At 42.3% G+C, this 72,089-nt stretch overlaps 1 non-coding gene across 1 annotated transcript; it reads right to left on the bottom strand.

The window, feature by feature from the left end:
* On the bottom strand, positions 49,545–49,616 carry TRNAS-GGA. The gene has a single exon. It is a non-coding gene; the product is annotated as a tRNA-Ser (tRNA).

Genomic DNA, 72,089 nt, shown 5'->3' with positions numbered 1-72,089 from the left:
GTCCAACTCTCACATCCATACATGACCACTGGAAAAACTATAGCCTTGACTAGATGGACCTTTGTTGACAAAGTAATGTCTCTGCTTTTGAATTTACTATCTAGGTTGGTCATAACTTTTCTTCCAAGGAGTAAGCGTCTTTTAATTTCATGGCTGCAGTCACCTACATACACATGTATACATAATCTCTATAAACATACACACACAGAAGGATGAAAATAGATAGATGCATATATATATGTATATGTGTGTATATTAACACTCTTTGGTAGCCATTCAGGGACTTCCCTGATAGCTCAGCTGATAAAGAATCTGCCTGCAAGGCAGAAGACCCTGGTTTGATTCCTGGGTTAGGAAGATCCCCTGGAGAAGTGATAGGCTACCTACTCCAGTATTCTCAGGCTTCCCTGGTGGCTCAGATGATAAGGAATCTGCCTGCAATGTGGGAGACCTGGGTTTAATCTCTGAATTGGGAAAATACCCTAGAGAAGGAAATAACTACCCACACCAGTAGCCATTTCTACATGATAAACTGAGATGACTCATGCTAACAAATGAACATTACCCAAGGTAACCTGAGAAGTAAGATGAATTTCTTAATTTTCATCTAATCTGGTTATTAAGTTAAGTGTCAAGAAAAGAGGACCTTTGAACTTTATCAGCACTCACTGGTCACATTTCTAAAACATCTTGAAAACCAATGGTTTAGTCATGAAATGAGTTAGCACACCAAAGGTGGAAATTTAGATCTTAGCTGAATCATTTCTGTTGTCATACATCTGCCTTCTTAGGACTGAGTTCAGGGAAGCAGAGTATAAGGGCGGATTTCATAAAATCATCTGTTCTTGGTATTTGCTTTCCATGGAAGAAGCAGAAAACATATAAATATAAATATACACTTATTTGTATTGTTGTGTTCAGTTACCAAGTCATGTTCAACTCTTTGCGACCACACGGACTGCAGCATCCCAGGCTTCCCTGTCTTTAACTATTCCCTGGAGTTTGCTGAAACTCATGTCCATTGAGTCAATGATGCCATCCAACCACCTCATCCTCTGTTGCCCCCTTTTCCTCCTGCCTATAATCTTTCCCAGCATCAGGGTCTTTTCCAGTGAGTTGGCTCTTCCCATCAGGTGGCCAAAAATGAGCTTCAGCTTCAGCATCTCTCCTTCCAGTGAATATTCAGGGATGATTTCTTCTAGGATTGACTGGTTTGATCTCCTTGTTGTCCAAGGGACTCTCAAGAGTCTTCAGCAGCACCATATTCAAAAGTGTCATTTCTTTGTCACTCAGCCTCCTTTATGGTCCAACTCTCATGTCCATCCATGACAGTTGGAAAAACCACAGCTTTGACTATATATAATATACATATATATGATATACAAATACATACACCCATAAATATCATATATATATATATATATACACACACACATACCTACATAAAGATGTGCACACAAATGGATGAAGATAGATAGACAAATATATTTACCAGTCTTTGGTAGCCATTTCTACATGGTAAACTGAGATGACTCATGCTAACAATTGAACATTATTCAAGGTAACCTAAGATATAGTTTTCATTTAATAACACGGAACATCTCTTCTTGTTTTTAGCCACTTCATTAAAGTATTCCTTGTATTCAAAAGGCTGTACATATTCAGTGTATACAGCTTGACCAGTTTGGAGATAAGTATAGAACCATGAGTCATCACCAAAATCAAGTTGCCCGCCACTTCCAAAAGCTTCCTACCACCCTCTTATTTTAAAAAATTAGTTAAAATATTTTTAAATATAAAAATAAATAAATAAAACAGTGACAGACTTGATTTTCTTGGGCTCGAAAATCACTACAGGTGGTGACTGCAGCCATGAAATTAAAAGATGCTTGCTCCTTGGGAGAAAGCTATGACCAACCTAGACAGTGTGCTAAAAAAAGTAGAGACATTATGTTGCTGACAAAGGTCTGTCTAGTCAAGGCTATGATTTTTCCAGTAGTCATGAATGGATGTGAGAGTTGGACTATGAAGAAATCTGGGCACCAAAGAATTAATGCTTTTGAACTGTGGTGTTGAAGAAGACTCTTGAGAGTCCATGGGTTGCAAAGAGTCAGACACAACTGAGCAACTGAATTTGAACTAATTTTGAAATATTATTGTTTTTCTTTTCGGTTAACTTAAGATTTACGCTCATAGAAAAACATTTACGTATCCAATACAGCATTAATATAGACCGTATGCTATTCCCCGGGACATACCCATCTTGCATGACTGAAACTTTGACCTTTTAGGCACTTCTCCATTTCTTTCACTTCACAGATCCTGGTAAAAATACCCACCCACGCTCCTGTCCTATTAGTTTAATATTTTATCATATAGAATTTGATCATATAGAATTTGTCCTTTCTCTGGTTTATTTCACTTAGCATAACATCATCTAGGTCCATGCAAAGTATTGCAAATGGAAGAATTTTCTTCTTTTATAAGACAGAGTAGTATTCCATTATATGCATCGATCATATTTTTTATGCATAATCTATCAGTGGACGTTTAGGTTTTTTGTATATCTTGGAGAATGTGAATAAAGAAGATTTATTCTTTAAAATGCTTTGTTAACAAGTAAATGCCCTTGCTTTTTGTGTAGTACAAAATATTTCATAATCACTGTTTTTAAAATTATAAAGCTCTTTGTGATCAACTGTGTGGTTGGTTTGCTGTTTGGAATTCTTATTGCAATAATTCTGCTTCTTCATTCTTTCCATGATCAAAAGAATGAAGTTGATGAGTATAGAGATTTTGTTACTGAATTATGTTTAAACATGATGGGTTGTAAACATACATTTCTTTTCTGCTTCTTGACTGAAAACCAATAAAGTGAGAGAGAAAGCAGCATTAAAAGCATCAATATAAAGTCAAAGTATAAACAGAATTAGAAGTCATTCACAGCAAATCAGATGTGTTAAAACACGGAACATGGTAGACCACTGTTAAAGCACAGTGAGGTAGAACCTTACTTTCTGCAGGGAAGTGATAATGAAAAACAAGCACGTTGTTGCTGCAAGAAGGATGAAATGAAAGATATGTGCGGGACTATTTTTCTCTGAATGTCAGAGTGCAGAGTGGTCTGAAATTTGGATTCGCACCATAGCTGAGTAAATAGTAGTAATGTGTTTAGATCTTTTTTCCAGTCTATGTAGCCAGATTTTTCTCTCCCACTCACCTTCAAAGAAGACATGTTTATCCTTTAGAAAGGTGGAATCAGGGGAGCCCAGGATTTTGAAATTCCAGACACAGGGGTCAGGTACCATGTTGAAGAGAAGGGAAGAAGGTAAGTAAGTGAAAGATTACTCACAGAGTTATAACCTGGGCAATATTTTCCCTCTAATCCCACTGAAACCCCAATTCCTCTGCACTAGGTAGGACATTTGAGGACTGATCTTTGCAAAACTGTTCATGACATCTGAGGACTGCCACACAGTGAAGGCCCAGAGATGATAAGCCCTGTTTGTGCACATCCAGTGACTCAATCAACTTTTCAGAGCACCATTGTTAAATATGTGGGCTTCCCTGGTGGCTCAGACAGCAAAGAATCTCCCTGCAATGCAGGAGATCTGGGTTCAATCCCCTGGTTGGGAAGATCCCCTCAATAAGGGAATGACAACTCATTTCAATATTCTTGTTTGGAGAATCCCATGGACAGAGGAATTTGGAGAGCTACAGTCCATGGGGTTGCAAAGAGTTGAACATATTGAGCAATACCACACACACACACACACACACACACACACACACACTTAAATATAAATGGAGCAACAAAGGTCTCCAAATCTCCTAAGAAATTCTCTAATGTCAAAGACAGAAACAAACAAACAAGAAAATCTTGAGGGAAAGGGGATATAAGAGAGACATAAAAAATGGAGTGAGCCAAAGAAAATCAAAATAAAATTAGAAATAAAGTTTTAATGTATTACTCAAGAGAAACTATGGCTTTCTTGAAAAAAAAAATGTGCTGAGCATGGGGCTAACTGCTGCTGATGCAGTGTTGTGTAAAGCAGATGCTCTCTATTTCTCTGTCCTCATGGAGCTTTATCTAACTGTAACCCTCCACCTCTCTGTCCTCATGGAGCTTTATCTAACTATAACCCTTCTTTGGAAGAAATGATGCTAAAGCTGAAACTCCAGTACTTTGGCCAGCTCATGCAAAGATTGACTCATTGGAAAAGACTCTGATGCTGGGAGGGATTGGGGGCAGGAGGAGAAGGGGACGACCAAGGATGAGATGGCTGGATGGCATCACTGACTCGATGGACGTGAGTCTGAGTGAACTCCGGGAGTTGGTGATGGACAGGGAGGCCTGGCGTGCTGCAATTCATGGGGTCGCAAAGAGTCGATCGTGACTGAGCAACTGAACTGAACTGAACCCTTCTTTGGCCACCTGATGTGAATAGCTGACTCATTGGAAAAGACCCTGTTGCTGGAAAAGATTGAGGGTAAGAGGAAAAGAAGGCGATGGAGCATGGGATGGCTAGATGGCAACACTGACTCAATGGACATGAGTTTGAGAAAACTCAGGGAGATAGTGATGGACAGAGAAGTTTGTGGTTCATAGGGTCACAAAGAGCTGAACATGACTTAGCGACTGAACAATGATCCTAATCCAGTATTCTTGCTTGGGAAATCCCATGGACAGAGGAGCCTGACTGTCTACAAGTCCATAGAGTTTCAAAGAGTCAGACATGACTGAAGTGAAGCAAGCAAGCAAAGCGATGTTGACCTTAATGATGATAATAACATATACATATATATTTGGAACAGGATTAAGAACTGTGAAGGGACTTGCAAGGAGCTGGGAAGGGGAACAGTGGAGGGCGGACAGAAGGCAAGCATCAGGTGAGGTTGTGTTGGGGGCAGCAGGTTGTCTTCAGAACTTCTTAGGTCATCGGATGTTGGAGGTGACAGCCAGCACTGTGGCCATCACTGGAGCTGTCATGAATCTTGGAGGGCCTAGATTTCCTTGCGGCACAGTCTTGTGGGCACGCCAGCGTATACAAGGGGCAGCCAGGAATTCCTGGACTGTCTGTCTTCAGGAGCCTGGGGAGAGGAACCTGGTTTGTTCTTAGTGGCACACAGCATCTCTGGGGGTTTCCTGAGAATTCCATAGATGATGGACTCAAATGGGAGGGAGAGATCAAATCTCCTTTTCTTGTAGGCAGTGGGGGCTCAACTTGCTACCATTTGAGACCCTGTTAGGGAGTGTGGAAGGCTGAATGATGTCCTCTGACCCACCAAAAATATGCCCTGGTCCTAATTCCCAGAACTTGTGAATGTAACCCTACTTGAAAAAAAAAAAAAAAAGAGGATCTTTGTAGGTGTAATAGATGTAGTTAATTTAAGGATTTTAAAATGAGGTTATCCTGGATTATAGTATGTTTAGTCACTAAATTGTATCTGACTCTTTTGTGAACCCATGGACTGTAGCCTGCCAGGCTCCTCTGTCCATGGGATTTTCCAGGTAAGAATACTGGAGTAGGTTGCCATTTCCTTCTCCAGGGGATCTTCCCAACCCAGGGATCAAACCTGGGTATCCTGCATTGCAGGCGGATTCTTTACCTCTGAGGCACTGGGGAAGCCTGTGGATTATCTAGATGGCCCCTAAATAATGTGTGCTTATAATCCAGAGTCAGAAGGAGATTTGAGACAGAGGGGAAGAAGGCAACAATAAATGGCCAAGTGGATAGCAAGTAGTGGAGTGATGTGGCCACATGTCAAGGGAGGCCCAGAGACAGCAGAAATTGGCGGGATCAAAGGACTGAGACTCTCTAAAGCCTGTAGAAGGAACACCGTCTGGCCAACATCTGATTTCTGGCCTTCACAACTGTGAGAGCGTCCATTTCTGTTGTCTTAAGCAACCCATTTGTGGAAATTTGTTACAGCAGCCTTAGGAAATTAATATAAGGAGTGTCTTTCTTTCTTTTTTTTTTTTTTTTTTCCTATTCCCAGGGAACTGGAGTCTCCAGGTATTAAAAGAATTAGAGTAATTAGTAAGTCTAATGTATTGTATTTTATTTTTCGATCGTGCTTCGAGAGTGGAAAGCCGAGTTGATCTTTCCCTGCAATGTGCGTACGGCGCGTCACTTCCCCCTTGTCATCCAACCACTCATTTATTCTTTCCCGTTCATTCTCCTTTCTCTTCATCCGTGATCACTGTGAATCCAGTGAATTATTGTAACATGGATATTGTTCCCTATGCATGTATTCTTATCTACATAAATGCATTTTAAACTATACTCTATTTTTCTCTCTTTTTACAAGTGTTTCAGGATGGACGTTCAGGTGTGCATTGGCCTGTTGGTTTCAAAACTGCTCCTTGGTGTCTCCTGTCTTATTCCTCTTGCCACCCTTCGTCGATTTTAGCAGGGACCGCCAGCCAGATCGCCTATGACATTTCGCCACTGCAAACAATGCAACAGTGAGCATCCTTATGCCTGTCTCCTTAAGGGCTTCAAGAATTTATTAGGGCTATAATATGTTGACTAGTATTTATTAAGCACTTATGTGGTAGTCACTGTGTGAAGCACTGTACGGCTTTGTTAAGCACTTATTTCCCATCTCCACTTGACATATACATAATTAAGGGCTCAACATCATAGCAAAAACACATTATTGGGAAATAAAACTGGGACTCAAACTAGGTCTGCCTGGCCCATAAAGCAAACACTTCTCTTTGAATTCCAGAACTTTAAACACAATCCTTAGACTTTGAATCACTGAAACATTGTATCTGTTGGGTCTGCTTGTTAATGATGGGATAATCATGGTTTCTTAAATCCGGACATGATTTATGGTTTACCGAGAGCATACATGTTATCTCATTAAACATTCCCCATCTAGCTGAAGAGAACAAAGAGGGACTACCTAGTATATACACCAAGAGACATACAGCCGGTAATAGAATTAAAACTCAAGATCAAATCTTCTGACCCTAAATTAAGCATTCATTTTTCACAAGATTAAGGCAGAAGGTACATTCACCCTTGGAGAGGATGTTGACTCAGTATCGTGAAGACTAAATAGGTGTTGTCTGTGATCGACGCCAGCCAACAGGACATTTGATGGTCAGTTCACGGAGGGGCACTGTATCCATAGCAAGCCAATGTGCCGTGTCTCAGCCTCCTCCCTGGAAAGCGCCCTCCCTCTGTCTTCTCATGCTGATTTATTAACCAAGTGAGACCTCATTACCACGCCCATCTCTCATGTGAAAATTGGGATAAGCAGACAGGAGGCTGAGGCAATAGCTGTACCAAACAAATTAGTTGTCTAAACACATTTCTGGGTGAAATATTCCAACTACTTAAGAGCACACACTCTTTTCAAGCATCCTCAAGCCCTTCACAAGCACCCTTTGCAATACAAACAAATGATGGACTAATTACAAACCATTCTTATCTATTCATTAAACCTCATCCTCCGAGGGCCACTCCTTAACTGAATGCCAGTCTCCTTCTGGTTAATACCCATCCTTATAGGAAGTATCCATAAAGTGGGATGGCTTTAAAACTATTTTCTAGATCCAATCTCTCACCATTCAGTCAGAAGTTCCTTCAGACAATTCCTCTGAATTAGTGAGGTTTTTGTGGTCACTGTCCTTTAATGTCTTATTCACATTGCCCAGAACATACAAATCGAAGAAATGTGAGTCTCATGATGGTACTTTCCCAAACTGTACATCACTTAAGGATTATTTGGAAGGACTTAAATTGTAGCCTTGTTTGAGGTTTGGTTTGAAAGTAAGTTTACAGGGAGAAAACAAGAGGTGGCCAAATACTTAGAAAAGAGACTTGCTGGGGTGGAATTTGGCGTTTAGGCAATTTTAGAATTCTCTCTGCTTCATTTTTGGTCCATTAACCAAGGCTTCTCCACCCATGTCTTATGTCCAGCCAATAACTACAGCAAGAGTCAGAAGCTGCTGCTGTCCCAGGCCCGCCTGGCCCTCCTCTGCTCTATCCCCCGCCCCTGGCCAGCGTGACCTCAGCTTCTTGCTCTGGTCCTCATCAGGTGACTTTAAACCTGAACCTGGGCCCCTAGCCAGTCTCCTGGAAAAGGCAATGGCACCCCACTCCAGTATTCTTGCCTGGAAAATCCCATGGGCAGAGGAGCCTGGTGGGCTGCAGTCCACGTGGTCGCTAAGAGTCAGACACGACTGAGCGACTTCACTTTCACTTTTCACTTTCATTCATTGGAGAAAGAAATGGCAACCCACTCCAGTGCTCTTGCCTGGAGAATCCCAGGGATGGGGAGCCTGGTGGGTTGCTGTCTGTGGGGTCGCACAGAGTCGGACACGACTGAAGCGACGCAGCAGCAGCAGCAGCAACAGCCAGTCTCCTGCACATCTTTATTATTATTTAGTGCTGTCCCCTCACCTTCCCTTCCTACTCGGTGTCAGCTGTTCAAGGTCACCACAAGGTTCCACGACGCAGACTTCACAACAATAACAAGCTCTCCTGCCAAGGCAAAGCCACTCCAGTTTGGGGTCCTCGGTTAAAGCCCTGCTGGATATAGTTGGTTCCTTCCCTGCGACATAGATTCTTGGAGAGTGCATTCATTTCCTAGGACTATTGTAGGAAAGTATCACAAACTTGCAGGCCTCATGCACTGGAAATGTGTTCTCTTTCAATTCTGGGGGTCAGAAGTCCAAGGTCAAGGTGTTTCCAGGGCCACATTTCCTCTGAAGGCTCCAAGGAAAGATTTTTCCCTACCTCTTCCTTGTTTCTGCTGGTCCTGCCAAATCTTGGTGTTCCTTGATTCTCATCTCTCTCTGTATCTTCACAGAGCAATCTTCTGTGTGTTTAGTCTCTTTTTATAAACACATGAGTGGTATTGAATTTAGGGCCCATTCTAATTCAGTATGACCTCGTCTTAACTAATTGCATCTACAAAGACTCTATTTCCAAACAAGGCCACATTGTGAGATCCCAGATGTATATGAATTTTAAGGAGCACTATTCAACCCACAAAAGTCAGATACAAAAATCTATATCACATCAGGTTATTATTTGGGTATAATCTAGGCTAGCAAAAGGAAAAGTGTTTATCCACTTATCCATCCATCCATTCACTCAACAAATACATACTAAGCAATAATTATGGACTAAGTAGCAATAAAATGAGCAAAACCTGGACCTTTTCCCCAGTGTTTACAGTTCAGAACAAGTGTTGAAAGGCAAAAACAAGAAAAATTATTTCAAGAGAAGATGACCACAAGTCAGGTGTGGTGGGAACTCTAGGATGAAAAAGACTACATCCAGGAAAATAAACTACGTAAGACTCCATGGAAGAGACAATTTTTGAATAGAATCTTGAGATATAAAAGCATATGAAAATGAGCTCATGGAAAAAGAAGAGTTAAGAGATCTATTCAAACTTGGGGCAAAAATATCCCACCGTTTTATTTGAATAAAATGTATCTGTTAAGGAAATGCTACGTGAGTTGGACATTTGGATTTCTCTTTGTTGTTCTTATTCAGTCACTCAGTTGTGTCCGACTTTTTTGCAACCCCATGGACTGTAGCCTGCCAGGCTTCTCTGTCTATGGGATTTTGCAGGCAAGAATATTGGAATGGGTTGCCATTTTCTTCTTCAAAAGATCTTCCTGAGCCAGGGATCAAACCTGTGTCTCCTACATTAGCAGGTGCATCCTCTACCACTGAGCTGTCAGGGAAGCTCAGATTTCTCTTTACTCATCAGTATTTTCAGGAGACCAACTGGGCCTCACCAGCGCTTTAATCATCAGTTGTAGATTATAAGAGCAGAGTGTCTGCTGTTGTAAATTTCCTGGGATGATGGCTCCATCAAGATATTTCCACATGTATAATAAGCTGCTGAGGACAAAGTTCAAAGCTGAGAATAACTTAGGCTACAAGCGACTTCTTTCCCTATTATTAATTATTAAGATGATTATGCCATGTCTTGAGAATACACTGCTAAATGACAGACTCTCTCAGAGAACATACAATTTTGATTTTCTATAAAATGACATGAAAATCCAGCACTAAGAAATCCCATCCATTAGAGACTAGCGGGACAACCTAGATATCACATAATTAGAAACAGCAGTCTTTGTACAAGGTTCAAAAATATGCTGATGTCTTGAATATAGCCTGTTTAAATATGCACACTCACACGCACACACATACACAGGAAACCTCTGGATCCATGCCAGACCTGGTGAGGCTACCCTTCCCTTTCCAAAGAGAACGCTCAGGCAGGGAGTAAAAGACCTCACTGCTGGGAGGACTTGAGATGGATCGTCTATGTGCTTACAGCTCAAGCTCTGCTCCCCAGTCTTCTAAACAAATGAATAATTGAAGGCCATTACCACTTTTGGGGCTCTCTCGCAGGCTTCTTAGGCTCCCATCAAAGCCAAGCTCTGTGTCAAAAGCAGCAGCCACAGTGAGCGGAGTCTCAGGGAGACCACTGATTAATTGCTTTTGCATTTTGGAAGTGCATCCAAAGACACTGTAAGATCGTGTTTGTTTTTGCTGTTGCCAAGCCTTGTTTAGGAGGGCTCTGGAGGATGACGATGATGTAGTCAAGATGGTGAGAGAGGCGCTCGCGGTCCACCCAGGTGTGCTTGCCAACTCAGCTCCCAGGGAGATGCTGAGGGCAGGTACAGGGAGGGGCTCAGGCAAGGCATGACGTTCACAACGCTGGACAGAGCCTCAGCCGCTCCGCGCCTGCTTCCGGGGCATCCCTGGAGACTCAGCCTAAAGAAGGACCACCAATTAGAGTTCTGAGAAATCCCCGATTTTCCGGCAATCGGGAGACAGAAATCGGAAACCCGGGAGAGGCTTGCCCTCTGAAGCCTTGTGGGTGCCAAAGACCTTACTGAAATTCAGTAATAGAAGATGGGGAGCGTGCACTCATTTTGTTCCGGCAAATTCTGTCAGCATCAGCAGGGCTCACACTGTGATCTGCCTTTCTGCCTCTTGCTCTATCAACTCCACATGTTGCCCCGGTGGCCGTCTTTGTACTTAATAGAACTTGTCAAAACATATCTATCAGTTACATGGGTAGCAGACTTGGGTGGTCAGGCGAGGGCTGGCTGGGTGAGGGCTGCCAGTCCTGGTGGCCACAGACATCCCCCTGCTCAGTGCTTCTCTAAATGAAGGGGACATACTGTTGAGTCACTGGGTTTTTGAATAATTCTCACACCAGCCACTGCCATTAATAGCACGTTTGTGTTTATTTGGAATCTCAATCTTTAGTTTCATGTGGATTTTTCATGGTTCTCAAAACTGTAAGAGAAATAAAACATGTTTCTATTTGGAGGAACTTTTAATGCTTTGGATGAATATGTTTAGGGATGTACATACACACCTATATGTAAAGATACGTGGATGTACATTATTTTGCATATTTGCATATGTGTACATTTAGGCGCATGGCCACATTATTTGAGTGTGTACAGACACATGCATAGCAATGCTTATGTACAAACTCTCGCGGGCATAATTATGCATACACATTCATATATATTATATATATACCTATATATATTATGTATGTAAACATTATATATACATATCATATGTGGTATGATGATATTATGGCCAGTCTGATTGTCTTGCATTCATATATGTATATATATACATATGTGTACACATAATACATATATATATATATAAAGGGCTTCCCTGGTGGCTCAGATGGTAAAGAATCTTCCTGCAATGAAGGAGACCCAGGTTTGATCCCTGGGTAGGAAAGATCCCCTGGAGAAAGGAATGGCTACACTCTCCAGTATTCTTGCCTGGAGAATTCCATGGACAAAGAAGCTTGGTGGGTTACAGTTCATGGAGTCACAAAGAGTCAGTTATATATATACATATACACAGAATGCCTACACACACACACATAGTCACATATATACACACACATACAGACATGCTGATATTTGCATATATATACATACAAATATATACATGCACGTGTGTGTACACATACACACACACACTCCAGTGTTGCATCCATGAATGATCTTTTCTGTCCCTGAAATAACAACACATCATGTCCTTCCAAGAAATCTGTTTATGTGGCTCCCAGTGACGTGCCATCTCCCTGCTAGGCATCCAGCATTCCCTGAGCCACGTCCAATGCCACTGGAATGCTGTGTGGCTGGCCTCTGGCTGGGACTTACTCACCCACTACCTGGCCTGGGAACCAGGGAAGGGAGATTCTGGTAATGGATTGGCTCAAAATAATCATTGGTCAAATAGGAATCCAACCACCTGACCTCAAGCCCTTCCCTGTGTGCCACTGAGAATTCTAGGAGGAGCCCCGATGGGATGAGAAGTTGGCTTTCATGATGTGACTCAGGCATTTTATGTGAACCGTGAAGACAGCACACATGTACAGCTCGAGGTGCTGGGAAAGCACAGAGGTGGAACCTATCCAGCCAAGCTCTGCAGTTACCAATTGCAAGACCTTGAACAAACTAGCTTTCTTACTGGAAACATGAAGTTATTAATACGATGTTATTTGGGGCAATAATACTAGCTGCAATTAGTAAGCTACTAGCATAATGCTAGTATACTACAATCCCAGATCACACTGGCTTCATGAAACTGATTTTATTTCTTGCTCATATCTCAGTCCATTGAGGGTGAGAGGAGGGGGACATGGCTCCATCTTGTCCTGCTCCTTGGAGCTGGTGGGTAAACGGGACTCAGTCCTTCTGGTGGCTCTGCCATGCTATAGGGACTCAGGGGGCTCCAGTGGATTCTCTCCATCTGGCCAGCCAATGAGCAAAGTGAGAGGGCACAGAGGGTCACAACACAGGTTTTAGAGGACAAGTTTGGAAATGGTACTTTCAGGCTTATTTCAATAGCCAAAAATGAATCTCGTGGCCCAACCTAACTGCAGGGAAATCTGGGAAATGTAGTTTAGCCGAGTATCCAGGGGAAGAATGAAATGGATTTGGTCAATATCTATTTGGCAAGGTTAGAAAGAGGTACTCAATATATTGTAATAACTTATAATGGAAGAGAATGTTTAAAAAGAATATATATGATATGTGTGTGCTAAGTCGTGTCTGACTCTTTGTGACCTCATGGACTGCAGCCCACCAACCTCCTCTGTCCACGTGATTTCCCAAGCAAGAATACTAGGGTGGGTTGCCATTCCCTTCTCCAAGGAGATACCACTTTGCTGTACATCTGTACATCTGAAACTAATACAACATGGTAAATCTACTATATTTCAAAGAATCTTTAAAAATGAGATCTTGTATTTAAAGCCATCAGTAAAATGGTAGGTGCTCAAGTCACTGTACCCACTTTCACCATTATTGCTGCTACTGCTATCATTATTATTATTAGCCAACCATAGAGGAAATATTTTACAATATTCTTTTTTTCTTATTGAAGTATGGCTGATTTACAACGTTGTGCCAATCTCTGCTGTGCAACAAAGTGACTCAGTTATACACATCTATATTTACATAGCTTTTAATTTCTTTTCCATTATCATTTATAACAGGATATTGAATATAGTTCCCTGTGCTGTACATCAGGGCCTTGTTATTTATCCATTCTAAATGTAATGCAATATTCTTTTGTCTCATTTTAAGGTGGTTTCATTTCTATATTCAGAAAATGATTGCCTATATTCTGGAAATGGAAGAAAAATATATGATAATTTCTTTCTTTTTTATTATAAATTTATTTTAATTGGAGGCTAATTACTTTACAATATTGTATTGGTTTTGCCATACATTAACATGAATCTGCCATGGGTGTACCTGTGTTCTCCGTCCTGAACCCCCCTCCCACCTCCTTCCCCATACCATCCCTCTGGGTCATCCTAATGCACCAGCCGCGAGCACCCTGTATCATGCGATAATCTCTTTCTAAATTTCTAACTTATGAAATATATTTCAATGTCTATCTAATACTTATCATCAGTCTTGCTCTGGCATTGGCTCTTATCTGCCTGTCAAATACTATCTTGCTTTCTGTGACCATCGAAAGTGTTAGCAGCTCAGTCTTGTCAACTCTTTGTGATCCCATTCACTGTAACCTGCCAGACCCTAGGAAGCATCACTACAAGCAAAGCTAATGGAGGTGATGGAATTCCAGCTGAGCTATTTCAAATTCTGAAAGATGATGCTGTGAAAATGCTGCACTTAATATGCCAGCAAATTTGGAAAACTCACCAGCAGCCACAGGACTGGAAAAGGTCAGCTTTCATTCCAATCCCAAAGAAAGGTAATGCCAAAGAATGCTCAAACTACTGCACAATTGCACTCATCTCACACGCTAGTAAAGTAATGCTCAAAAGTCTCCAAGCTATGCTTCAACAGTACATGAACCGTGAACTTCCAGATGTTCAAGCTGGTTTTAGAAAAGGCAGAGGAACCAGAGATCAAATTACCAACATCCACAGGATCATCAAAAAAGCAAGAGAGTTCCAGAAAAATATGTACTTCTGCTTTATTGACTATGCCAAAGCCTTTGACTGTGTGGACCACAATAAACTGTGGAAAATTCTTCAAGAGATGGGAATACCAGGCCACCTGACCTGCCTCTTGAGAAATCTGTATGCAGATCAGGAAGCAACAGTTAGAACTGGACATGGAACAACAGACTGGTTCCAAATAGGGAAAGGAGTACATCAAGGCTGTATATTGTCATCCTGCTTATCATGAGAAATGCCGGACTGGATGAAGCACAAGCTGGAATCAAGATTGCCGGGAGAAATATCAATAACCTCAGATATGCAAATAATACCATCCTGATGGCAGAAAGTGAAGAAGAACTAAAGAGCCTCTTGATGAAAGTGAAAGAGGAGAGTAAAAAAGTTGGCTTAAAGCTCAACATTCAGAAAACTAAAATCATGTCATCTGGTCCCATCACTTCATGGCAAATAGATGGGGAAACAGTGGAAACAGTGACAGACCTTTTTTTTTTTTTTTTTTTTTTTTAGCTCCAAAATCACTGCAGATGTTGACTGCAGCTATGAAATTAAAAGACACTTGCCCTTGGAAGAAAAGTTATGACCAACCTAGACAGCATATTAAAAAGCAGAGACATTACTTTGCCAACAAAGGTCTGGCTAGTAGTTGGACTATAAGGAAAGCTGAATGTGGAAGAACTGATGCTTTTGAACTGTGGGGCTGGAGAAGACTCTTGAGAGCCCCTTGGACTGCAAGGAGATCCAACCAGTCCATCCTAAAGGAAATCAGTCCTGAATGTTCATTGAAAGAACTGATGCTGAAGCTGAAACTCCAATACTTTGGCCACCTGATGCGAAGAACTAACTCATTTGAAAAGACCCTGATGCTAGGAAAGACTGAAGGCGGGAGGAGAAGGGGATGACAGAGGATGAGATGGTTGGATGGCATCACTGACTCAATGGACATGAGTTTGAGTAAACTCCAATAGTTGGCAATGGACAGGGAGGCCTGGTGTGCTGCAGTCCATGGGGTTACAAAGAATTAGACACGACTGAGTGACTGAACTGAACTGAGGCTCCTCTGTCCATGGAAATCTCCAGACAAGAATACTGGAGTAAGTAGTCATTTCCTTCTCCAAGGGGTCTTGCAGACACAGGGGCTGAACCTGGTCTCGTGCATTGAGGCAGATTCTTTACCATGTGAGCCATCGTTAAGTCCAGATATTCCACCATTCAGGAGGTGGAATTCCAAGTTCTTTCTGTGCTATGCTTGAGAAGAATAATTTCCCCCATATTTGCAATTATTTCATCACAGTTTGTGGGTCTTTAATGCCCCACATCTTTGCCGTAGTTGAGAATAAGCATAAATGAACTCCAATTCTTCTCCTTTAGCTGAACTAACAAATATTTATGACCCCAAGACTTGCTGTAGTCAGAAACTCATGATTCATCTGAATTCTTAATTTACCCATAACACCCTTATGCAAATTACCTCTTGCCCCCAGTAGACACCTTGGGTCAGTCAGTTGGCAATGATATGGGCTGAGTCTGGAGGAAACAGGGTCTCATACTTGAAGCTGGGTGGCATCAAGTGATGAGAACTTGCTGGACTTAGAGCTGAGGCTGAAGTTGAAATCCACGTGCTGGAGGAGAGTTCAAAGAGCTCATTATTGAAAAAGGCCAGCATTAGTTATGGAGTGGAGTCTTAGGATGTTTATAACAAAGAGAGTTAAGAAAATGACCAAAAAAACCCTGACATCTTAATGTGCTGGTCCCCAGATCTGGGTTGGAATTTTGACTCAGTTACTTATCAGCCATACAATATTAGAAAGTCACTTGCTTTTTCTAGTTACCTTATGTGCAAAGTAAAAGAACAGAACTACCATTTAAGGAGAATTTTGAGGATTAAATGAAATAATGTACATGAAGTCTCAGCATGAAGCTCAGCATTCAAGACATGCTTGACTGAAAAATAGTGAAAGACTAGCAAGTCAAATTTAGTGACCACTTCTGGCTTTTTGGAATTTCCCAGAGAGCTTGGACTAGAGAGACCCATACAGCAACTCCAATACATTCATTTCTATTTCAGTTGGCCAACTGACCTCAATATGAACAAGAGAGCCTGCATCTTGCCTGACCCCATCCTCCAACACCTTTTTAGAAGAATGGGTTGGTGTAGGGTAGACCATCTACCCAGTTCACTGACATGCAGTCGTGTCTGACTCTTTGCTACCCTATGGATTATTGCCCACCAGGCTCCTCTGTCCATGGGATTCTCCAGGCAAGAACACTAGAGTGGATTGCCATGCCTTCTTCCAGGGGATCTTCCCAACTCAGGGGTCAAAACTGTGTCTCTTATATCTCTTGCACTGGCAGGTGGGTTCTTTACCACTTGTGCCCCCTGGGAAGCCCCCTCACTGTTAACAAGAGACTTGTAATTCAGTGGAGGCTATGTTTTGCTTTTGGAGCTAAATGACACTTGGACCAATTTGTTGTAAATCTTAGATGGCCTCTGCTCTCTCTGACTTGTGCACCCTGTAGTCCCGCAGCTGTGGGTGTAAGATGACTGGGTATCTTCAGTTTGGGAAGACTGTGCTGTTCAGTATTCTGTGTGTAGGAATTTTATGCTGCTGGCTCACTTTTCCGTTTCACATGCTAATCACTAAATGACTCCATGTCCACAGAACCGTGCCACGAAGGAACAGGGGGTCAGTTTGTTGCTGTTGCTGAATGTAGGAGTGAATGAAGAGAAGCTTTAGGAGAAGATTTTTCTAGAGCCTTGTCTTTTTAAAAATTAGTTTATTTGTTTTGGCTGCTCAGAGGCTTAGGTGCAGCACATGGGATCTAGTCCCCTGATGAGGGACTGAAACTGAGCCTCTTGCATTGGGAGTGAGGAGTCCTAGCCACTGGACCACAAAGCATTTTTGGCGGGGGTGGGGGGAGGTGGCGGGGGGATCACAGAAGTTGGATACATTTCTTTTCCCATGCTGTATTTTGTTAAATATGTATTTGTTCATGCACATCAAGGCTGTATATTGTCACCTTGTTTGTTTAACTTATGGGCAGAGTACATCATGCGAAATGCCAGGCTGGATGAATTATAAGCTGGAGTTAAGATTGCCAGCAGAAATATCAACAACCCCAGATATGCAGATGATACCGGTCTAATGGCAGAAAGTGAAGAGGAACTAAAGAACCTCTTGATGAGGGTGAAAGGAAACTGAAAAAGCTGGCTTGAAACTCAACATTCAAAAAACGAAGATCATGGCATCCAGTCCCATCACTTCATGGCAAATAGATGGGGAAAAGGAAAAAGTGGCAGACTTATTTTCTTGGGCTCCAAAATCACTGTGGATAGTGATTGCAGCCATTAAATTAAAAGACTCTTGACCCTTAGAAGAAAAGCTATGACAAACCTAGACAAGCATATCAAAAAGCAGAGACACCACTTGCTGTCACAGGTCTGTATATTCAAGGCTATGGCCTTTCCAGTAATCATGTATAGATGTGAAAGTTGGATCGTAAAGAAGGCTGAGCACCAAATAATTGTTGCTTTCAAATTGTGGTGCTGGAGAAGACTCTTGAGAGTCCCTTGGACTGCAAGGAAATCAAAGCAGCCAATCCTAAAGGAAATCGGTCCTGAATATTCATTGGAAGGACTAATGCTGAAGCTGAAGCTCCAATACTTTGGCCACCTGATGCGAAGAAACAACTCACTGGAAAAGACCCTGATGCTGAGAAAGATTGAAGCCAAGAGGAGAAATGGGCGGCCATGGATGAGATGGTTAGATAGCATCACCAACTCAATGCACATGAATTTGAGGAAACTTTGGGAGATAGTGAAGGGCAGAGAAACCTGGCATGCTACAGTCCATGGAGTCACAAAGAGTTGGACACGACTTAGAGACAAAACAACAGACATCTTCATTTGTAACAAGCTCCCAAAGAGATTTGCAGATTCTGGTTTCTAAAGTACTCTTTTGCAGAAATATTGTAAGATGATAGCTCTACAGGGTAATTGCCTTGCAAAGGGATTGCTTGCACTTACATGACAGCTCACTGCTTTATACCACAATATGTATTTTGTTGATTTTCTTCAAAAAAGACCTTCAATATATGGTTTCTGTGAGTATTAAGAGATTCAGCCATATGGTCACCTCGTATGGAAATTCTTCCTGTATTATGCCCCTCCCTTACCCTCTCTATCTCCTCTGCATCCCATTGGCATGGCCTGAATGAGCTACTTTTACATTCCTATAGTATATTCCCAAGCTGCAAACCTTGATCAGTAAACATTCATTGAACAAGCCAATTAACATATCGATTTTCCAGCTCATTCAAGATTATCTTGTTAGAGTTATTTTCACATTTTCTTCTAGAGAGGAGTAATGCCACATCACGACAAGTATTGCCTGTATCCTTTTTTTTCCCCTTAACTTTTTCTCTTATCTGTTCTGCACACATAGTAGTGGTTCTCACCTTGCTACTCAGTAAGATGAACAATGGTAACAAAAATGATTTTGTCCCTGCGCTCCGGAATCATGGCTGCCCAGAAAGACAGAGGCATGAACAGGGCATGGGAGATGCATACACAGTGGTCCCACCTGTGGGGACAGCAGAGGAGGCAGGCCCTTCATCCCACCTGCCAGGTTGTGGAGGGCTACTCAGGCTGAGTGTCGCCTAGGTAGAAGCCCAGAGAACTAGGCAGAGACAGAAGGCACAGGGGCAGAAAGCCAAGTGCAAAGGCACGTGCACCTTGAACTTGGCATGCTCTTATTGAGTACTTTCTCCTTGAGTACTTTCTCTCTAGCTCTTTTATATCCACAGTTTATTCTCTCCTTACCTGAACTATGAAGTTACCATAGGTGTCCAATTTCTCTCTGTTGCTTAACATTTTTATTGGAGTATAGTTGATTTACAATGTTGTGTTAGTTTCTGGTGTACAGCAAAGTGACTCAGTTGTACATATACATATAGCCAGTCCTTTTCAGATTCTTTTCCCAGATAAATCATTACCGAGTCTTGAGAATAGTTCCCTATGCTATGCAGTAGGCCCTTGTTAGTTACCTATTTTATGTAGACTTGTGTATTCCCCAATAACCTGGGCCAGACTTGGGTGTTTCAAGACTGGGATTCTTTTCTTTAATTTAGGGCAGCCATGCATTTGGAGGACCAAACACTTTTGGTACCTTCTTGCTATGTGTTTTGTGGTGTTTGTATTTTTGTTGTTGTTTTGTTTTGCTTGTTTGCATTTTCTCCCTTCCTCTCTCTTCTGCTCACACAACAACCTGTGTTTCCTTCTGCGTGAATACCCATCTATCCAGGGTCACAGACTCAAACACCACCCTGGGCCAGAAAGCTGATGAATCCCAGATTATGGATCTGGGGAGGGCTAAGACAACAGGGAGTGGTGAGGCCTCTGAGGCTCTAGAGAGCACACGCCCTATTTCAAATTCATGGTCTTGCTCTAAGCAGACTCTGAGCCAGCCAAACAGAACACCTCTGCCTTGTGGATCTGGCCCAGTAACCTCCCATGCGTGACCTCTGTCAGTGAGGTCCTGGGTCAGAGCTGATGTGTTATTTATTTTCCAATCTCTGGAGCTCAGGAATGAGTAGGTGCTTAGGAATTGTTTGTGTTTGAATCGTAGCGAGCGTTCCCAGCAGAGCTTTTGAAAACAACGACTGTGCAAGTTCTGATCCACCCTGAGTGATTATCAGCTCAGTCAGGTAAATGTAAATTGGTAAATGGATGGGTAAGAAAAAAAGAGACTGAACTGATAGGAAACTTGCCTCAGATGATTCACCTAGCAAAAGATCAAATTAGAATTCACACCCAGTAGTGTGTGGCCCCAAATACTGTGGTGCTCTGTGCAACATAGGAAAACAAAAATCTCCTATGGTAACAATTCCATCTGAAGATTTCCTTTCAAAGGTCATTCTCGTCATGTCATCCTCTTGCTTAAAACTTTTCCCGTTGTTCTAAGTCAAAGACAAGTTTTCTTAATATGGCCCATGGAACCCCACAGGACACAGACCACCCAACTCCTTTGCTTTTGGATCCAACCACGCTAGCCTTACAACCTTCAGGATTTCCTTGTTCACTTAGACTTTGTACTTAGTTTCTCTCTGCTGCAAATCTCCCCCACCCCCAATCCCTCCGTTGTTCAGTTATTAACCAGCGTTCCACTATTTGCACCCCCAAGGACTGCAGCCAGGCTCCCCTGTCCTCCACCATCTCCCTGAATTTGCTTAAATTATGTCCGTTGAGTCGGTGATGCTATCTCACCATCTCATCCTCTGCCACTCCTTTCTCCTTTTGCCTTCAGTCTTCCCCAGCATCAGGGTCTTTTCCAATGAGTCAGCTCTTTGTATCAGGTGGCTGGAATATTGGAACTTCCACTTCAGCATCAGTCCTTCCAATGAATATTCAGGACTGATTTCCTTTAGGATGGACTGGTTTGATCTCCTTGCAGTCCAAGGGACTCTCAAGAGTCTTCTTCAGCACCGCAATCAAAAGCATCAATCTTTTGATGCTCAGCTTTCTTTGTGGGCTTTCCATGTAGTGCTAGTGGTAAAGAACCTGTCAGTGCAGGGCACGTAAGAGACCAGGGTTTGATCCCTAGGTTGCGAAGATCCTCTGGAAAAGGGCATGGCAACCTACTCCAATATTATTGCCTGGAGAATCCCCATGGGTGGAGAAGCCTGGTGGGCAACAGTCTATAGGGTCAGGAAGAGTTGGACATGACTAAAGCAGCTTAGCAACTCTCACATCTGTAGGTGACTACTGGAAAAACCGTAGGGAATTTAATTCAGATGACCATTATATCTACTACTGTGGGCAAGAAGCCCTTAAAAGAAATGGGGTAGGCTTCATAGTCACCAACCTCTTGCTTAAGATCAATTTATCCTCTAGCTCTCTTTGGCTGGGCCATGTGGCTTGTGGGATCTTAGTTCCCTGACCAGGGATTGAACTCAGCCCCTCGGCAGTGAGAGCACAAAGTCCTAACCACTGGACTGCCGGGGAAGTCCCTATACCCTATAAAGCATCCCTGCCTAGGTACAGTCCCTCTGCCATCATCGCCCATACTGTCCCTTTAAAGCTGCAGTTATGCAATTGTATATTAACTACCTAGAGTGTTGCTTGGGCTGGCAGAGACAATGCCTACTTTGTCCTATCCAGCAAGCTACCTAAGGCAATGTTTGGCCCAGAACCAGTGACCAATAAATATTTGTTGAGTGGATGAATGAAAGTTACCCATTATCAGGGATGCATGTGTCAGTGTCGGCCAGCTGGCCACTCCTCAGTGATGGGGCAGCTGGGAGCTGTGCAGAAAAGGTGGGGAAGGGGTAGGATGGGGCTGGCTGATCCTGAGGGTCCCTTCTGAGACTCTGAGTCTCTGCTGTCCCTCCCAGAGGTCCAGAGGACACTTACGGGCCTCCTGCTGCTGGCACTGCAGTCTGAGACCTGTGCAAAGTAGGTCAGGTACCATAATAGAACTCGACAAGTCACTCACGAGAGACCTGGCTGTCCCAAACAATTCAAGTCAGAGAACCAGGCCACGGCTGAATAGGCAGAGGACGAGGACGTTTATTAAGGTGATAGAGCATAATGAACCCAGGGCAACAGAGAGATGTCTGACTTGCTATTAGATCAGTTATCAAACACTACAGCAGTGTCCCCTCTTCACCGTGGAAGCCGAGCTAGCCAGTGACATGTTAGGTCAATCAAGGCATGCAGTCACCGTCGCTGTAAAAACAAGCACTAAAGTCCCTTTTCAAGTCTAATTTAGTGCTTGGATTTCTACTGGACCTTCCTGATCACCTTGCATAGCATTTAATGACAAGGTGACTTTGGGACAGCGCCTCTACCAGCTACTTCAAACCACCCCTGGACTATTTCAACCCTTCTGAATTTTGTGGCAAGCAGCTTCCAAATCTGTTGAAAGCCAACAGGGTTTAGATACTCAATTATTTTAGGAGAAGACACATATTTTGGCCTCCCCAAAGAGGTTTTAGCAAGCAAGTGACAAAAGGACCTTGAAAGAATGGGCTGCTCAGAGGTAAATTAGTTATGAAAGTTCCCCTGATGACAGAACTTCTGCTGGATCACTGTTGACTGCAAAAAAAAAAAAAAAAAAAGCCCAGACTTCTAGCATGGTTTTGGTGTATCCCTCAATCAGGTGCCCACCTGTGTCTCTAATTCATCCCCATCCCCTTACATTCTGAATGCATGGGATTCCTGACTCTCCAAATTTTCTGTTATTGTCCATCTCTGCAGAGAACACTTCTCAAGTGACCCTTTCCTCACAATACCATGGCTGAATGCATAAATATACCTTATATTATTCATTAAATTATTAACTCTTATATCCTTGTCTGACTGGGCCCCCGTGAGACCATACATGGTCAAGAGCAGAGCATTTTATTTATTTAGTCTTTTCTCATATAAGCCCCGGTGCTTGATGTCGTCTCTGGCAAACAGGCAGTATCACACACATAGGAGTTTAGTTCATCAGAGTGAACAGACTGATGAATGGGTAGATAAATATAGGACTGGGAGGCAGGGGCTTGGTACTACAAAAACGTGGACATTTCTCTGTGATCCAGTTGAAGCCACTCAAGAGTTTACAGGAAAGAATTATGTGTTTGCTTTAGAAAGATCAGTCCAGTGACAGGGAGTGAGGGTTGGAGAGACCTCATGCAGAGGGAATTGCGAGGAAGATGTAAGAGGCCACCAAAGACAGAATGGTGGCCAGGCGAGGTGACAGTGGGGCTCGAAAGAAACTGATGTATCAGGAAGCTAATTAGGACCTAATATGAGGAAGACTTGGTAAATACTTGAATAAAGATGGTGAGAATGACTTCTTGTTATCCGCCATGAATAACTGGGTGGATGGAAACACTATTCAATGAGTTGGGAAAGGGTTTTAAATTGCATAGCGACTCTTTCCAGAATTATTTCTGACATGATTGTTAAATTCCATAATCATATTAATAATTTATTAGTTGTCGGTAGTATATCTTTTGTTTTTCTGTAAAAAACATATATGGATTAAGTTATACCATTCAGAGGACTTGTGTATACTTCTGTTGCCTGTGAGTTTCTGATTTAATTGGCTAATTTTCTTGATCATAATCTGAAGCTCTTTCAGTGCTGAGCTAGGTTGAGGTTTACTTTTGTTCTGAGACTTGTATATCTGACAATATATTTATCTTGCTTTATACTCAAACTAAAGTTGACATCAGAAAATTCTTGGGGCAAAATATTCTTTGACCTCAGAATTTCATGAAGATTCATATTTCACTATCACTGTGGCAAAAAATAAGTTCTTTGAGTCTAATAAGTAGGTGTTGATACGTGACAACAGACAGCAAAACTCATAAGTGTATGTTCATGTTATTTGGACTTCTATTTGTATGTTTGGAAGATGTAAATGAAACTTTTGAGTACCTTGTAGAGACTGCAGAAGAAAGCATTGATAACCTAATGGATTCTGTAGAGAGAGTGTATGTCTAGGAAACGTATGGCAGAACCAGAAGATCAGAAGCTCTAAGATTTCCACCAGAAACTTGGAAAGTTTCTGCATCAGTACTGAATGGTGATCACAGGATGGACAATGTGTTAGAAGGCTGGCATAGCAAGTTTCAATGAAGTTAAATGTTTATATTATCTAAGAAATCACAGACCAGTCATCTCAATGTGCATTTTGGACAGGACCAAGTATCAGGATGCTTTTGTGTGGACCACATGTCTCCATGAAGATTTTGGAAAGTACCAAGTGTCCTGCAAGAATAAAAATCAGTAACGTTAGTTCTCTTCATCCCATGATTTAAGGCTATTACACCAAACTGTAGCCAATTGCTTCTAGCAAGCCTTTAGCAGAAAGTAAGAAATCAATTTGAGCAGATGTGTGTTTATGGACAGTAATGAATGATATCTTTAAAAGTGAAATATTTCCTTTTTATTAGGCATTTTTAAATAACGTGTCATATTTTCATTAAATTTTATAAACATTTCATTTCTAACACTTCATCATTGGGGAAATAGGGAAATTTGAATTTATAGTGGATCAATACATAAATTTTAACCACTAACATGCATACCAAAAAAGACTGTTCATTAAATTCCAATGCATTCAATAGACGAGCACTTCTCGTTTGAAATCAGAGAAGACTTAAATGGTATCTGGTTCTATTCTTAGTACAGGGGACACAGGGGCAGAATTGGTCCAGCACCTTACCTTCAAGGACCTCACAGTCTGGGCTGAAGATGGACCTTCAGATGATGAAACACAGTGCTGAGGTGAGTGCATCACAGGAAACAGGGGAGTGCCCACGTTGCAGGGAATGATTAAAACTCTTCAGAGTGGTTGAAATGATGGCTTGCGAGAGACTTCTAAGAAAAGGGGGGTTTTTGAACTGAAATGTCATGGGTGAATGTGATTTTAAGATGTGCTCATAAAACTAAGCAGTTCCTCATTCCTGGAGCATAGCATTCAAGGAAGGAGAGATAAGAATGGAAACTGGGTCAGAAGCACCTGTTGTTGTTGTTCAGCCACTAAAACATATCCAACTTTTTGCAGCCCCATGCACTGCAGCATGCCAGGCCCCCCTGTCCTCCAGCCTCCCAGAGTTTGCTCAAATTCACGTCCGTTGAGTTGGTGATACTATCTAACCATCTCATCCTCTGTCTCCCCCCTTCTCCTTTGGCGTTTAATCTTTCCCAGCATCAGGGTCTTTTCCAACTGAGTCACATCAGGTGGCCAAAGTTTTGGAGCTTCAGCTTCAGCATCAGTCCTTCCAATATTCAGGACTAATTTTCTTTTGACTGGGTTGATCTCCTTGCAGTCCAAGGGACTCTCAGGAGTCTTCTCCAGCACCACAATTCTAAAGCATCAATTTTTTGACACTCAGCCTTCTTTACGGTCCAACTCTCACATCTGTATGTGACTACTGGAAAAACCATAGCTCTGACTGCACAAACTTTGTCAGCAAAGCGATGTCTCTGCTACCTATCTTTCAATTTCATGGCTGCTGTCACTGTCCAGAGTGATTTTGGAGCCCAAGAAAAGAACATCTGTCACTACCTGTTAAGTACTCTAGGATTTATCCTGAGAGTGGCTGGGAGACAATCCATTGTTTGTGGCAGAGCAGGGGCCAAAATCCAAGGTGGCCTCTGAAATACCTCCCTCCCTCCTTTCCCCATCTTCTGTGGCACAGAATTCCAAGATCCAATATAGGATCACATCAAGATGACATCTGTGGAGCCCAATTTGTTTTTTAACAAAAGGAAGGTCATCTCGTGCACCTTGAGGTCATAGGAGAGGAGAGGCAGCCGGAGTCTTCGTTGGTGCTGGGCCCCCACTTCACTGCCAGGGTGGAGGTGCTCCTCTCCCGAACTCTCTCGTACAGGTGTGCGCCAGGCTCTGCCCTCATTCAGCTCTGCATTTTCCTTCTCCAGAAACAATGGGATTCTAAGTGCATTGCCCAAGAACGGGAAAGCTGCAGTCTCTTTTCAGGCTGTGGCCCTGAGCTCTCAGGCCTTCACAATGGCTTGCCTGATAGCAACAGGCTGTTAAAGACTTATTGTCTCTTTGAATTTTGTTGTGTGTCCTTTTTTCTTCCCCATGAAAAGAAAGGGGGCCATTCTTTCCAGAATACAGGGCATTTTTTCTTCTACCCATAGTCACTCAGCAACCTTGAAGTTTGCAGCAGTCACAATAAACAACTTTGCCTCCTGACTCTGCCCTTTGGAGGCTGAGGCTTGTTTTCTCAGGGACAATAGGTTGAAAATTCCCCAGAGATCAATTCTTCTCATTAAAAGTGACGATAGATGCCATTTGCGGAGTGCCTTTTTATATGCCGAATACTAAGCTAGTTTGTTTTCTTTTTTAATTAAAATGTTAAACCTTTCATTGGGAGAGAATTTGATTTATAAAGGGGCTGCAGAGAGAGTGCAAGATTTTCATGTGCCTTTTACCAAACTTCCTCAAACGTGTGCGTCCACAGGATAATGATCAAAGATAGCAAATCAATGTTCACATACTATTGCTATTATTAAGTAATCTACAGACCTTATTCAAAGACTGTCCATTTCCCTTTTTCCTTGTTCTAGAATCCAGTTCTGGACCACAGACTGCATTTGCTTGCCATGTCCCTTTATCTTTGAAATCTAGAGGGGTTCCAAATGTTCCCATTTGTCATGACCTTGACACTTTTGAAGAGTCCTAGAAGAAAGCTGAGTGCTGAAGAATTGATGCTTTTGAACTGTGGTGTTGGAGAAGACTCTTGAGAGTCCCTTGGACTGCAAGGAGATCCAATCAGTCCATTCTAAAGATCAGCCCTGGGTGTTCTTTGCAAGGAATGGTGCTAAAGCTGAAACTCCAGTACTTTGGCCACCTCATGCGAAGGTTGACTCATTGGAAAAGACTCTGATGCTGGGAGGGATTGTGGGCAGGAGGAGAAGGGGACGACAGAGGTTGAGATGGCTGGATGGCATCATTGACTCAATGGACGTGAGTCTGAGTGAACTCTGGGAGTTGGTGATGGCCAGGGAGACCTGGCGTGCTGAGATTCATGGGGTCGCAAAGAGTCGGACACGACTGAGCAACAGAACTGAACTGAACTGAGTCAGTTGTTTTGTAGAAGATTTGGTCTCCATTTGGGTGTATCTGATGTTTCCTCATGTTTAGATTCAAGTTTTCCACTTTTTTGTAAAAACAGAAGAAAAGGGATTTAGTGCTCTTCTCAGCTTCAAGGGTCCCAGAGATAAATGTGTCTCACTGCTGGTCACTTTGGTCACTGGTCACTGGGCTCAAATGGTATCAGCCAGATTTCTCTCCTAGAAAGTCATCTTGTTCCTTTCTAATATGGTACCAAATTGTGAGACCATGTGAATATCCTGTCTCTCACTGTTCTTTCACCTACTATTTTTAGCATTCATTGAAGACTTTTGACTGGAACAATTTTTACTGCAATGTTTGAAAAAGTTGAGTTTTCAAAATTTTGCATTGTTTTGTACATATTTCTAAGTTGAGATTCTCTTATAGGGAAGGACTTTCTCTTTCCCTCCATGTTCTTATTTATTTGAATATTTATATCAGCATTGATTCATGGGTTCTGATTTTGTCCTGTGATTAGAATCCATCACTATCGTTATGTATCCTGTTGTTTAAATTGTTCTAGATTTGGCCGCTTGGACAAAGTTCAAATTTGTAACTATGTACATTTAAGAAGTCCCCATTTTTTCTTGAACATCTTATTTTTCAGGGACTAAGAAGATACGTTGAAGCTGAAACTCCAATACTTTGGCCACCTGATGCGAAGAGCTGACTCACTTTAAGAGACCCTGATGCTAGGAAAGATTGAAGGCGAGAGGAGCAGGGGACAACAGAGGATGAGATGGCTGGATGGCATCACCAACTCAATGGACATGGGTTTGGGTGGACTCTGGGAGTTGGTAATGGACAGGGAGGCCTGGCATGCCGCGGTTCATGGGGTCGCAAAGAGTCGTACATGATTGAGCGACTGAACTGAACTGAAGATGATATGGGCTCGTCTTGTACTTTTCTTGCACCAGTCCTGGAATCAGCTGTTTCTCCAGACTAATTTCTTTTATTAGAGGATGATGCCTAGAAACCAAAATCTGGGTTCTAAGAATGCTCATTGATACTGAATATCTCTATTTATAGGCCCTTTTGATAGACAGTACATACACTGACTGATTTGATCTTCTCAACAAGCTTCTGGGAAAGAAGTAATTGTGGTCATCTTACCAGACAATGAAAATGAAAACATTTGGCATATGTTGAGGTCTCACAACTTAGTGTGGAAGAATTAGAAATCAAACTCATGTGTTGGCTTGAAAAGGCAGTATCCTTCCTACCATGTGGTGCTAACTCCTGGAGGGTGAGGGCAGGCCTCTCCTTTCTAGTTAGCATGGCTGACCCATGCTCCTTCATGCCTCCTCCCTGGATATTCCCTTAATATTTGTTTCTAGTTGACCAGACTGTATTATTCTACTGAGGCCAACATAGTCTACTTTTGAGGGTCTCACTTTGGAGTCCCAAGCATTCTCTGATTACCCACCAGTTCCCTTCTTTACTGATTATTCCTGTTCATCTATTCAGTTCTTATATTCTTCCAGGAAACCCTCCATGATAACAACATGTGCACAACATCCATCAGAATCCTGATCTCATTTGTAGCCAGTCAGTTGATTAATTACATGACTATTTGCTTAATGTATAACATCTCTGCTAAAATTTAACATCTGGGAGAGTTGTAATAGTGGTTGGTACATTACTTGACTTACAACAGGTACTTAAGTGATATTTGTTAACTGGACCAATAGAGGCAGTTGGCCACTCCTTACTCTGCTTCCCAAAGGATTACATCTATGGATTCTGAGAAAGTGCTCCCCCAGACTCCAAGGAAATATTTATCTTCTCTTGCCTGTCTTTCCCCAACAGTAGAAAGGCCATTCCACTGTGATCAGCAGGAACTCCCTTTTGCTCTTAATTACTTAATTGTTTCATTAAGTCTAATTGCTTAATTGGATTAATCCCATCTTCTCTCAAGGGGTATCAGCAGTGGACAAGCTCTCCACCCACTGGGGAGAGGATCTGCTGCAAGACCATCTGAGCACAGTCTTCTGGTCCCCTCTACATAGATCCTCTGGATGGAAGTAAAAGTCTCTGCAGATTAGCAGGGCTTTGAGGAGTTAGTGTATGACTTTGTGGGGAGGCTGGTGGGGCCAGGACTAAGTGCCTGTACCCCAAGAGGACAGCTAAGATGCTAGTCCCACAGGACTCCAGGAAAGGACAGGACATGCAAACTAGTGCTGGGGGCAATGGGGTGCAGGCAATGGAGAGAGCACCCTGATGAATAGGAAGGATGCTGCCAAAGCTGGCCCCGTTCCTACATCCACTTCTACCCCCTCCCTCCAAAGTGACGTCACATCATCTCCTTGTGAACCCAGCCCTCTGGGTTCTCCACAGGGTTGCAATCAAGCCTCATTTAAGTTGGTGATTTTCAAGAACTCTATCTCAGACAGTTAGCGGGCAATCTTGAACATTCCTACAACTGAGGTTTTTTTCTTTTTTTTTTTTCCCCTTAATTTGGAAACCAGCCCTCACCAACAGGCCTCCTTGCTCCTAGGATAGCTCTCTGTCTTGTCCAGTAGACTGGGGTCCGTGCTCAGGGTAACAGTTATATCTTGAAAACCTGAACCACTGAAATCTGTAGAGGCAGCAACTATCTCTTTCTATGTGGGACAGTGTCTCTAGGGCCACAAACAAGGTCTGGCACAGATCAGGAGCCCGATAAGTGCTTAGAGGAGGAATGAGTCAAACGGCTGTTGCCTTTGTGGCTAAGAGAAATATACTCACCCTGTGACTCAGAATGGCAGAGTGGGGAAGTGGGTTTGGGTCCTGAGTGAGGAGGGATGTGTTCATGGTCAGCGACCTTATGCAGTCACAAGTGGTGTCTCCATTCCTAAAGGACTCCAGGGAGAGGGTACAGGGATACTAGAAAGGAATTTCTTCAGAGCAGGAACAGATGGCTTATATGATAGACCCCATGGCCCTAAAATATTATGATTCAACAGACAGCAATAGTACAGTGATTAGAGCGCAGAGCTTTGGGTCATATACAGCTCAGTTAGTAAATTGCAGTTTAATTTTATTCCTGATTTTATCATCTCACAATTGTGTGATTGGAGCAAGTCCTCGTCTGTTATTCATAAATTGTCCAATGACAGGGGAGACCACGGCCAAGAGGGTCGTGTCTCCGCCATCATTTTCTACTCCCTGCTTAGCACGTGCGTCATTGCCGTGGTTCTTCCCTGTCACACACATGCACACACACACATACATACAAACACATCAGATCAGACTGGGGATGTTTTTCTCATTTAGATTTACAAGCTGACATGAAAATCCATTACTTGAACTACTTACTTCACATACGAGGCTCAAGGGAGAAGAGTTATTTTTACGGAGTCAGAGGAGGCACCCTGACCTGGGCTTCCTGGAGCCCATTCCCAGGTCCTCTGCCAGCTGGTCACGTGTTTTGAGATCACATGGTCCCCGACTCTGAATGAGAAAGATGCCAGTGTGGGCCTCTCCCCCAGCGGCAGGCATGCTCGTGAACTTGAGAAGAGATGTGTAGACTTCCGGGGAAGGTGCGAGAGCCTGCCGGTGGAGCATTCAGTTACCTGCTCCTGGACTAGTTCTAGGATATTCCGATGCCAGAGGCCCCATTGAAGTGTTACTTTTCTGACAGTGGATTTCACCTTTCAGCACATAAAAATTTCAAAGGAGAGAAAAATCAGCTTTTAACTTCCCCTCTGCTGCTTCTCCAGACTTGATGGTGACTTGCTGGGAATGGCATTTACACCAGAAAAGCAAGAAGGATTGTTTGGCGTGAGATAGCATCCTTATGCCACCAAAGGCCGGTCATGGCAGGGGTCTACCAGGCCTGGTCTAGAGGGCTTCCCCAAGCCCCCAGGGCTCCATGTTGACCCGATGGGACTGGAGCACCATGTGTGCTTCAGAACATCTGGAAAAACATTTTGCAAAATCACCTGTACCTTTTGGACTGTTTTTCTTCAACTGAATAACATTAAAGATACAGATATGTGTTAACCTACTATGATGATCTGTGTGCAAGAGAAAAAAAGGTTTTTTATTAAAATCAAGCCTCTGACACTGCAGAAAAGTAAAGGTTTGGTTAGCCTAGGGTCTAAAGTGATCTCTGATAAAGATGAAAAAGTAAAAACTGTGGGCAAGAAACAATTTAATGTACTATATATTTACATATTTTAGATAACATATATAAGTGAGATGATACAGTGTAATTCTGACTGATTTATTTCACTTAGCATAATGTTCCAAGATATAGCCATGTTGTCACAAATAGCAGGATTTCCCCTTTTTATGACAGATTATGTTATTTATATGTGTATATATAATATATATCATATGTATTATTACATATATGATTCTACCATATAATAATCATACATATATACACACACATATATATAATGAAAGTGCAGTCACTCAGTCGTGTCTGACTCTTCACGACCCCATGGACTATAGCCTACCAAGCCCCTCCGTCCATGGGATTTTCCAGGCAAGAGTATAGGAGTGGGTTGCCATTTCCTTCTCCAATTATGAAAGTGAAAAGTGAAAGTGAAGTTGCTCAGTCATGTTCGACTTGTAGCAACACTATGGACTGTAGCCTACCAGGCTCCTCCATCCATGGGATTTTCCAGGCAAGAGTACAGAAGTGGATTACCATTTCCTTCTCCAGTTGCCTGAGCTAGGAGCAATCAGATCCCTATCTTTTCCTCCTTATTCAGGAAATATTCCAATAGGTCAGGCTTACACTCAAAGGTTACTGAAACACCAAGATGCAGTCTAGGCATGCAGAGCCCACTGGCACCACTGAAGCTGGTCTGGGGATAACCAAATGCGTTCTTGTTTTCGTTAACTTAATGGATGTTCAAATTTGAGCTTTTCTCTGGAATCTTTATTTTCTTCCTTGAAAAATGAGATTTAAAATTCTAGCTGCTATAGTGGACATTAACTCACAGAAAGGACCACTTTCACATGGCGTAAGTCTTATAGTTCCCACTGGAAGACAAGCATTGACAAGGTAGATGCCATTTTATCTTCATTCAATGACGAGCAAGCCGAGACCTACAGACTCAATGCAATGGAGCCAAGTCACACAGCTGCTAAGAACTGAAGTGTCTTACTAAATACAATTACGTCTTCTGAATATAAGTCCAGCACTATTTTCTTGGATCTATATTGGGACTACAACCTACTAAGAAATCAACAGTTTATTGGTGCTTTGGTTCTGAGTAGACTCTAGTTTTGTTTTTTTTTGCCTTCATTATTTTAAATGAAGGTTTTTTTAATTATTGGAATATAGTTGATTTACAGTGTTTATTAGCTTCAGGTATACAGCAAAGTGAATCAGTTATACATGGGTGTGTGTGTGTCTGTGTGCTCAATCTCTCTGTCATGTACTACTCTTTGTGACCCCATGGACTGTAGTCCACCAGGCCCCTCTGTCCATGGGATTATCCAGACAAGAAGCCTGAAGTGGGCTTCCATTTCCTTCTCCAGGGGATCTTCCTGACCCAAGGATTGAACCTATGTCTCCTTCATCTCCTGCATTGGCAGGTGGATTCTTTACCACTGAAGCCACCTGGGAAGGCCCATGTGTATACATATACCCACTGGTCATGTATGGATGTGAGAGTTGGGCTGTGAAGAAGCCTGAGTGCCAAAGAATTGATGCTTTTGAACTGTGGTGTTGAAGACTCTTGAGAGTCCCTTAGACTGCAAGGAGATCCAACTAGTCCATTCTGAAGGAGATCAGCCCTGGGATTTCTTTGGAAGCAATGATGCTAAAGCTGAAGCTCCAGTACTTTGGCTACCTCATGCGGAGAGTTGACTCATTGGAAAAGACTCTGATGCTGGGAGGGATTAGGGGCAGGAGGAGAAGGGGACGACAGAGGATGAGATGGCTGGATGGAATCACTGACTCGATGGACGTGAGTCTGAGTGAACTCCGGGAGATGGTGATGGACAGGGAGGCCTGACGTGCTGCGATTCATGGGGTTGCAAAGAGTCGGACACGACTGAGCGACTGAACTGAACTGAACTGAACTGTTTTTTAGATTCTTTTCCCTTTAGGTCATTACAGAGAAAGATAAATATCACACGACATGTGGAACCTAAAGAAACAGTACAAATGAACTTGTTTACGAAAGAGAAGAGTCACAGGTATAGAAAACAATCTTAGAGTTACCAGATTGGGAAGGAGGGGAGGGACAAATTGGGAGCTTGGGACTGACATATACACACTACTAGATATAAAATAGATAATAAAGACTACTGTATAGCACAGAGAACTCTACTCAGTACTCTGTAAAGACTCTAGCTTTTTGACAGACACATTTGTTAATGTGTTTCTCTATTGTTGCCTAACAGGACTTAGCTTACAGGCCACAGTTGGTGCATAATGACTTTAACAGCTGAGTTCATGGGCCTCAGAGGACCAGAGCCAAGGCCAATGGAAGTTAATTGTTTAAACAGCCATCTTTAGCCATGTAAATCAGGATGGAGAATGTGTCATTCTATTCTTGGGTCAGTCTGACATTCAATAAATCAGCTAAGTTTCTTTCTTTATCTCCCTGTGTCCCCTTCTCATGAGTTTTCAAAAATAATGGTCACAGATTTTACTTTCAAACTCACAGTGCTTCACCTTTCTAAGCGTGACTTGAGGAATCTTCAGGTTCAATAGAAGCAAAAAAGGATATGCCCTAAGGGTGTCATCATGATGGCCTGACCTAGGGAAAGTTACTTCACTTTAAATTGAGTTTATATTTCTCACCTGGGTCTTGAGGGAAGGCCCTGAAATTTAGAATGGGGGTTATGCTTTACCCAAACTTAGTGGACTCTTGAGACTCATTGTGCTTCAATCCTGAGAAGATAACACAGAGTGAGACTATGCTTGAGATGACCTCCACTGGGGACAGTGAAACAGCTAAACTGTGAATTCCCAGTAGCCAAGGAATAGTAAGGGACAAGGATTTTCAGCTTTCTTCTTCCAGATTACATAGGCTAACCTTCTCAGTTAGGGAACTCAATATTTAACTACAGTTGTAAAACAAAATGGGAGATAGATAATGGAATACCAACTGAAATGTCACTCATTTAAGCATTTACTTGAATGAACATAGCTTTACAAGATAAATGCTATTTAAACTAATATGCATATGTATTCTTGCCATCTTAATACCAGTGTCTTTTTTTTCTGTATTTTTTGCATTTATTCCACAAATATTTATAAAGTACTGACTGAATTGCAAGGATTTGGGCTAGCATTTGGTTTTAATGAAATGTGCATAAACTGTTCCAATTATAGATTTTTATGTACTCTTTTTTTTATTGGCATGTAATTATTTCACAATGTTGTATTGGTTTCTGATGTACAATGAAGTGAATCAGCTCTATGTATACATATATACCCTCTCTCTTGAGCTTCCTTCCCTACCCCTGATCCCATCCCTCTAGGTCATCACAGAGCACGGAGCTGAGTTCCTGCGCTGCATTGCAGGTTCCCACTAGCTCTATAGTTTACACACCATAGTGTATATATGTCAATACTACCTCCCAGTTTGTCCCCTCCTTCCCCACAGCCCATGTACACACATCCATTCTCTACATCTGCATCTCTATTCCTCAGAAAACCATAATTAAAAATGACACCTGAACCAAACCTGTATGCAGGTCAGGAAGCAACAGTTAGAACTGGACATGGAACAACAGACTGCTTCCAAATAGGAAAAGGAGTACGTCAAGGCTGTATATTGTCACCCTGCTTATTTAACTTCTATGCAGAGTACATCATGAGAAATACTGGGCTGGAAGAAGCACAAGCTGGAATCAAGATTGCCGGGAGAAATATCAATAACCTCAGATATGCAGATGACACCACCCTTATGGCAGAAAGTGAAGAAGAACTAAAGAGCCTCTTGATGAAAGTGAAAGAGGAGAGTAAAAAAGTTGGCTTAAAGCTCAACATTCAGAAAATGAAGATCATGGTATCTGGTCCCATCACTTCATGGCAAATAGATGGGGAAACAGTGGAAACAATGGCTGACTTTTTTGGGGGGGGACTCCAAAATTACTGCAGATGGTGACTGCATTAAATTAAAAGACACTTACTCTTTGGAAGGAAAGTTATGACCAACCTAGATAGCATATTCAAAAGCAGAGACATTACTTTGTCAACAAAGTTCCTTCTAGTCAAGGCTATGGTTTCTCCATGGTCATGTATGGATGTGAGAGTTGGACTATAAAGAAAGCTGAGTGCCGAAGAATTGATGCTTTTGAACTGTGGTGTTGGAGAAGACTCTTGAGAGTCTCTTGGACTTCAAGGAGATTCAAGAGAGATTCAGTCCATCCTAAAGGAGGTCAGTCCTGGGTGTTCCTTGGAAGGACTGATGTTGAAGCTAAAACTCCAATATTTTGGCCACCGCGAAGAGCTGACTCATTGGAAAAGGCCCTGATGCTGGGAAAGATTGAGGGCAGGAGGAGAAGGGGATGACAGAAGATGAGATGGTTAGATGGCTTCATTGACTCGATGGACATGGGTTTGGGTTGACTGCAGGAGTTGTTGATGGACAGGGAGGCCTGATGTGCTGCGGTTCATGGGGTCGCAAAGAGTCAGACATGACTGAGTGACTGAACTGAACTGAACTGAACCCTAATGTTCATTGTAGCACTGTTTATAATCACTAAGACATGGAAACAACCAAAACATCCAATGACAGATGAATGGATAAAGACGTCTACGTATATACAGCCAAATATTGCAATGGAATATTACTCAGCTATACAAAAGTACGAAATGAGTCATTTGGAGAAATGTGGATAGACCTAGAGTCTGATGTACTGAGTGAAGTAAGTAAGAAAGAGAAAAACAAATTTTGTTATCTGCTTTAAACATTTATATAATTTGTAAGAATGTTACTGTATTTCTACAGTATTTGTATGTTGCAATTTTATATTTTTAAATTTATTTATTTTAATTGGAGGCTAATTACTTTACAATATTGTATTGATTTTGCCATACGTCAACATGAATCCGCCACGGGTGTACACGTGTTCCCCATCCTGAACCCCCCTCCCACCTCCCTCCCTGTACCATCCCTCTGGGTCATCCCAGTGCACCAGCCCCAAGCATCCTGTATCCTGCATTGAACCTGGACAGGTGATTTGTTTCTTATATGATATCATACATGTTTCGATGCCATTCTCCCAAATCATCCCAACCTCTCCCTCTCCCACAGAGTCCAAAAGACTGTTCTATACATCTGTGTCTCTTTTGCTGTCTCGCATACAGGGCTATCATTACCATCTTTCTAAATTCCATATATATGCGTTAGTATACTGTATTGGCGTTTTTCTTTCTGGCTTACTTCACTCTGTATAATAGGCTCCAGTTTCATCCACCTTTTAGAACTGATTCAAATGTATTCTTCTTAATGGCTGACTTTTGAACTGTGGTGTTGGAGAAGACTCTTGAGAGTCCCTTGGACTGTCTATTCTGAAGGAGATCAGCCCTGGGATTTCTTTGGAAGGAATGATGCTAAAGCTGAAACTCCAGTACTTTGGCCACCTCATGAGAAGAGTTGACTCATTGGAAAAGACTCTGATGCTGGGAGGGATTGGGGGCAGGAGGAGAAGGGGACCACAGAGAATGAGATGGCTGGATGGCATCACTGACTCGATGGACACGAGTCTGAGTGAACTCCGGGAGTTGGTGATGGACAGGGAGGCCTGGCGTGCTGCAATTCATGGGGTCGCAAAGAGTCAGACACGACTCAGTGACTGAACTGAACTGAATACTCCATTGTATATATGTACCACAGCGTTCTTATCCATTCATCTGCTGATGGACATCTAGGTTGCTTCCATGTCCTGGCTATTGTGAACAGTGCTGCGATGAACATTGCAATTTTAATGTGCCCTGATAGCCACTGGGATCTCCCTAATTAATTCTACTGTCACATGTTAAGAGTTTTTCCTGAGCTACACACCCATGGTCATTCTTGTTGAATTTAAGCATCCGCCCTGAATATTTCTGAATATGCAGAACCTTTGCTGGTTGAGTCTTTTTAAGACCTCCATCCATAAACATCCACCAGTTACCAACGATTTGCCTTAGGGGAGACAGGAGGGTCAGGGGGCTAGTTCCTGACTTCAGGTGCAGCTTAGCCTAAGGTGGGCGATACATCAATCAGCCAATGATACAATTACAAGTAAAATTCACATTCTAGATGTACTAGAGGGGTGATGCTTGGTGCTCTGGAAGAGGATAATGATCTTCCTGAGGAAGAAAATGAAAGTAAAGTTGTAGCATTGCATGAGCTTCCCTGATGGCTCAGATACTAGAGAATCTGCCTGCAGCGCAGGAGGCCTGGGTTTGGTCTCTGTGTCAGGGAGGTCCCCTGGAGAAGGGAATGGCTACTCACTCCAGTATTCTTGCCCAGAAAATTCCATGGACAGAGGAACCTGGAAAAAGAGTTGGACATGACTGAGCAATTTTCATCATTTTATCATCATTTTGGGGCTTCCCTGGTGGCTCAGATGGTAAAGAATCCGCCTACAATGCAGGAGACCTGGGTTCAGTCCCTGGTTTGGGAAGATACCCTGGAGAAGGGAATGGCTACCCACTCCAGTATTCTTGCCTGGAAAGTTCCAAGGACAGAGGAGCTTTGTGGGCTACAGTTCATTGGATCACAACACATTGGACACCACTGAGCAACTAACACTTTCATTGTAGCACTGCTGGCTGGATTGTATTTCTTTGAATTAATTCTAGAAAGGATAAAGTGGGGAAAGAGGGGTGAGAATGCTTAGAATCTTGAGATCACAGATCATCATCTAATCCCCCTGCTGCCTGTAAACATACATGACATGTGAACACAGCTGCTTTCCCTTTTAAAGCTTTCATCATGTTATTCTACAACAAGGGTGCGTCAAAGAACAATTTTGCTGGCTACTTTATTGGTTGAGTTAACACAACAAATACCATAAATCCAGTAATTACTAATTGTCTCCTCCATTATCAAGGAAGAAATGAATCATAAACCTTTTATTACTTTAACAGTGGACTGCAGGAAGGATTAATCTCCCAGAGAGGCATTTTTCATCTTTACCTGGTGCCAGCTCCCGCTCCGCATTCATCCTTACCTCCGTGGGCTTCCTGCTTAATGCTCTGCCGTGGCCCCTGTTAGGATCAGGATGTCTTGAACTATCCACGAGCATTGGCAACTGATGATAAATCTCTGCATCCTTTTGTGACTTAGCAATTACTCTCCTTCCCTCGTTGGAAAGAGAATGAAACAGCGACTGTGGTAACCCAGAGTTCTTCCCCACTTGCTGTGAGCCAGCAGTGTGGGTTATTGCTCTGGGCATCCAAGGCCAAGAGCAAGTCTTTAGAAATACTGCTTTGAGGCTGGCAAACTGTGCTTGAAAAGAACAGCTTGTCCCTAGCGAGAAACCTTTGACCTGGGTATTGATTTTTCATGTGCAATGTCTCGGGTTTACTGTCTCCTACAGGTTATTATCTCCTATTAGGGCTCTCCTGATAGCTCAGCTGCTAAAGAATCTGCCTGAAATGCAGGAGACCCCAGTTCAATTCCTGGGTCAGGAAGATCTGCTAGAGAAGCAGTATGCTACCCCCAAGTATTCTTGGGCTTCCCTTGTGGCTCAGCTGGTAAAGAATCTGCCTGCAATGCGGGAGACCTGGGTTCGATCTCCGGGTTGGGAAGTTCCCCTGGAGAAGGAAAAGGCTACCCACTCCAGTTTTCTGGCCTGGAGAATTCTATGGACTGTACAGTCCATGGGGTCTCAAAGAGTTGGACATGACTGAGTTTTCACTTTCACAGGTTAATGGACACAGTCAGATATCAAGAGCATGTGTGAAAAAAGCACCCCGAAGAAAGGGAGGATGCAGCCGTCATCAGAGACAGCCTGGAGCTGCAGCTGTTAAAGCACCGTCCGTCTTCACTCTTCTCTCCTGTGTCTACGTACCGTTAGAGTTTCATCCACATTCAAGACAGCATGGCATAGCATGGCTTTTAAAGTCCAAGGCCCGGGACTCACTCCATAGACTTGGGCACATTATTACACTTTCTTTCTCATTATTAAATTTTCTCAACCGTAATGCAGGCTGGATAGTTTCTGCCTTATAGCAGAGAGCATCTAAGCTCAAATACTTTGGCCATCTGATGCGAAGAGCCAACTCATTGAAAAAGACCCTGATACTGGGAAAGATTGAAGGCCAAAGAAGGGTGCCGCAGAGGATGAGATGGTTAGATAGTTTCACCAACTCAATGGACATGAATTTGAGCAAACTCTGGGAGACAGTGGAGGACAGAGGAGCCTGGTGCGCTGCAGTCCATGGTGTTTCAAAGAGTCAAACATGACTTAGTGACTGAACAACAATGATAACGAGTATTATTAGTTCTGACTACAAGAGGTTCTGGAGCCTTGAAAATATTCACATGCAAGCCTTCTCTGCTCTGACCTTGGCCTACTTACCCTGCATGTCTAGCACCACCTTCCTACGAGATAATAGCTCACCCTTTGTTTGATAAACAATCGCTCTTTGCACAGCTTACTGCAGCACCTCCTATATGCCCACCTCTTATCTTGATCCGTGAATACATCAATAAACAAGTTCTCTGCTTCTTGGGGCTAATGTGCTAATGGGAGAGAGAGACAAAAATAGATGTAATAGTGAAATAAAGCATACAAAAAGATGTGTGTGTTAGACACTCAGTCATATCCGACTCTTTGCAACCCTATGGACTGTAGCCTGCCAGGCTTCTCTGTCCACGGAATTGAATTCTCCAGGTAAGAATACTGGAGTGGGCTGCTATTTCCTTTTCCAGGGGATCTCCCTGACACAGGGATCAGACCCTATGGTGGAAAGTAATAAGAATTGTGATAAAAAATAAAATAAAATAGAGCAGCAATGGGTGTTAGGAAGCGCTTGGGATGGGGGATAGGGTGAAGGAAGTTGCAATTTTGAACAGGAAGTTCTTGCAGGTCTCATTAAGATGGCCTTCACTTACTGCGTACCAGGCATATATGAGGCACTCCCAATAGTCAACTGAATGTCTGTATTTATCTAGACTTTACAGAAGTGGAAACTGAGACTTAAAAAAAAAAAAAAAAGAAAACCAAAAAACTAATGTACTTGATACAAGTAACAAGTGGTAACAACACTATTTAAATCTGTGCTTTTAACTGCTATTGTCAAGTTTCATCAAATAAATGTAATATATTACTCTGTCAGCTCCTGTGATAGGTGTTTTTTTAAGGAGTTTAACAGGCTGTAAGAAGTAGTCGCATGGCCTCAAAGATGTTAAAATCTCTATATCTGTAAAGTAATAATAATAATAGATCTGAATGACTATAGATGCTCTGGAACAGAAACTCACTGAGGGGGAAGTAAAAGGCATTAGTAGAGTAACAGAAGTGAACCAGTGAGTTTATTACTGGATCAATAATGCTCTGTACTGAGAGAAACTTCTGTGGGGTGTTGTCACCATTTTATCCCATCACAGCCCTGCACATAATACATAGTTGTTCAGCACATTAAACACTGAAGAAGAACATAGCATTCCATAGTGTACAACAGTATGTTAAAAGCTTCCTAAATGCCAATAGCAAAGAAATTGTCTTAACACTGTTTAAGCCAGCATCTCCCAAATTTGTTTGAGAGAATTCTTTTCTGCACAAATTCATAATGAAAATAACAGTCCACAGAGATAAGTTTAGGGAAATGCTGCTCTCAGGAAACAGGACTTTCTATCCCTTGACTCTTAAAAAGGAACATGTGCAAATTCTCACTGTTATGTCTTATGTTACACAAGTACATATTGGCGTGTATGCTAAGTCACTTCAGTCATGTCTGACTCTTTGTGACCCTATGGACTGTATAGTCCACTAACTCATCTGTTCATGGGGTCCTCCAGGCAAGAATACTGGAGTGGGCTGCCTTGCCCTTCTCTAGGGGTTCTTCCCATAAGACACGAACTCTGGTGTCTTATGTTTCTTGTATTGGCAGGCACGTTCTTTACCACCAGCACCACCTGGGAAGCCCACATACTGGCAGAAGAAGGATTTTAGTGGAAATAGGGATATATTTGGAATCAAGAAGCCTAAGGTTCAGTTTCCATCCTTGTGATACTGGGCTTGTCACTGAACAGTTTCCAAGGTCTGGATTTCTCACCCATGAAATTTTGTAGAGACACAAAAGCAGACATGGAAATAGGTGCACTGAAGACTTTGGCTCTGGTTAGGAACACAATTTTCCTTTTGCATTAAAGAAGAGATTTTTTTTCCCCCAACATTCTTTTCTGTAGAGAAAATGCCCCTAATCCTGGGGGGGGGGGGGAAAAAAAAACTTAGATAACTTCTGATATCATCAAAATATAGATTGAAAAATTTCTTAGTTCCTTTGATGCAACAAAATACCACACACTGGCTTATAAATGACATAAATTCATTTCTCATTGTTCTGGAGACTGGAAGTCTAAGGCCAAGGTGCCTGGAGATTTGATGTCTGGTGAGGACTCACTTCCTGGTTTGTACCATCTTTTCTCTGTGCCCTCACATGATAGAAAGAGCAAGCGAGTTCTCTGTGAGCTCTTATAAAGGCATGGATCCTATTCACGAGAACTCTGACCTCGTGACATCATCTCTCAAAGTCCCCACCTCTTACACCATCGAATTAGGGATTTTGATTCCGTATATGAATTTGGGGTGAGACACAACTGATCTATTACAGTAATAAGAGTTTTCTACTGGTCATTAGGAACACATGTAAATTATCTTCAATTACCCTCTGATTCTGTGCTTTCTGAATCCAGGACTAAAATGCTGACCCAAAAAGGAAAAGCCGGTTTGACGAGGACACTCTCTACCAGGTTCCTTCAGAAAGGATTTCAAGTGGGCAGGTGGTCGTTGCTGTTTAGTTGCTAAGTCATGTTCGACTCTTTGCGACCCCATGGACTACAGCATGCCAGGCCTTTCTGTCCCTCACTATCTCTCACAATTTGCCCAAGTTCATGTCCATGACAAGGACAGGTTAGAACCACTCAATAAAATGGAAGAGTTGGTTTGCCCCCAAGCTCATTCTCGGGCAAACTTCCACCAAAGTTTTAGTTTCAGCTCACATGTCTTCCCTGTAATGCTTCCCAGATCCATCCATACAGAACTGGCCACTTGCTCTCCCGCTCAAACATGTTTCTTCTATTTGGCGTTCTCACAGCGGTTCACTCTTTGTTCTGCGTACTCAGATATCTCTCCCCTCTGGCTCCGAAACTTCCACCAGGGCAAAGGCTGTTTTTGATCCATCTCTTTATCCCTCTTCCCTGGATTGGTGCCTGCCCTCATCCGAGAACCAACATCTACCAGTTCTAGGTCTTCAGCAAATGACTTTACCTCTTTGTGCCTGGGCTTCCTCAACTACAAAAATCAGAATAATACCAGTAGCTTCTCCAGAGAGCTGTGGTGAGAGTTAAACGCTATTCTTCTTAGAATGTTACAGGCGGGTCCATGGAAAGCAAGATTCATTCTTGTTCCTGAGCCTCAATGACTTTATTCCACATCCAAGAATGGTTACAGTGAGTTCGTGGTCTGGGGATTTGAGTTTTGTAAAGATATATTCCCCCGGGGGTGTTCAGAAATGAATGAGGCATGATCCACCTTACCACCTGGCATCTCCTTGTCTGGGGGGCCTGGCACTGACAACAGAATGGCCCAATGGCTGGGCAGCGGTTCATGAACAAAACAGCAATAAAGGTCTATTGACTGTCATAGCTGCACCCCAAAAAAAGTTAATTAAAGGATTTTTTGCACATGTCTTCAAATCAAAGAAGGCATGGATGAAGAAATCTGCAGAAATTATCTAAGGCTGCTTCAGCCTTAGCATTTATTATTCAACACCTCACTCATTGCCCTTATTATAAATATTTAATCACTGCACAACTGTAAATGGCTGGGTCTTCCAAGAGGACCTGGGAGCATTAAGGGGAAGCAGGAGGCGGTGGGAAGGCGGGGGCAAGAGAGGAATATAAGGACAGGAAGCCTCTAGGCTGTGTCAAGGTGAGGCAGGGCCTTGCGGGAGGGTGAAGGACACTGCGGAACCGGGCTTTGAAAGCATGTTATCAAGGACTTGAGCATTTTGCTTTGAATGTATCCACTGGAGTTCAAAGTCACCTCCACCCTTCACTGCTTTGCAGCCACTGTCAAGGGTGCCCTTGGAAAAGAGGCAGAACATGTTCTTAATGAAAGTGAACTCCTAGCAGTGAGAGTGGTATCCATGTCCACGCTTTTTGTCTGCTTTCTTTTTCTCTGTGTGTGTCTCTCTCTCTCTCTCTCACACACACACACAGAACCAGAAAGCTTGGCAAGCTTGTGAGCTATCAATAATGTATGTGCAGCATTGCATCCACGCCCAGGCCAGGAGACTGTGTGGGGAGAAAGGACTTGTGTTACCCCTGGGCCTTGGTGAGGTCACGTCTGCAGTCAGCAGGTTGGGGGAAGACTGCCGTGTTTATTCTCAGTTATGTCTGACTCTTTGCAGCCCCATGCGCTGTAGCTCTCCAGGCTCTTCTGTCCGTGGAATTTTTCAGGCAAGAATCCTGGAGTGGGTTACCATTTCCCACTCTAGGGGATCTTCTCGATCCAGGGATCGAACTCTTGTGTCTTACATCTGAATTGGGAGGTGTGTTCTTAACCACTGAACTACCTGGGAAGTCCTGGGGCAAGACTCCTTATGCGACATGGGTGTGAGTTTGCTCAGATTGCTGAGCGTCATAGAAACATATAACACTCACCAACATATTTTTGGTTGAGCTGTAGTCACTACAGATCTGTATACTGAAACCTTAACCCTGGGGACCTCAGAATGTGACCTTTTTTGGAAATAGAGTCGTAGGATTTGTAATCAGTCAGTTAAGTGAGAACGCTGCCATCCTGAAGCAGGGTGAGCCCAAGTCCAGTATATGAGAAGTATTCTTATAAAAGGGAGAAATTTGGACACAGAGAAGCAGATGGGGAGGAGCCACATGAGGATGGAAGTAGACACGGAGCGATATTTCTGCAAACTAAGGGATGCCTAAGATTGCCGGCAGACCAGCTGAGAGTCAGGAGAGAGAGACAGAGCAGAGACTGCCTCACAGTTCTCAGAAGGAATCGACCCTGATGACCCGCCCTCAGACTTCTGGCCTCTAGAACTGTGAGAAGAAATTCCTCCTGTTGATGCCACCCAGCCTGTGGGGATTTGTTATGGCAGCTATAGCAAACAGACTCACCACAGCAGGAATTGTTAAGGTTAGTTACTCACCAGAATCTTGGCAGCATCACTCTGCAAGGAGGTGCCTTTCCAGCTATCTGTGTCTCCAATTCCTCTGCCACACTGGGTCCTTCTTTTTTTGTTTTTTGTGTTTTATTTTCTGTGAACTTCAAATTTTACTTCATTTTATTTATTTATTTTACTTTAAGACTTTATTAGAGCTATAATCAAGCCACAGACTGGAATGCCATAAAGTCAGAGTTCTCCAGAATGAGAGGACCAATAGATGTTTTATTATATAAAAAATAAAATAACAGTTATATGTAACTATATTATGTAGTTAATATTTTGTTATTGTTCAGTAGCTAAGTTGTGTCTGACTCTTTGCCACCCCATGGACTGCAGCACGCCAGGCTCCTCTGTTGTCCAATATCTCCCAGAGTTTGCTCAAATTCATGTCCATTGTGTTGGTGATGCCATCTATCACCTCTTCTTCTGTTGCCTCTTTTTCCTTTTGCCTTCAGTTTTTCCCAACATCAGGGTCTTTTCCAGTGAATCAGCTTTTTGAATCAGGTAGCCAAAGTATTGGAACTTCAGCTTCAGCCAACATCTAGTGAATATCCAGAACTGAACTTTAAGAGTGACTGGTTTGATTAGTCTATTATTAAAAAGTATATTGATTTCAATGTTCATCTCACCTACAAACACCCTCACAGAGACATCCAGAATAATGCCTGACCAAGTAGCTGGTTACTCAGTGGTTCAGTCAAAGCAACACAGAAAATTAACCATCATGAATATTTTCTACAATTGTAGGTATGAAATCTGTGTTACGCACATTCTATAAAGCAAAATATAGTCAATGGATAAATAAATGTGGTATAACCATATATCAGGATATTATTCTACCCTTTAGAAATTCCAACACATGCTACAACATGGATAGATCTTGAGAATATTATGCTGAGTGAGGTAATCTAGTTACAAAAAGATGAATACTGCATTATACCATTTAGATGGTGTGCCTAGAGCTCCCTAAGTGGCTCTATGGTAAAGAACTTGCCTGACAATGCAGGAGACCTGGGACACACAAGTTCTGTCTCTGGGTTGGGAAGATCCTCTGGAGAAGGAAATGGCAGCCTGCTCTAGTGTTCTAGCCTGAGAGATCCCATGACAGAGGATCCTGCTGGGCTACAGTCCATTGGGTAGCAAAAGAGTAGTCGAATGTGTAGAGAAAGAAAGTAGCTGTTTGGTTGTGAGGGGCTGTGAGAAGGACAGAATGGATAGTTAGTGTTTAATGGGGACAGAGTTTCAGTTTTGCAGGATGAAAATAGTTCTAGAGGTGGATGGTGGGATGGTTGCCAGACAAAGTCTATGTATTGATACTTACTGCCACTGAATTGTATCCTTAAAAATGAATGGTTAGAGTGGCAAATTTAAATTTCAGGTGATGTGCATTTGGCACAATTTTTAAAAATGCAAAGAAGAAAACTAAATATCTTGCAGAGCAGTTGAGATATCTGTGGATTCTGGTTTTATATTAAGTTTCCAGAAGTGGGCTGATGGGAAAAGGTCACTGCCGACTCCGATGGTGGGGCTGTATGGCAACCCTATTAGTCTTGCCCAGGAAGCCACAAGGACACCCATCTTTGGAATAGATCTCGTCTCTGAAAACCTTGTCTTGGCTGACAGCCCTGCAGTGGGTCTAATGGTCCCTTCTGTACGTCTCTTACTTCCCATGTCAGCATCTGTATTAACCAGAGTTCCCAGAGAAACAGAACCAACAGGTGTTCTCTGGTATGTATAGGAAGATATTTATTATAAGAAATTGGTTTATACAATTATGGAGACTGAGAATTCCCATGATTGATCCTCCATCTGCAAGCTGGAGACCCAGGAAAGCTGGTGGTATAATTCACTGAGTCTGAACGTTTGAGAGCCAAGAGTGCTACGGACAAGAAAAGATCAATATCCTAGCTCAAATAATGAGGGAGAAAAAGACAGAATTCTTCCTTCCTCTGCCTTTTTATTCTATTCAGGCCCTCAACAGATTGGATGTTCAACCATACTGAGGAGGGAAATTGGCTTTACTGAGTCCACTGATTCTAATTTCATCTGGAGACACCATCACCTGAAAAAAGAAAAGTGTTTAGACAAATATCTCGGCATCCTGTGATCCAATCAAGGTGACACATAAAATTAACTATCATAGTGTGCCTGGAGTGTATCTGAGAAATGAATGACAAGTCTGGGTCCTGGCTGCAGCAAAGAGGGTACCAGAGGCCAGAAATTCCTCTGCAAACATAAACAGTGCTTAAAACACATTAAGTGGGCAGAAAAAGGGGAACTAACCTACATGTTGGTTATAACACCTTTCTCACATGTTGGTTATAAAGTCAGCGTCATAGTGCCTGATGTTGAGAAACCCAGCATTGTATGAAAGCAGTTGTTTTTATTGTTGTTGTAGTGATGTTATGATCACTTTTATTACTAGCATAATATAGTCTATTCTAGTAGCTCTTAAAGTTGTTAATAAAATATTAATGCATTTTATTTATTTTTTCATATATTTCAGTGCAAAAACAAGGCATATACAGTTGTTTCTCTCACATGCAATCATTAATTTAGTGATTGACCTCTTGGGAGAGCAATCCTTAGTCTATGATTAAATACAGGTTTCAAGAGGCCTGAACAGGGGCTGTGAAAATTCTGCCTTTGGGGTTTTCTGGAGATCATTGTGGAGGGAAAATAAAGGGAATTGTCTTCTTTGGAGTATGCATGGCATGTTGAGAGTCCCTTGGACTGCAAAGACATCAAACCAGTCAGCCCTAAAGGAAATCAGTCCTGAATATTCATTGGAAGGACTGATGCTGAAGCTGAAGCTCCAATACTTTGGCTACCTGATCTGAAGAACTGAGTCATTGGAAAAGACCCTGATGCTGGGAAAGGATTGGAGGCAGGCGGAGAAGGGAATGACGGAGGATGAGATGGTTGGATGGCATCACTGACTCGAGGGACATGAGTTTGAGCAAGCTCCGGGAGTTGGTGATGGACAGGGAAGTGCTGCAGTCCACAGGGTTCCGAAGAGTCAGACATGACTGAGCGACTGAACTGAACTGAATTGATGGCATGTTTATGTCATATGAGAGGAGAAGCATGCATGCTGTGCGGTGTGGTCTGTGGGTGTTGATGGGCTCAAAAACACATCAGTTCTCTTCCAAGGTGTAATCTTCCTTCAGTGCCTTTCATTAATGATTTGCATTTGGTGTTTTATCCATTGGGTCTTGTGTTTGTTCTCTCTTGATCCTCAAATCTCTCCTGTTTCTTCCTTGCCCTCCATCAGTTTTCTTCTGCAGACTCTGCACTAATGTTTTGTTGGAATTGATCCTGAGTTGTTTCAAAATCATGATACACAATTGAACCATCTCTACACTTTCCAAAGCTATTTGTTGTGTGTATGTGAGGTACTGAATTCTGTGTTATCAAACACATCTTCTCTCACCTTTTATAGACATCACCTCTCATCCCCGGCCACTGCTGACACTGGTAAACTGATTGACTTTGCTATGTGATGTTAGGCTTCCCAGGTGGCTCAGATGGTAAAGAATCTCCTGCCAATACAGGAGACCTGGGTTCTATCCCTGGGTCTGGAAGATCCGCTGGAGGAGGAAATGGCAACCCACTGTAGTATTCTTGCCTGGAGAATCCTGCGGACAGAAGAGCCTGGTGGGCTGCTGTCCATGGGGTCGCACAGAGTCAGACGTGACTGAAGCGACTTAGCAGCAGCAGCAGCAGCGACTATGGGAGCCATGTTCAAAAGCAGGACTTCCACGGATGACTAGTGGCTGCTTCTCTGCATGTATATATGTTGAGAGAAAAGGAATCCATTTACAATTCTGATTTATTTTTAAAATCAAGCATTTTCACAGAACGTATTTTGTGCCAAGAATTGTAGTAAGTGCTCCACACATGTCAACATATTTGATATTAGCACCATTGACCCAAATGAGCTATGAACTATCATTGCCTATCTTTTATAGATGGGGAAGTTGAGATAATAGACAGTTTAAGTACAGCTGCTCAAGGTCTCACAACAAGTCAGGTTTGGAGCTTGTGTTTGAAAGCATCAATTACTTCATTAGTCCATGGAATGGCCTGTCTTAATTCCCACAAAGTGACCTAGAAGTAGAGAGGAGACCTCCAGTTAAGATGTTTAGATGGCAAAGGATAAGGAAATTGACCTCAAAGAAGTGGTGCTTGAATGGGACCGTGGAGAAAGAGCTGGGAGATGAGAATTATTAGAAGAAAGGAGTACACACCAGTAGAGGGGTGGGCCTTCTGGAAACTTCTAGGGACCAGACAGTAATGAAGTTGGTTTTGGATAAAGCATAGAGTGCTATCACTCTGTGGAGCTGATCATGAAACACTGTCTGAAAACACAGCAGGGTTCAATCTTGAAATGACCTTTTCTTGGGGTCCTAGGAACTTGTCTAAAGATTTTAACTGATATTAAAGGAAAATGCTTGTAATTATATAAAGTGTACCTTTTAGAACGTATTTAAATATGAAAACTACAAAGTTGGGGGGTATTCTAATTTCCCATAATATTTAGTAATCCAATTAAGACATCATGTAATGTTTCCCCTCTCAATCCTTATAAAGAAATACATGCTCAGTTGCTCAATTATATGTGACTCTTTGCAACTCCACGGACTGTAGCCCATAGCCGTCATCTGTCCATGGTATTTTCTAGGCAAGAATACTGGAGTGGATTGCCATTTCCTTCTCACGGGATCTTCCCAACCCAGGGACTGAACCTACATCTCCTGCATCTCCTGCATCTCCTGCATCTCCTGCATCTCCTGCACTGGTAGGTGGAGTCTTTACCACTGAACCACCTGGGAAGGCCATTAGAGAAATACATACCTTTAAAAATAATAGAAATTTGTAAAACAATCCCCTAAAGGCTTAAAGAAAATATCTAAATTACCAACTGGAAGATGCAAGAAAAAAAAAATCCTATATAGAGGTATAGATATATCCTATACATACTATGAAAGTGAAAGTGAAGTCGCTCAGTTGTGACTGACTCTTTGCGACCCCATGGACTGTAGCCTGCCAGGCTCCTCCCTCTATGGGATTCTCCAGGCAAGAGTACTGGAGTGGGGTGCCATTTCCTTCTCCAGGGGATCTTCCCAACCCAGGGATCGAACCTGGGTCTCCTGCATTCCAGGCAGATGCTTTAACCTCTGAGCCACCAGGGATGCCCAATATAGGTGCACTGAAACCCCAGGAAAGAGAAGCAGCTGAAATTAGTCCTTCTCTTTTACTTGAACAAGATAACTTTTGAAGATGGAACTTCCCATATTTTGAAAAGAGGGACTGTTTCAATCATTTGGAACTTCCTTTTAGGGAATTAGAAGATCAGCCTGTCTGACTCCCTGAGGGAAGCTAACGGGTATTGGAGAGCTTTCTTAGGAGCAGAACAGGAATTTTCTCATTTATTTGCCACTGGGTACAGTAAGTCCTCTACAGTAAGTTCTGAATTTACCAAGATGCAAAGGGGCATTCCATCAACATCAGGCTTGTGTGAAATTGCAGTTTGCCTTCATCTCCTATTGCTGGACAATCCTTCAACTCCACTATCTCCCACCTCCACCCCCTCCTCCAGTGAGTAACTCCTCTTGCCTGTTCAGTGAATGCCGGCCCCTGCCTGCCATCTGTAGTACTATACTACTGCATTTTCAAGGTACTGTACTGTCAGATTAAAACTTTTTTTTGTATTTGTTTTTTATGTATTATTCATGTGAAAAGTATTATAAACCTATTACACATACAGTACTATATAGCCGATCATGTTTGTTGGGTACCTAGGCTAAATTTGTCGGACTTGGAACAAATTATACTTATGAACATGCTCTCAGAATGTAACTCATTCATATGAAGGGAACTTACTATATCTCCAAAATACATGGCACATTATGTGAAAAACCACAGCTGAATGGAGTACAGTTTTCCTTAGTCTTCCTATCCATGAGGTACACTGTTATGATATACATGCTTGATAACACACACCCATACACAGACGACTCCTGTAGGAGTATTCACACAATTCTCCATGCCTGCTAGGTGGCCCGGAACACAAAACCACCGTAACAGTGTCAGAGTCCTCCCATTAACGAGCTTAACAGTGGCTTGTCTCCATCCTTGTCGGTCAGTGTCACACTGACTCACCAACTGAGAGATTCTGGAAGAATCTGTCAATTCAAAGCAAAGAGGATGCTTGTCATTTGAAAAATGAATTTACACATCTTGCAAACATGTAAGATGGCCTAAAGTTGATGGCAGTGTTGGAGTATTGCTTGAGTCACCTGTAGAGTCTGTGTGGAGAAAACTGTCAACATCCACGTTCCTGCTGCTGTATCTGTTTCTATATTTTAGCCCTCCTAGAAAATACATTTCAGGACTATGGAGATTCTTGTGTTTCTAGTTCTCTAATGTGTTCCAATCACCTAGAAAGTGTGCCTCAGAACATAGTAGATGGTCAATCAATGTGTGCTCAATAAATTAATGCCCTGCTTTCCTGTCTAGAATATTACCAAAAGTTGTTGCTGTTTACTCCTTCATCCCAGCTTATAGAAAACTGGTTGACATACAATATATACTCAGTAGATATCTGTCGAATGAATAAAATAATGATGCGTGTTTCCAAAGAGCAAACTTGAAGAAGAAAAAGGAAGAGAAGTCCTTGGGAAAGTTGCTGCAAATCTTGCATATTTTTACAAAAAGTGACCTCTTTATGAACTTCTCAAAAACGCTAAGTACTATAATGAACTTCTCAAAAACGCTAAGTACCATACAAAGGTTATTTCATCATATTAGTAATCAATTTTATTTAAAACAATCGAAGCAAATCCCCCTTATTTCATTCTTTGTTCACTTAAAAATTTACATGGGTCTATAACATAAACTATTTATATTACATATATGAAAGACATAAAACATTCATTTTCATAATGACATTTTTGTTTTTCAAGGTAAATGGCCAATTGAATCTTTTTTGTTCCATTATTAACTGTGAAATCTTTATTCTTTTCTCTTCCAAATCGATTATTGAAAATGGCGTATTTCCAGTACCAATTCATCCTGGGACAATCTTGACCTTGTTTCTTATTTAATTTTACATTCTGCATTTGTCACCTATATTACACACAAGTCTGTTGCCATATTATTTTGAAGACAAAAGTCTTCACAATTGAAATGAGCTAGAAACTATTTCATCTTTTGGATATGAAAGGTTTTCTTAAACTATTCTTTATTTTATATTTTTAATTAATTAATTTATTTTAATTGGAGGCTAATTACTTCACAATATTGTGGTAGTTTTTGCCATATATTGATATGAATCAGCCACAGTGTACACGTGTCCCCCACCTTGAACCCCCTCCCTCATCCCTCCCCATCCCATCCTTCTGGGTTGTCCCAGTGCACCTGCTTTGAGTGCCCTGTTTCATGCGTTGAACTTGGACTTATCATCTTTTTCACATATGGTAATATGCATGTTTCAATGCTATTCTCTCAAATCATCCCACGCTTGCCTTCTCCCACAGAGTCCAAAAGTCTCTTCTTTATATCTGTGTGTGTATATATATATATATATATATATATATATGCTGTCTCGCATATAGGGATGTCATTACCATCTTTCTAAATTCCATATATATGTGTTCATATACTGTATTGGTGCTTTTCTTTCTGACTTACTTCACTCTATATAATAGGCTCCAGTTTCATCCACCTCGTTAGAACCGATTCAAATGTGTTCTTTTTTATAGCTGAGTAATATTCCTTTGTGTTTATGTACCACAACTTTCTTATCCATTCATCTGCCAATGGACATCTAGGTTGCTTCCATGTCCTGGCTATTGTAAATGGTGCTGCGATGAACAGTGGAGTACACGTGCCTCTTTCAGTTCTGGTTTCCTCGGTGTGCATGCCCAGCAGTGGGAGTGCTGGGTCATATGCCAGTTCTATTTCCAGTTTTTTAAGGAATCTCCACACTGTTCATAGTGGCTGTGCCAGTTTGCATTCCCACCAGCAGTGTAGGAGTGTTTCCTTTTCTCCACATTCTCTCCAGCATTTATTGTTTGTAGACTTTTTGATGGCAGCCATTCTAACTGGCATAAGATGATACCTCATTGTGGTTTTGATTTGCATTTCTCTGATAATGAGTGATGTTTAGCATCTTTTCATGTGTTTGTTAGACATCTGTATGTCTTCTTTGGAAAAATGTCTGTTTAGTTCTTTGACTCATGTTTTTGATTGGGTCTTTTTTTTTTCTGGCATTGAGCTGCATGAGTTGCTTGTATATTTTTGAGATTAATTCTTCGTCAGTTGCTTTGTCTGCTATTATTTTCTCCCATTCTGAAAGCTGTCTTTTCATCTTGCTTATAGTTTCCTCTGTTGTGTAAAAGCTCTTAAGCTTAATTAGGTCCCATTTGTTTATTTTTTGCTTTTATTTCCATTACTCTGGGAGGTGGGTCATAGAGGATCCTGCTGTGATTTATGTCGGAGAGTGTTTTGCCTATGTTTTCCTCTAGGAGTTTTATAGTTTCTGGTCTTACACTTAGATCTTTAATCCATTTTGAGTTTATTTTTGTGTATGGTGTTAGAAAGTGTTCTAGTTTCATTCTTTTATAGGTGGTTGGCCAGTTTTCCCAGCACAACTTGTTAAAGAGATTGTCTTTTCTCCATTGCATATTCTTGCCTCCTTTGTCAAAGGTAAGGTGTCCATAGGTGCATGGATTTATCTCTGGGCTTCTTATTTTGTTCCATTGATCTGTATTTCTGTCTTTGTGCCAGTACCATACTGTCTTCATGACTGTAGCTTGTAGTAGTCTGAAGTCAGGCAGGTTGATTCTTTCAGTTCCATTCTTCATTCTCAAGATTTCTTTGGCTATTCAAGGGTTTTTGTACTTCCATACAAATTTTGAAATTACTTGCCCTAGTTCTGTGAAAAAATATCATTGGTAGCTTGATAGGGATTGCATTGAATCTATAGATTGCTTTGGGTCATATACTCATTTTCACTATATTGATTCTTCTAAACATTAGTTTGAGTTTCTTGTGATCCTATTCTGAGAAGAGGCTAATGTATGAAAAAAATTTAGCATATGAATCCCTCACGAGTAGGAGATTACCATAATACAAAGCTGATTTTGTCATTGAAGGATGACCCTATCTACCACCCTGGGTCCACTTCTCCCAATCACCTCACTCCAAGCTTGGAGACAGTCCTGAACCAGGCCTCCTGATGCCCATTCTAACCTGGGGAAGGGCCAAGCTGCCAAGAGGTAGGAAAACATAGAGGCCTGGGACACAGGTCCTGCCAACAGAACAAATTGTACAGCAACATTCTTTGGCAGCTCCACAAAGAACATCAGGGCTGTCATAGGTGTGGACAGAGAGGCACTGCCTACGTGCCCGTCAGGGGAGGGATGTTTGTATCCTCGGGATGCCAGGAGGCATGAACCTGGCAGGAGGCACCTTTGCCTTACTTTATTCATTGTCCTCGTAAACTGTGGGCAGGTACAAATAATTTCTCAGTCACATCTCATCAGCTCAAGCGGCAAATTTGGCCTAAAAGGAGAAGTCAGGGAACCACCCCAGAAGTGTTCTCTCAGGCTAATTTCTTGTGTCAGTTTGATTGTGGACCTTGCCCCAGGAAAACTGTGCTCTCTTCTGAGGAAGAAAGCACAGCCTCAAACCCCTGAATGAGGATGAGATGGTTGGATGGCATCATTGATTCAGTGGCATGAGTCTGAGCAAACTCTCAGAGATGGTGAAGGACAAGGAAGGCTGGTGTACTGCAGTCCATGGGGTCACAAATAGTTGGACACAACTGAGCGACTGAACAATAATTACAACCAATCCCTGGGGCTCAAATCCTGGACACCTGGCTGTGGAAGGGATTGGTGGAGTTGGAGCTTCTCTAGCTGGCTTGCCTCACATAACAGATGCTGGGAAAGAGGTCTTCATCCAAAGCCCCACCCTCTACCACAGTCCCATGTTGATACCCATTGGCTAGAAAATCCAGAACTCAGTTCTATCTTCTGACCTTTCTTCAAGTGAAGGCAAGGCCAAGCTACTGATTTCCAGTGTGGACTTAAAAATATTCACAACCTAAAAGTTGAGAATTATCTTTTAAGATTCAGTGAGAATTTTTTAGGACTTCAAGCCACAGAAATAGCATCTAAGGTAACCCTGAGAGAACTGCTCTGAGGAGGAGCCTAGTGGAGAAGCCAGGTTTTATAGGAATTTTTTTTTTTTTTAACAAAAGGCAGGTTTTCTGAACATCAAAAATTATTGTAAATGAAAGAAAATCAAGTACTCCACTTTAAGGAATTTAGTGCTTTTCTATATCTATGGGAAGAAGCAAGAGTTGGGGCTCACTGAAATCATTATTTTGACATGCACCTCAGCTATCTGGGGCCAGTTTCCTGAGTTTTTACAACCTTCTGGATTTCCTCAGGACTCACTGTGGGGAGTGGCTGAAGTCTGATGGCTGCTGGATGGCGGATATTCTTTCCTTTCTGAGTTCCCTAAGGGCTCACCAATTCACCATCCCTAGATGGTGCAATTTCTGATGCCTGTGACATGCTTTGTTTATTGACAAGACAGGAAATATTCTATTTCTCACCAGGCACTGTTACACATGTACACCCATTGTGTTCTCAAACCAACTGAAACAGAGCAGGACCCTGTAGGGCTCCTGGGCACAGAAGCTTCTCTGGCTCCAATTTCTTGTAGGGAACAGACTCCAGCCTTCAAGATCTTCCCTGAGTTCCAAAGGGCAGGGAAGAATAGTTGCTAAGCCAGGAATCAATGGAATGCACACTAAAAAAGGAAGAGACAGTCAAGGAACAATAGTGAAGTCTTAGGGCAGTGACTTGGTTCCCTTCAAGGGATGCACAGAACATTGTCTTTAAGCTTTCTTTTTAAATTTTTTTAAGGTTTCTAGTTATTAATTAGATATAAATATTACTTTATTTATATTTTGGGCTGCTCTGGGTCTTCATTGCTTTGCCCAGGCTTTCTCTAGTTACAGTGAGTTTCACCGCACAGACTTCTCATTGTGGTGGCTACTGTTGTTGCAGAGCACAGGCTCTAGATGCTTGGGTTTCAGTCACTGGAGTTTTCAGGGTCCAGATCTTGGGCTCAATCATTGTGGTGCATAGGCCTTATTTGCCCTTCAGCATGTGGGATCTTCCCCAAACCTATGTTCCCTGCGCTGGCAGGCAGATTCCTATCCACTGGACCACCAAGGAAGTCCCTGTCCTTAAGCTCTTTAGAGAATTAAAATTCAGCAAATGGAAGACGTCGGCATTTTTCATAACAGAGAAGCTTATCAAGAAGATCACCTGAGACCAGACTAGGGGAACAGAGAGATAATTCACCTATTGGCTCAGATGGTAAAGAATCCACCTGCAATGCAGGAGACCTGGGTTTGATCCCTGGGTTGGGAAGATCCCCTGGTGGAGGGCATGGCAACTCACTCCAGTATTCTTGCCTGGAGAATCCCCAGGGACAGGGGAGTCTGGTGGGGTACAGTCCATGGGGTTGCAAAGAGTCAGACACAACTAAGCTACTAAGCACAATCTTACCAGCACCACACCCTTGAACCATTGCTATAAATTGCCTCATGAAATCCTCCCAGATGGGGACACAGTTTTGGGGGACAGGGGCCTACAGTGTCCCCCTTTGCCTGGCAAAGCAATGATGTTATTCTTTCCTACTTCACCCAACACTCTGTTTCCAAGATTTGTCTAGTGCAGAAGCTAGGTGGAATCTGTTCCAGTAGTTTGTTTGAAAAGAGCAGCCTGAGGTCTAGGGAACAGTCATCAGTTCACTAATGTCTTTTTATTAACTTGTTCTTCAGCTTGATTCTGTTCAGATATTGTTGAAACAGGCATGCCCCCTATACATCAGCAGCCCCCCAGATAACCGTGGCTTTCCAGAGGAAGCAGGACTGCCCTGCTGTCTCAGCCTGAATGGAGCCCCAGCTTAGCTCAACTGGATTGGTCTATCTTCAGCCAACTGTAGATCCATGAGACTGACTGCTTATCATATATGACAAGAGAATGATGATGATGATGATGGTAATAATATGCATTCAAGGTGTGAACTTTGCTTAACTCATAATTCAAGCAAACCAACTATAAGGATATGTATTTTTGAGACAAGGGAGAAAACTGAATGTGGATTTGGTACTGTATGAACTAGCTATTTGATGATCTGAAGAAACTCTTGTCAATTGAAGTGCCATCTGTTGAGTGCATGAGTGTGTATATGTGTGTGTATGTGTGTGTGTGCTTTGCCCTTACCTGTAAGGAAATTGCACTGATGAAATACTTCAGGTAAAAATTGGAAGGAAAAAAATGGGAGGAGGATGAATGAAACAAGACTAATAAATTGTCCAAAGTTGGACAAAGGACACATGGGTGCTTTTTGCATGTTTAGCAATTTTCATGATTAAAAAAGATAATAGCAGAATTATCTCAGAGAAGTGGCAAATTAAATGGTGTTTTCTTCTTTGTACTTCTTAGAATTTCCAAATTTTATGTAGAATTATGCATACATTTAGTTATATTAAAAATAGTCTCTTTTGTTCCATAATTTGCATTTTCTAAGCTCATACTTAGTTGCTTAGATTTCTCTCATCAATTTGTATGAAAAGCCTTCTAAAATATTTCACATACCTTCTTGATTTCCTTGAAATATGTAATGAAGTATATAAGCTAAACTTTCTTTGTGATCACAAGAGATTACAGAAACTCATCGATTCCCCCTCCTGCCTCCATCCACACCCTCTGCAACAAGACTTTGCAATGTTTCCCATCCTGAGTTAGGGTCTGTTTTCCATTTCCTTGAACTTGGGTTGGTCTGTGACCTACCATTATAATGTAATAGAAGTGATTATATGCCAGTCCTTAGCTTAGATTTTAGGAGTCTTTGTGGGCTTTCTGGCTCTCTCAGACCCCTATCAGTTATCAGAAAAACAAGCTCAAGTTAGGCTGCTCATGTTTGAGGAACTACATGTTGTAGAGACATGGTTTAAGCTGAGACCATGTAGAATAGCCTGCCTGTGGCCTACCTACCAGTTGACCAAAGATTTATGGTCAAGCAGAGATGACAGAAACTAGCCCAACACAATGCCTAGACCCTCCCAGGACCCATGGCCTTCTGAAAAACACTCACTGCTTATTATTGCTTCCCTCTGGGAGTCTGTGGCTATCTGTTACTTACACTTTTTGGCAATAGATAGCTGATAAGGGTCTCGAAACTATGGCACTAGACGAAATGAACTGATGACCTTTGACAGTGGATGAATATCTGTCTCTGCCCTGAAATGACCCCAGTGTCCAGGGCTTCAGTGTTCTCTGTTTATTTTAATAAATATTTGGCAAGATTTTACTATGACTAGGGCACTGTATGAGGCATTGCTGAATAGGTTCAGATATACATTATCAATTTCAGGGACCCACGATTATTTAGAGTGACTTACTCACTTTGTCCCTTTCCCTAGTGTAAACTCTTAGGTCTTAGTGGGGATGCACTGGGGAATTTGCACAGGTGCTCACTTCTGCGAGAAACATACACCTAGTTTAAGGCTGTTGGACTCTATTCCAAGGACATTTTTCTCGCAGACAGAGCAATCCCTTACTGCATTAAATCCATTAACGATGCTGAGGATCCGCCTTCTTTCCAACAAATCCCTAGAGTTCCAGGCAGGAACTATCTCATGCAATTAAGGAGATACAATCAAACAAGATATTTACTACAGATTTTTTTTTCTTGCACACCCAGACATAATGAATTAAAAACTCTGAACAATAGAAAAACGTGTAGCTATCTATAAATCTAGTCTAGAGAAATAAAGTACAAGCTATACAATTTAATCCTAAGTGCCTTTTTATTAATGAAATGAAGCACACTAAAATATTCATGTACATTAAATTTCTTATAATTAAAATACTGGCATATTTTTTTAAAATGTTCAAAAGAAGTGACTAGAGCTGTGATGTGTATTCAAAATGACTATATTCTCATTCCTGGCTTATAATAGATCACTAATTTGAGTGCAAATTATAATTTTTGAAAGTAGGTACAAGTAAAGTTTTCCTAAATTGAGTTCAGTTCAGTTGGGCAAGCATATTTAGCCCCTATTCTATACTAAGGAACACCAAGCTGAAGCAGACATTGTATAACTACCAAAATGCTATGTGAATGTTCTTATAATGAAGTATGTAATAACAGTAACCACAAGAATCAATATGGGCCCATGAAAGAAGACTTATCCCAGGGAAAGACAGTTGTTTTAGGGGGCTAAGGGAAAGGTACAGAGTGGAGCGAGTATTTGGTTGGGTTCAGTCTTCAAAGATGAGCAGGAGTTAGCCCAAGGAAGGGCAAGGGTGAAGCCTGATCTTGATAAGAAAGTTTGATCTCCATCTCACAAATGAGCACAAGGCTGGCAGCAGTGGGAGTAGGTTTATAAGTTTACATCACAAGGGATTTGACCCAAACCTACCTGATTCTGAAGTCTGTGACCTTCTGCTACAGCTGCCATCTTTATTCCAAGCCTCTCCCTCCTTGTTGGATGCATAAGCAGTTTGAAGTTCTTGTTAACTTACTCTTATATGTTCACAAGGAAAAGCATCTTTCCAGGTCAAGAGCAATGTGGGTTGGAGAATGAAGTGGCTGATTACTTTGGTCTAAAGTCAAACATGGTTCTCAAACACACGTGATGCATTCCACATAGGGAGGTTTACAAGATGAACTATTTCCCATGTGATAGAATCCCATCTGGTAGAGTCTAGCTAAAGCAATATCTCAACCATAGAGCTGTCCATCTGAAGATAGCTTTTGGTTTGGAAGAATCCTACCAAAGTTATGTGTATAATGAACCATATTTGCTTAACAACTGCCTACTAAGGTCATCCTGACTCATACAGTTCTTTCCAGCCTCTTCAACATCATCTTCCACTCCCGGTTGCTCATTTTCTAAGCTCCCCCTAGGCTGTTTTTGCTATTTCTTCCAACATGTCCATCTCTTTGCTGCACTAGAGTGTTTCCACTTGCTGCCCCTCTGCCCGGGACCCAGTCCCACCCTCTTCTCACACTCTCTGTGGATGTCTGGCTCCTTCTCAACAGATGGGTTTCTGCTTAAATGGTATCTCCTTGATCACATCTTTCCTGACCACTCAACCTCAACTTTCCATGAGCATCATCTGTCTCTATCACATGCTTCAAGTTCTCTTAGTTGTGAACTTCCTGGCTTTTCTAAAATTAATTACCTATGTCTGTTGATTTTCTATCTCTTGGGCACATGACGGTGTGGGCTTTGACTTAATTTTACTCTTTCTTTAGGACCTAAAACAGCCCCTGATATATTCTAAGTCTTAATAAATATTGACTAAATGAAAAGAACTGAAGAAACACAATTCCCACCCGTGGTTCACTGGGGAAGAAAATCTTATCTGACTCTGTTTCTAAATGGCAAACAGGGTCAGGGCTATTTCCTATTACCATTAACACATGGACTTAGTTGTTGAGCTGGGCTTGTAATCAAGTACTTAGTAATGCCACCTTGTGCTTTTATACAAGAGTACCCTTGTACCTCCCCCTTCTAAACAGTCTTCATTTTGTGGCTGGAGGTTAATTTATTATTTGTCTTTAGAACAAATGCTCATTCCAAATATTTTCTCCACATTTGGGGTTCACATCCTTTCTTTGACACAGTATCGGTATATAAGTATTTATATTGGCACATTACGCTTTGTATATCACTTTAAATGTCATCAGTGTGGTCCAATTGATTTTCTTCTCTGTTTTAGTATGTCTTTTTTTTTATCCCCATGCACAAGTAAGAACACTAAGCTTCACTGAGATTAACTCACTGTTTTTTTTTTTTTTTTTAACCAAACAAACAAGTTATGCCAGGAGCAGAATGGAAGCTGCGTATGCAGGTCTTGTCAGGGTTTGTTTCTTAAGACCTCAACCCCAGTGGGCACAGGGATGAACAAGAAGGGATCGAATCATCGTCTTCAAGGAGCTTACAGTCACAACCTGCTTTGATGCATTACAAGCTGAGCAGCACACCTGGCATGGTGTACGAATCCAATAAATATTTAATAAATGACCAAAAAAGGAAGTGATAAAATCACAGTATGCTGAATTGTCTGCTATGATTCTATGAATCTCAAATAGCAATATAAGGGAACAATGACAATACAAGGATCAGTAATTAAAAGTCTTCAAGCAAGAACAAAAGGTGATATGGTGGATTTACACACTTGGATGGAGGTAATCCCAAGGAGGTCAAAGTAGGATGAATTTATTATGGAATTGTGGGCATATGTGTAGTTGAACTTTAGAAAACATTGGGCTTGCTATTTAGGCAATCTCTGCTCTGTTCCTTTGCAAATAGCTCTGGTAATTTCATGCAGTTGCACTAAAAAGACACGTGAGAAGAGAACCCCATCCTCTTCACATATTGTGTGTTTTCGGTAGGCCACTCCAGAGGTCCTGTTCCTCTCTCTTCTCAGAAAGATAAAAGGGCCTCATTACCCTTGCATCATTTTAAAATTTAAGATATAGAAAAAGACAAAAACAGTGATGAGAGGCAGAGGACACAACTCTCCAAGTTGCGGGGAAAGAATGATGCAGGTATGACATGTATAAAACTAACAGGCCCTTCTGGAAAATCCACACGGATTCCATTTCTATGTGAAAGGCAAGAGCCAGGCCATTTTTTACTCATTGAATTAATAAGTGAGCATCTTTGGAATTAATTATAGGTATTTTGAACCTGAATGAGTTATTATAACGGCTTGTCAAAAAATAAAAAAAAAACAAGAAAGCCGCAATGAATTGGATATCGTAAACGGTGATGATGGTTTAGTTGCTAAGTCATGTCCGACTCTTTGCAACCCCATGGACTGTAGCCCACCAGGCTGCTCTGTCCATGGGATTTCCCAGGTAAGAATGCTGGAGTGGGTTGCTGTTTCCTTCTTCAGGGGATCTTTGCTATCCAGGGATTGAACCCAGGTCTCTGGCGTTGCAGGCAGAGTCTTTACTGAGCCACCAGGGAAGCCCCTGGTAAATGGTGAAGTGGACTGATAAAGGAGCTCGTTTGCAATAAAGATTCATTTCCTATTCTTTTTAGATTTTAGAAAGCTCAAAGAAAATGTTTATGTCTACTCTGTGAAAAGATGCACCTCTCTTTAGTTGCTGAAACTTTACCAAACAAACCGGTCCAGACCATGCTGGCTTACAAGATCTGCTCTAGGAGGAGCTCTGTGGACTCCCCTGGGCCAGTTAATTCAACATCTGGTGGAAGTACCAAACACACACTCCATCTGATCTTATTCACAAGTCACAAGACATCCTATAAAAACCCTTTTAACATATATTATTGAAAATCTCTATTAGAGCCCTCCAACTTAGTGAATTTGATTAAATCTCCATGACAGAAAATAAGCCATTGTAACATAGGCACTCGTTTTGCAAAGGTCCTATTATAGCGTAGGCATGCTAGCCTTATTATGTTAAAAATGAATGGTCCTGGGAAAATAATTTAGTGAGAGATGAACTTAGGAGAACTAAACGCATCTAGTACTGAACAAATTACCAAGTGAAATTGCTTTGCTATGAAACTTTGAGCTCATTGTCAGAGATGTTTAGTCTGCTCAGAATGTTTGATCTGGGAGAATGCTTGTGTTCAGAGAGAAATTCAATTTCCACAGTGGGGGCTGGAGAGCCTCCACCATGCTACCGCGACTTGACTCTGCCAGACACTGGATCTGGGCCCTGGAGAACAGAGATTCCAGGCACACATCTCCAAAGCCCCTGGCTCCAAGTCCTGGTCCCAGGCAAGCACAGTGATGTCTCCACCCACGGATGGCCATTTACCCTGGTGAACTGGAAGGAACATATGCATCATAGCAAACTAACCTTCACAGACACCCTTACTCTGATCAGGAGGTATCCCTGAAGCTGGGCACTGCATGTAGCCTTCCAACACCATGTCCAGCCTGGGCCATGAGGAAACAACAACTCCAGAATCAGCTGCATGCACAGATCAAGTAATGGGATAATAAATTATTTCTCTGGTGGGTGCACAGTTTCAAAAGTTTTCATATCACTGAAACAGAGGAAATGCTGGTTCTTAATGAGAAAGAAACAGATGGACTCATAGAATTCTTCCGTAATTCTGGGGGACCTGAGAGGTCATCTATGACCTACACATGCTTCTAGATGGAGAAGCAAGTCTGGGACAGCTAAGAAGAAGAGTTAAAGAAGGAATGAGATCCTGGACTGGAACTCGAGCCTCCTGATATCACAGTTCCATCTCTTTGCGCGTAACTCTCTGGGCCTTGATGAAGCGGTTGCACGACTAAGATTTCGGGTGACTTCTTTGGTTTTCACTCCCAGGAGGCAGCCAGACCAGGGATTGTTCCCTCCAGTTTACAAATGGAAGAAAAGAGGCTGGCCTGGGTCCAAAGGCAGCACAGCAAGGTGTGGATATTAAATCTTTTGACTCCATGTCCTGGGGTTTATCTCTATACAAACTCTGAATATAAACATTTATAAACACACAAATCAGGCTAGCTGACATGAATTTCAGATTATCCATGTGGTTCATTGTACCTAAATAAAGTGAATGAATGAATGTTAGTCACTCAGTCGTGTCTGACTCTTTGTGACCCCATGAACTGTAGTCCACCAGGCTCCTTTGTCCATGAAGTTCTCCAGGTAGGAATACTGGAGTGGGTAGCCATTCACTTCTCCAAGGGATCTTCCTGACCTAGGGATTGGCCTGGAATCTGCGTTGAAGGCAGAGCCTTTGCCTTCTGAGTCATCAAGGAAGCTCACAAAATAAGGCAAAGCTACCTCCAGCAGACGTGTCTTGTTTCTTTCAATTTATGGTATGAGATAATACTGAAGAGGTCAACCAAGACCAAAGGGTCTTGACTAGCGGAAAGGTCCAGATGGTGGTGTCAATCTCCAGGCTGGGATGCATCCTTGAACATTTTTGGTAAGTGATATGGCTTGATCTGAAGTATGGTTTAAGATGATAACTGGTGGAATTAACTGATACACTTTGAGAGACATCCAGAAAGGCTTATCTCAGCCAAGAGGAAAGCATGAGAAGCTTCCTGCTTCACTGTGGTTCACTTATAGGTTGAGAAACTGTAGATTTCGAATTGCCTAGAAACTTGAGGTTGCAACAAAGCAACCCACACCTTACCCTCCAACACATCCTCCAGAATTTGGCTCAGAACACCTTCGAGGCCTTTCTGAATGACCCCAAGGCTGTGGGTGGGGCTGTCATAGCACCTGAAGCCTGGCCCCATCATAACACACGTGCCACCTTGCTCTGCCAGCCTGTCCATCTCTGCCTTGAAGCAGCTCCCATGTCTTATTCATGGCTCTCTTCAGTGTCTGGACCCAGTGCCTGGCACACAGGGCTGAGACCAAGGCCTGCACACATGTTCGTTGTGCGGAAGGAAGGAAACAGCCTGCGTTACCATTTCGGTCTCCGTAAATATTGACAGAGTCATTTTCTCTACTTGCAGTCTGGTGTCACTGTGTCTGCTGTTGCTGCGTAAATGTGTGTTAGGCTGGCAAAGGTTCTCTCGCTGCTATTGTGCACACTATGTGTATGTGTGTTTCCCTCTTTCGCTATATAAAAAGCAAGTGTCTCCATAAATCTCCATACTGATCATGTGCATTAAAACAACAACAACAACAACAACAACAACAAACAAACAAAATAAAGCACTACTCAACTCCTGTCCAAATTCTGAAGGAAGTATTTGCAAAAGAATCATAGTGTGGAAGGAATTTGAGACAGGCCAACCTCTATTTTTTACAGATGAAGGAGTAAGGGCCACGTGAGGGCAGGGTCTTGTGGACACTCCTTTTCCTAATTAGCAGTGGAGGCTTTACTTCAACTCTGGTATCCTCTCCCAGTCCATTATTCACACTCCAGGAGCTCTCAACTTAATTGATTTAATTTGTCACTGAGATGTCATACTTAGGTTAGGACCAAAAACTGAAGTTGGCTATGTCCACAGCAAGGAAGAATAATTAGCATATTCACCTGTTGTGCTGACTTTTATCCTTCTAATCACAGGGCCAATTATTGCTTTAAGTAAAGCTGTAAGGTGGAAAGAGAGATACAGAGATATTTAAAAATTTTCCCTGAATCTAGTAAGGTGTTGGGTTGGTCAAAAAGTTTGCTTGAGCTTTCTATTAAGATGGCACGGGAAAACCTGAACAAACTTTTTGGCCAACCCGATAGAAATTCTGCCTTTTCTGGGAAGCCTTCTGGACTGAAGGAACAGTTCAAAGCCAACCAATTATTCTCCAGCTTAACCTTTCTTTCTCTTTGCCCTTTTCTGACACTGTGGTTATTGAGGAAACAAAAAGGCATAGAATGGGTCTTTTATAGAGTTACCACATTATTAACCATAAAATTTTATTTTCCTAATAGAATATTAACAGGATTCCCAGGGAACTCAGTGGTAAAAAATCTGTCTGCTAATTCAGGAGACACAGGAGATGCAGATTTGATCCCTGGACTGGAAAGATGCCCTGGAGAAGGTAGGTAACCCACTCCAGTATCCTTGCCTGGAAAACCCCATGGACAGAGGAGCCTGACAGACTACGGTCCATGGGGTCACAAAGAGTCAGACATGACTGAGCAACTGAGTGCATGCACACACACACACACACACACACACACACACACACACACACACACACTCATGAATATTAACACCTTTTACCTGGTTGGATTGTATTCCCCCAAAGATGTGTATAACCCTAAACCTGGTACCTGTGAATAGAATGTAACCTGATTTATAGACAGGATCTCGCAGATGTAAATAATTATCTTGAAGTCAAATCATCTTGAATTTAGAGTGAGTTCTAAATTCAATGACAGATGCTTCCTGAGAAAAGAGAGAAAAATGTAAGGCACAGAGTCACAGAGGAGAAGGCCACATGGAGATGAAGGTAGAGATGGGAGGGCGCACACCTTCCAACAGAGGAATCCCAAGGATGGCTGGCAGCCACCGGAAGCCAGAAGGGTGCTGGCAGGCCCTGGCCCTGTCCTAGCTTCTGGAAGATTCACATGTTCCTTGGCTTGTATGTGTCTTTGTTTCACACTGCCATCCCTCTATGTATGTCTGCCTCTGTGTCCAAATGCCTCCTTTTATCAGGACAGAGTCATATTGGATTAGGTCCCACCCTAATACCTTCATTTTAACTTGCATCTGTAAAAATCCTATTTTCAAAAAAAGTCACATTTGTAGGTACTCCATGGACTGAGACTAGGGGTCTTCCCAGGAGGCTCTGGTGGTAAAGAACGCGGCGGCCAATGCGCCAGACTTAAGAGACCGGGGTTCAATCCCTGGGTCGGGAAGATCTCCTGGAGAAAGGCGTGGCAACCCACTTTAGTATTCATGCCTGGAGAATCCCACGGACAGAGGAGCCTGGCGGGCTATGGTCCACAGGGTCACAAAGAGTCAGACACGACTGATCCGACTGAACACGCACGCGCACGAGACTGAGCGCCCGTGCATCTTTTGCTGGGTGCACGGTTCAATCTGTAACAGAAGAGACAGAGCAGCATCTCGTCCAGGGCCTTCAGAAAGAAACAACACTTTCGATACCTTGAAGTCGAAGCTCTGCCCCTAGAACCAGGAGAGAGCACAGTTCTGTTCCTTTCAGCTGCCTGGGTTGTGAGCAGCTTCTTACAACAACCCTAGGAAAGGAATAGATGCCTCATCAAGGCCATGCCTGTCATTCTTTGCTTTGCTTCACCTTTTGCTTTTCTGCATAGTTTTTAACCACTCTATCTGGCAGCTTCCATCTAGGAGTTGATTGTATTTCCTTGTAATGCAAGTTGTGCAGAAATGTATACTTCATTTTGTTATATAATAAGTTACTTACGGTTATTGTGGAGGCAGACTGAGAAAAATGGTATCTTTAATAATATATATGTAAATAGAAACACAATTGCTGTTCTCTAGCAGGGATATACTGGCATAGCTTAGTGTCCCTAAGTCCCTGTTTGGGGCTGACATCTTTTTTGTTCTCTTGACTTCCTCTTCTTGGCTACAAGACAGCTGTAGTACAACACTTGTCAGATCTACATGCCTTGCATTCAAAGTCAGGAACGTCAAGTTGACATAGACATGGGTTTTTTCCTCATGCAGCTTTCTCAGATCAGGAAAACCTACACTTCCTAGATCCCTACGTACATCTCACTGGGGAGAATTCAGTTTCAGGACCACCTCTAGCTACCAGAAAACCCCTGACTTTTGAAGTCTCTGCACTAGAAGATAGCTAAGGGAGAAGAGAGTAAGTAATCAGCCAATAACCCTTGCTACAGCATGCTGTTCCAGGCTCTGGGTGCTTTTATGGGCATTGGTCTATAGATCAGCCATCCTCAAAATGTAGTCTAAAGAAGCATTTCCCAGAAAGTTTGTTAAAATACAGATTCCTGGGACCCACCCAGGATGACAGGCTACCCAGGGATATTGAGGCTGCTGATCCGTGAGCTGAACTCCAAGTACCCCTGACCCAGTATCCCTTTTGGTATTATTGGCATCATTGTTTCTTAAGGATTGTAAGAAAATGAGAAGTTGTCAAGAGGGCAACTTGTCTCTTAATGCTCTTCTTACTACTACTACCATTCAAATTATTTTGAATGTAAACAGAGAGAGGAAGGGGAATTTCTAGCTGTCCCTTAGTTAGCAACAACTTTATCCATTGGTCTGGAGTTGGCAGATGTTGGCCTAAGATTTTGGAGCACTCACTCGTGTTCTGCCATGACACGTTCATTTGACCTTGGCTTAGTCACTACACTTGTGTGGGTCTAGCTCTTCATCAGTGAAGTGGGAGTGCTAAACTGTATTTATTATTACTTCCTTTCCTTCTCTCACTTCTATGAATCATTATTTTGTTCACTTAGACAAAGTCACTCTTTCCTTTAACAGATACTTTTGAGCATCTACCCAGGGTCAAATCTTTTGCTGGGAGCACCCAGTTTCTCTGTATTTGCACTTTGAATGGGACATTTGATTTCATTTTGCAGATGTAAGAATCAGTGTTAAATGAAGAGTCTATATGTGTTCAATGGCAGAATAATTATTGAATAAAACCACTTGAACAATGAACACTCTTTTTGCCTTGAAAACCAATTAGATCACCCTTCAACTTGATGTACCTTGAAGGGCCTGAATGGAAAGACTCAGTGTTCCTGAACTCAGATGCAAGAAAAGACTTGCTTCTCTTGCTCAGAGGATATGTTTGTTGTCTTTTGAAAATCAAAGTATGAATTGTTTAATGGACTTGGCTTTGCAATTTTATCATCTTAAAAAAAGAGAAAGAGAAGCAGCGAGAAAGAGGATCACAAATCCATTTACTTTGGGAGCCGTCCATTGACTGTCTCCCAAGTAGACACCAGTCATTTTAGCACTGAGCTCGTCAGTCAAGTCTGATCTCAACTCCAACCAGAATGAACAAGCTCTTCTCCGATGGACTTCTGTCCCATCCTTGCAACTCCAGGTAGGAAGATGTTCTGGGTCAACAGAGAAGGAAGCCAACTTGACATGGACTCCAAGTCTGGTGCCTCATGCCAATTTTCCACATTCCAAAAGAATTAAATAATTATGGGGGTGGAGGCAGGACTGTCACAAACAATTGTGGATGCATCCAACATTAAAAACAGAGGTCTGTTAATAATATCAGATCAGTCTGCTGGAGGCTGTTTCCAAACCAAGCTGCTGGCCAGCAGGATTGGGGGTACAGACACCAAGTTCAGCTGCTCCGGGAGGCACTCGCTGGCTGTTGCTAAAGTTGGAAGGGAGTCATCCCGGGAATCTTCATGCTGCTGTTGATCCAAGGACCATCCTTTCTTTCATTCTCTTTCATCAAGCGCTTGCATGCTTGCACTTGACCACAGATTAATGAGACTGTTTGCACGAGCCAAGTCGGAAAGCCATAGGGAGAGACACAGCCTGCAGACACCACTGGGATCTAAGTTCTTCTGAGTCCGGCTTTGAGAATAAACCCATGCCTTGCAGGACAGCCAACTTCTCATTTGTCTCCTGAGTCTTAAGCTGGGCAGCTGCCTCACCATGACCAGTGGTCCTGCAGCCCTTGAAGCTCTTCCTGAAATAGGAAATTTGGTTTCTCATTCCAGATACACCGTTTTCATATTTTTATAACTTCTGAGTAGAAGACTCTACAAACACTATCATAATTCTAGATCAGATTTTTTTTTCCTTTGGATTGGCAAAACAAATGGAAACACCTTTAGTTATCTACTTTTGGAAGCACATTTTAAAAGGCATTTATTTATTTTTCTATTATGAGACTGATTGTCTCCTGATACCACCCTGAGTGGCCAAACTATGGCTGTGTTTATGACTGGAGATAATGAAGCAAGATGAACTATCAACTTAAAAATTACTGATAGTACTGATATGCCTACTACTACTATTGTTGATTAGTCACTCAGTCGTGTCCGACTCTTTGCAACCCCATGGACTGCAGCACACCAGGCTTCCCTGTCCTTCAGTATCCTTCCCTGTCCTTGACTATCCCCCAGAGTTGGCTCAAACTCACGCCCATTGAGTCAGTGAAGCCATCCAACCGTCTCATCCTCTGTCAACCCCTTCTCCTTCTACCCTCAGTCTTTCTCTTTCCCTGCATAAGGGTCTTTTCTAATGAATCAGCTCTTCCCATCAGGTGTCCAAAGTATTGGAGCTTCAACTTCAGTATCAGTCTTTCCAATGATTATTCAGAGTTTATTTCCTTGGAGATTGTCTGGTTTAGTCTCCTTGCTGTCCAAGGGACTCTCAAGAGTTTTCTTCAGCACCACAATTCAAAACCATTAGTTCTCTGGTGCTCAGCCTTCTTTATGGTCCAACTTTCACATCCATATACGATAACAGGAAAAACCATAGCTTTGACTACATGCTCCTTTGTTGGCAAAGTGATGTCTCTGCTTTTTAATATAGTGTCTAGGTTTGTCATGGCCACAGTCCATGGGGTCACAAAAAGTCAGACATGATAAACAACTGAGCATGAGCACACACTAGTTTGTCATAGCTTTTCTTCCAAGGAACAAGCATCTTTTAATTTCTTAGCTGCAGTCACCATCTGCAATGATTTTGGAGCCCAAGAAAATGAAATCTGTCATTGTTTCCACTTTTTCTTCATCTATTTGCCATGAAGTGATGGGACTGGGTGCCATGATCTTAGTTTTTTAAATGTTAAATTTTAAGCCAGCTTTTTCACTCTCCTCTTTCATGCTCAACAAGAGGCTCTTAAGTTCCTCTCCACTTTCTATCATTAGAGTGGTATCATTCACATATCTGAGGCTGTTGATATTTCTCCTGGCAATCTTGATTCCAACCTGTGATTCATACAACCTGACATGTCACATGATGTACTCTGCATATAAGTTAAATAAACAGGATGGCAATATACAGCCTTGACATATTCCTTTCCCAATTTGGAACCAATCCATTGTTTCATGTCTAGTACTAACTGTCCTGCAAACAGGTTTCTCAGGAAGCAGGTAAGGTGGTTTGTTATTCCCATCTCTTTAAGAATTTTCCACAGTTTGCTATGATCCACAAAGTCAAAGGCTTTAACATAGTCAACAAAACAGAAGTAGACGTTTTTCTGAAGTTCCCTTGCATTTTCTGTGATCCAGTGGATGCTAGCATTTGATTTCTGCTTCCTTCGCCTTTTCTAAATCTAGCTTGTACATCTAGAAGTTCTCACTTCACATATTGCTGAAGCCTAGCTTGAAATATTTTGAACATTATCTTGCTAGCATGTGAAATGTGCACAATTGTACAGTAGTCTGAACATTCCTTGACATTGCCTTTCTTTGGGATTGGAATGAAAACTGACCTTTGCTAGTCCTGTGGGCATTGCTGAGTTTTCCAAATTTGCTGGCATATTGAGTGCAGCACTTTAACAGCATCATCTTTTAGGATCTGAAATAGCTCAACTAGAATTCTATCACCTCTACTAGCTTTGTTCGTAGCAATGCTTCCTAAGGCCCACTTGAATTTATACTCCAGGATGTCTGGCTCTAGGTGAGTGATCACACCATTGCAGTTATCTGGGTAATTAAAACTTTTTAAGTATAGTCCTCCTGTGTATTCTTGCCACCTCTTCTTACTATTTCTTTATTGCTTCTTACCAATGCTATTTTTTATTCGATTTTTTGGATGTGGACCATTTTAAAGTCTTTATTGAATTTGTAACAATGTGACTGTTGTTTTTGTTTTATGTTTTGATATTTTGGTGGCGAGGCATGTGGAGACTTAGCTCCCAGACCAAGGCTCAACCCTCCACGTGCATTGGAAGGTGAAGTCTTAACCACTGGACAGCCAGGGAAGTCCTAGCCTTTAATCCATTATTGTTCTTTAGGTAACTCTCACTTCTACTGCTGTGACAACTCCTACGGCTGCTACTGCTGTCCTTGCTGGTACTACTGTTGCTGCTATCATGGCGGCAATGACGGTGGTTCCCATTTCTATGACTTTCACCATCTCTGCTACCTCTTCTTCTCTACTACTACTATTACTGCAGCTCTGTAACAAATACTTGGTATCCAGTGGCCTCAGAGGCCATTCAACATGGAGATGAAGGAACAGATCGAATCCTTGAGCTCGTCTGTTCCCAGGTGGCTTTTGGGAGGAGCACCACAGTTGTCAGATGGGGAAGCGAAGAAGAAAAAGAGATGGAGAAGGAGAGGGGGATAAGAGGGCAAGGCATTCCAGTTGAGGGACACAGCATGAGCACAGACGCAGGGGAACCAAAGCTTGAGAAGCTCTTCTGGAGTTTCCAGGAGGTCAAAGCCAAAGGGCCCCCAAATTGAGGCTCTCAAATGACGTGTGCACCTGGTCTTTCAGCAGAAGAGCTGGGCTGCTGGAATTTCACCGGCCTGCCAGTGCATGAATCTCTCTTCTTAGTTTCCATTCCCTTCCAAGTTCAGTGTCTACGCCATACAGTAGACTCACCACAGCACCTGGTCCTTTGTATCTTCTTCTGCAATCTCTGATCAGCTTCCTTGGTTTAACCACACAAATTCACCCTTTCCTCCTAGGAGAGATATGACTTCCACACACCATTTCTCCAGAAATGGTACTGGCAACACAAGACGCTGACACTCACCCACCCTCATCCTGAAACCTGTGCCTGGAGCCTGAGGAGGGACTGTGTTAGGACACATCAGGCTAGGGGAAGCTTGTCATGACTTTCACACACGTTCCTCATTCTTACTTAGGTTTTCAGTTTGTAGAGTGGAGATGATGATAATTTACTCAAAGTATATCATAGAGGATAATGCAAGAATACGGCTTATAGAAACTGTAAAGTTAGTGTTGCTATTAATGCTGCTTATTATCCACATCTCCATAGGCACTTTGTACACAATAAACATGTCATTTGACACCTCCTTGGTTGCTCAACAGTAAAGAATCTGCCTGCAATGCAGGAGACACAGGAGACGTGGGTTTAACGCCTGGGTCTGAAGGAAATGGCAACCCACTCCAGTATTCTTGCCTAGAAAATCCCGTGGACAGAGGAGCCTGGCGGGCTACTGTCCACAGGGTCACAAAAGAGCCAGGCACAACTTA

This window comes from Capra hircus, chromosome 21, assembly GCF_001704415.2.
Source record: "Capra hircus breed San Clemente chromosome 21, ASM170441v1, whole genome shotgun sequence".
In the NCBI taxonomy this organism is placed as follows: Eukaryota; Metazoa; Chordata; class Mammalia; order Artiodactyla; family Bovidae; genus Capra; species Capra hircus.
The sequence above is the reverse complement of the archived record's forward strand: the minus strand, read 5'-3'. Positions and strand labels throughout refer to the sequence as shown.